The sequence below is a fragment of the Triticum urartu genome, chromosome 7, assembly GCF_003073215.2.
Source record: "Triticum urartu cultivar G1812 chromosome 7, Tu2.1, whole genome shotgun sequence".
NCBI lineage: Eukaryota > Viridiplantae > Streptophyta > Magnoliopsida > Poales > Poaceae > Triticum > Triticum urartu.
In genome coordinates this window covers 135,125,291-135,197,379 of record NC_053028.1, presented here as the reverse complement: position 1 = coordinate 135,197,379, position 72,089 = coordinate 135,125,291, and the positions used below count along the sequence as shown (strand labels likewise).

Below are 72,089 nucleotides of genomic sequence, written 5' to 3'. Positions count from 1 at the left end.
ATCTGGGTATTTGATCTGAGTCTGGCCATTTGGTCTATACGCACTAACCATCTACGTGGGAGTAGTTATGGGTATCCCGGCGTCGTGGTATCAGCCGAAGCCTTCTTGACGTCAGCGACAGAGCGGCGCGCGCCGGATTGGACTGGAACGCCACTAGGCTAGGTCTGCTTCCGGCCGTCCACGCAACGTGCATGTGTGCTAAGGGCGATGGGCCCAGACCCCTGGGCGCTTAGGTTTAGACCGGCGTGCTGACCTCTCTGTTGGTCTAGGTGGGGCTGCGACGTGTTGATCTTCCGAGGCCGGGCATGACCCAGGAAAGTGTGTCCGGCCAAATGGGATCGAGCGTGTTGGGGAATGTGGTGCACCCCTGCAGGGAAGTTAATCTATTCGAATAGCCGTGATCTTCGGTAACAGGACGACTTGGAGTTGTACCGTGACCTTATGACAACTAGAACCGGATACTTAATAAAACATCCCCTTCCAAGTGCCAGATACAACCGGTGGTCGCTCTCTCACAGGGCGACGAGGGGAGGATCATCGGTTAGGATTATGCTATGCGATGCTACTTGAAGGACTTCAGTCTACTCTCTTCTACATGCTGCAAGACGGAGGCTGCCAGAAGCGTAGTCTTCGACAGGACTAGCTATCCCCCTCTTATTCCGGCATTCTGCAGTTCAGTCCACATATGATACCCTTATTCCATTTGATACCCATGCATATGTAGTGGAGCTCCTTGCTTGCGAGTACTTTGGATGAGTACTCACGGTTGCTTTCTCCCTCTTTTCCCCCTATCCCTTCTACCTGGTTGTCGCAACCAGATGTTGGAGCCCAGGAGCCAGCCGCCACCTTCGACGACGACTCCTACTACACCGGAGGTGCCTACTACTACGTGATGCCCGCTGACGACGACCAGGAGTAGTTTAGGAGGATCCCAGGCAGGAGGCCTGCGCCTCTTTCGATCAGTATCCCAGTTTGTGCTAGCCTTCTTAAGGCAAACTTGTTTAACTTATGTCTGTACTCAGATATTGTTGCTTCCGCTGACCCGTCTATGATCGAGCTCTTGTATTCGAGCCCTCGAGGCCCCTGGCTTGTAATATGATGCTTGTATGACTTATTATATTTGTAGAGTTGTGTTGTGATATCTTCCCGTGAGTCCCTGATCTTGATCGTACACGTTTGCGTGTATGATTAGTGTACGATTAAATCGGGGGCGTCACAAGTTGGTATCAGAGCCGACTGCCTGTAGGAACCCCCCTTCCACACTCCTTGGCCGAAGTCGAGTCTAGACATTGCAAAAACTTTTACTAACTTGGCTGTGTGCCTTACGGGCCCACGTTGCCATCGGGTGGTGCTAGGATCTTTTACTCCTCGATCCTTACTCTGGGACTCTGAACTCTCTTCTACTCGGGTTAAACGAATTTACTAACTCTGACACTAGGATCCCGTTACGACATTCACCCCAAAGTTGGATAAGCCCTAGTTGTTCTTTAGAGTAGTAATTGAACATTATCCACATTGTCATTTGACTCCTGTGAAAACATCTTTGTTTTCAGATGGAACCCACGAGGCAGGTCGTGCGCCACACGACGGCCATTGGTGCCTCAGGATCACCTGCTGTGTTGGTTGAGATGATGACCTATCTGGGTTATCGCTGGCACCCTGAGTACACCGTCTATGAGGAGTATCAGGACTTCAACCAGGAGCAGTACCGTGCCATCGTCCACCTCTACTCTCGGGAGTATGACTCCACTACCGTGCTGCACACTGCTCATGGTGTTGGAGTGACTATCGATATGGCGGTCCACGATGCTGCTTATGCTGCTCTGACACGTCTTCGTGGAGAGTATCAGGAGTTGGACACCTCCCCCTTCAGGCACATTGCTATCGCATCCGATGTTGGTGCGGAGGGTTACTACACTGCTGCCTACTCCACTATCACCCGAGAGCCCTTCTACCATCAGAACCTGGTTCTGCATGCTGATGGGCTGGATCGAGCTAACCGAGCTCTTCGCCACGAGTTGTACACCACTCGTCAGCACCTCTACCGTGCTCTGACGATGTTGCACCCCTTCGTCGGATCTGGGGAGCTGTCGCGTTCTGCTATCTACCCAGCCAGGACCGTGATGCCCCAGGGCGTCGGCTGGCCAGATGTGGGAGGCTACTCTCCTGCATTGGGCCCTCTCCTGCCACCTGCGCGTCGGGTTCCGCACCAGAGTATCCGCGGACCCCAGGCTACTCGCGTGGAGGTCTTCCCTTCGCGTCACTACCAGCTGTCGGGCTACACCTACCTCCGCAGTACCGCATGGGACTGACGTAGACTTGCTTATTAGTGTTAGATGCATTCGCCGCGAGCCTGCGTGCCGCCTATGATGTCTTAGTCTATGTACCAGAAACTCTGTGTAACGAACTCCATGCATGATCTCTTTTGTAAGATATGCCGACTACTATGTAGTATCTATCGTGCTGCTTTCGTTGTGCATGTTTCATCATGAATGACTCTTGTTATTTTTGCAAATTTCTCAATGCTGAACTACCCCTGTTAAATATTAGCAGGATGGTTAGACCAGGTGGTCGTGGTCGTGGTGGCAACGCCCCACCACCGCCTGAGTACATGGCTGGTATGATCCAACAGCTTGAGATGAATCGCCAGTTCATGGAGAATATGATGGCTCAGTTTCCTCGCCCAAATATGAACCAGCAGCCAACCCCAGTGACTCTGCAGGATTTCATGCGCCTGAACCCAACTGTGTACCACAGCTCAACTCAGCCTCTGGATGCTGATGACTGGCTCCGTGACATCACCTATGAGATGGAGTCTGCTGATGTAGCCCCTGCCAGCTATGTCACCTTTGCTTCCTTCTTCCTGAAAGGACCCGCGGCTCAATGGTGGGACAGCCACAGGCGTACTCTGCCAGCTGGAACAATCATCACCTGGCCAGACTTCCAAGCTGCCTTCCGTGCTCGCTTCATTCCTCAGGGAGTTATGGACCGGAAGAAGCGTGAGTTCCGCAACCTCACCCAAGGCAACAAAACTGTGGAAGCTTATCAGCGGGAGTTTCTGGACTTGTCCCGCTATGCTGAAGAGGACATTGCAACCGATGCACGCAGACAGGAGAAGTTCCGGGATGGCCTTCAAGCTGACATCAAACTCGCACTTTTAGTGCATGAATTTGCTGATTTCGCCACTCTGGTGAACAAAGCCATCAATGTCGAAACTGGTCTGCAGGAATACCAGAGCTCTCACAAGCGCAGCCGTGACACGGGCTCATCTTCGGGCCCGTCCTCGCAGAAGCGCAAGATATGGATTCCCAATAGCATGTACCAGCCAAGTGCACCTGCCCCAAGGCAGTCCTATGCTGCACCTCGTCTGCCTACGGCTCCAACTAGGCAGTCAAGGCTTCCAGCTCCACCACCCCAAGCTCCTGTTCCTACTCCCGAGAATGGTTTGTGCTTCAGGTGTGGACAACCAGGGCACCGTGCTAGGGAATGCAACCAGAAACAGAATCAACTGGCCCTTCCAGCAACTGGCCGTGGAAGCAACCAGCCTCGCAACAACAGTGCCAAGTCTTATGGTCGTGTTCATGCCAACCATGTTGATCTCAATGAAGTTCTAGACCAGCCTGCTACCGTGATGGGTACACTCCTCGTAAATTCAATACCAGCATCTGTTTTATTTGATACAGGAGCATCACATTCTTTTATATCAGCTGAGTTTGCATTCATGCATGGCATCAAATACGAAGAGATGAACACTGCGATTGTGGTACACACCCCTGCGGGCCAGTGTCAAACCTCTATGGTTAGTCACAACGTTCCCGTTGAAATTGAAGGACTGGAGTTCCTTGCCTCCCCCATCGTACTAAAGACCTGTAGCATCGACCTCATTCTGGGAATGGATTGGTTGAAAGCGCATACTGCTTCTATAGTTTGCGCCACTAAGGTCGTCCATCTGCTACACCCTTCTGACGAAATAATAGCTTACCAAGCTCATCTAGTTCAGAACGCCGAGGCACGACTTTATGCCTTGAACGCGTTGAACGCTGCACCACTCGAGGGCATTGAAAACATTCCCGTCGTTCGTGAATTCCAAGACGTCTTCCCAGAAGAACTTCCAGGGATTCCCCCTGCTAGAGCTGTCGAATTCATCATCGACTTGAAACCCGGCACTACCCCTATAGCTAAACGACCCTACAAGATGCCGCCGCATGAACTCATTGAGCTTAAGGAGGAAATCGACAAATCTCTTGTCAAAGGTTTCATTCGCCCAAGTTGCTCTCCTTGGGGAGCACCTTCTCTCTTTGTTAAGAAGAAGGATGGGACAAACCGATTAGTCCAAGACTACCGTCCTATAAACCAAGCTACCATTCAGAATAAATACCCTCTTCCTCGGATCAATGATCTTTATGATCAACTGGCTGGCTCATCAGTGTTCTCCAAACTCGACTTGAGGTTGGGTTATCACCAGATCCGTGTTCGTGAGGAGGACATCCCAAAAACCGCCTTCGTGACTCGGTATGGATCATACGAGTACACCGTCATGTCATTCGGCTTAACGAATGCTCCCGCCACCTTCTCTCGTCTGATGAATTATATATTCATGGATTACCTCGACAAGTTCGTCGTGGTTTATCTGGACGATATCCTTGTATTTTCCAAGAACGAGGAAGAACATGCTGGACATCTGCGTCTTGTGCTAGAGAAGCTTCGAGAACATCAACTATATGCTAAGTATTCCAAGTGTGAATTCTGGCTCCCCGAAGTAACCTATCTTGGGCATGTCATCTCCAAGGATGGTATTGCCGTCAACCCTGAACGAGTTCAGGCTATACTCGATTGGACTCCTCCGAAGAATGTGAAGCAAGTCCGAAGTTTTCTCGGTCTCGCCAGCTATTGCCGTCGATTCGTCGAGAACTTCTCCAAGATTGCCAGGCCTCTGACTAATTTGTTGCATAAGGGTGTCAAGTTCGACTGGACAGACAAGTGTCAGGAAAGTTTCCAGGCGCTCAAAGACAAGTTGACTTCTGCCCCCGTGCTTGCACCACCTGATACTAAGAAGGACTTCGTCATTTACTGCGACGCTTCCCGCCAAGGATTAGGCTGTGTCCTAATGCAGGAGCGCAGAGTGATTGCTTATGCCTCTCGTCAACTGCGCCCTCATGAAGAAAACTACCCGGTTCATGACCTCGAGCTTGCTGCTGTCATTCATGCACTGAAGCAGTGGCGACATTACCTTCTCGGTAATCGTTGCGAGATCTTCACCGACCATCAAAGTCTGAAGTATCTGTTTACTCAGCCAGATTTGAACCTACGCCAGCAAAGATGGATGGAGACTGTTGCAGACTTTGACGTGGGTATATCCTATACCCCCGGCAAGGCTAATGTAATGGCTGATGCCTTGAGCCGCAAGTCTTACTGCAACCACCTCCAGGTCCACAAAGTTCAGCCTCGCTTGCCGAAGAATTTAGGAGGCTGAACCTCCATATTGTTCCTCCGGGATCACTCACTCCCCCTCCCGAAGATTTCCCCAAACGGAACCTCCATGTTGTTTCCAAGGGTTCTCTCAATACCCTGGTTGCGAAACCAGATCTTGTGGACACCATCAAATGGATACAGAAATGTGACGATGAAGTCCTCAAGATTAAGCGCGACCTCAAAAAGGGAAAGCCCTCATTCTTCACGATCGCCGACGATGGCGCCTTGTATTTCAAAGGCCGCTTAGTGGTACCATGTTCGAAGAAAAACCTGGATAAGACTAAAAGGGTTATGCAAGAAGCTCATGATACGCCTCTGTCCATCCATCCTGGTAGTACAAAGATGTATCAGGATATTCGTCAAAGATTCTGGTGGTCTAATATGAAGCAGGACATTGCTCGTTATGTTGCTGAGTGTGACATTTGTCGCCGAATCAAAGCAGAGCATCAAAGGCCTGCTGGAACTCTGCAACCTATCTCTATTCCTGAATGGAAATGGGACCATGTTGAGATGGACTTCGTCACTGGTTTTCCCAAATCGCAGAAAGGTAATGATGCTATTCTTGTCGTCATTGACCGGCTTTCCAAAGTTGCCCATTTTCTGGCGGTCAAAGAGACAATCACGGCTAGTCAGCTTGCTACTCTCTACATGGCCAGAATTGTTTCACTTCACGGTATCCCACTGGTTATCAGTTCAGACCGTGGCAGCTTATTCACTTCAAGGTTTTGGGCGAGTTTCCAAGAAGCTATGGGGACTCACCTGTCGTTCAGTACTGCGTTCCATCCTCAGTCGCAAGGGCAAGTTGAACGTGTCAACCAAGTGCTCGAAGACATGCTTCGAGCTTGTGTAATCTCATTCGGCAAGAAATGGGAGGAATCTCTTCCATATGCCGAGTTCTCTTATAATAATAGCTATCAAGCTAGTCTGAAGATGTCTCCCTTCGAAGTGCTATATGGACGAAAGTGTCCAACCCCTCTGAACTGGTCAGAAACTGGGGAACGTCCACTCTTCGGTCCGGATATTATCCAACAGGCCGAAGAACAAGTTCGCGTTATTCGCGAGAATCTCAAGACTGCTCAGTCACGTCAGAAAAGTCAGTATGACCGTCATCACCAAGACATGGTCTATCAACCTGGCGAAAAGGCTTATCTTCGAGTTACACCAATGAAGGGTGCACACCGCTTCGGGATCAAAGGAAAGTTAGCTCCCCGCTATATTGGTCCCTTCACTATTCTCGAAAGGCGTGGAAAGGTGGCATATCAACTGGAGCTTCCGCCGAACCTTTCTCAGGTTCACGATGTGTTCCATGTGTCACAACTCCGCCGTTGCTTCAAGGATCCAATCCGAGCGGTGGATCATGAAGTGCTCGAATTGCAACAGGACCTCTCTTATAAAGAGCATCCGGTCCGCATTCTTGACCAAGCTGAACGCCGCACACGTCAGAAGGCGATCAAATTCCTCAAAGTCCAGTGGTCGAATCACTCTGAAGACGAAGCCACTTGGGAACGCGAGGGTCGCCTGCGTGATGAATACCCCGCGTTGTTTCCTTCTACCTCCTAAATCTCGGGACGAGATTTCTTGTAGTGGAGGAGAATTGTGACGTCCGGATAATTAAGCTACAGTGATTCCCCGCTAATGATGCCACATCACCACGGTTACTGTGATAAACCCTCGATAGTTCAGAACCGAAACAAATTCAAAATTTAAATAAAAGAAAACAATAAAAGTTTTCAAAAACTAAAACAAAAATGTTCGGTGGTTGCCAAATATTACAAAGATAATTATGGTGTAAGGTTCACAATTTTATAAAATGCCTAAGTGTTTATAAATAAATAAAAACAGAAAAGAAAATAAATAAAAAGAAAACAGAAAACAATACAAAAAAAAGGAAGAGAAACCCCCCCTGGACCCTGGCCCAACTGGGCCGACCCCAGGCCCAGTCGGCCACCCCCATAACCCCCACGCCCCGAAACCCTAACCCCCAGATCCCCCACTACCCACTCCCTCGATTCCCCACATTCTCCCTCGTCTCTCTCTCTCGCCCGATCCAATCGGGATCGAGCGCCCATCGCCGCCGCCTGGAGCACCCCGCCCCCCTGACGACGCCCGCCGCCGCCGGACCTCCACCCCGTCGGACGCCGCCCCCTGCCTCCTCCCAGGCGCCCCCACTCGACTGGATCGGGGAGGTCCCGCGCCGCCCCGACGCGCCTCGACTGCGGCGCCCATCCCCTGCGCCTTCGCCCGTTGTCGCCGGCCCGCTTCCTCTCCGCGCTCGTCCCCGTCGCCCCCCTCGACCACCGCTGCCCCGTGCCCTACGCTCCCTCGGTGAGGACCCCGGTCCTCCTTCTCCCCGTCCCCTCTCGCCGGCGCTCGCCTCGCCCGTGCTGCGTTCGGCCGGCGAGCCCCGCGCCGACCAAGCCCTGCTTTGCCCTTCACCGCACGCGTTGGCTGCGTCCCGCGCGACGCGCGCGCTCGCGTTGGCCGCTCCCCTGCTCCCCGCGTCACGAGCTCCCGCCCCTGCCCTTGCTGTCCGCCACCGCCGACGCTGGCCCCCCTGGCCTCGCCTCCGGTCGCCCCCGCGCTCTCCTGGCCTCGCCCGTGCCTCGCCGCGCGAGCACGCGCTTGGCCGCCCGCGACCCCCCCTGGTGTTGCGTCCCCGCCCGGTGCCGCGCCGGATCTGGCCGCCCCTGGGTGTGCGCCCGTTCGGGCTGGCGCCAGCGCCCGCACGCCCGCGCGCCCGTTATGCCCCCTGGGTCACTGACCGGGTGGCCCCACGGCCCAAAACGTTTTATTAAAAAAAAGGAATTAGGAATTAAAAAAAATAGATAAATAATAAAAATAATTAAATAAATAATAATAATTAAATTAATTAATTAATTAAGGAATTAATTAAGTTAATTAATCGTAATTAGATTAACCTAATTAACTAATTAGTTTAATTAAATAGTAGTTAGATTAGTTAAACAGTGATTAGCCTAAACAGTCTATGACCAGTGGGTCCCACACGTCAGATTGACCAGTCAACACCCCTGTTGACTGCTGACGCCATGCTGACGTCATGCTGACGTCAGCAAACACTATTCTGGATAATGTTAATTTAAATAATTAATTAAAATCAGAAAATGATTTAAATCTTTAGAAAATCATATCTTTTAATCCGTAACTCGGATGAAAATACTTTCTACATGAAAGTTGCTCAGAAAGACGAGACGAATCCGGATACGCAAACCGTTCGTCCGCCACACACCCCTAACATATCAAACTCGCAAGTTTCCCCCTCCGGCTCCTCTGCCCGAAATCGCGAAACACCGGGAATACTTTCCCGGATGTTTCCCCCCTTAACCGGTACCACCTCATACCACGTTAGGGCACGCATAGCATCGTTACTTGTCATGTCATGCTTCACTATGCATATGCTTGCATTATATTTATTGTTTCTTCCCCCTCTTCTCTCTCTAGACACCAAGACCAACGCCGCTGCTACCCCGTACGACTACGGAGTTGACGATCCCTCTCTCTTGCCAGAGCAACCAGGCAAGCCCCCCCCTTTTGATCACCAGATATCGCCTACTCTTATCTATATTGCTTGCATTAGAGTAGCGTAGCATGTTACTGCTTCCCGTTAATCCTATACTGATGCATAGCCTGTCCTTGCTACTATTGTTGTTACCTTTACCTGTAATCCTAATGCTTAGTATAGGATGCTAGTTTATCATCAGTGGCCCTACATCCTTGTCCGTCTGCCATGCTATACTATCGGGCCGTGATCACTCGGGAGGTGATCACGGGTATATACTATATACTTTATACATGATACATGTGGTGACCAAAGACGGGTCGGCTTGAGGAGCACCCGCGAGTGGAGTTTTGGGGCGGAGCGGCAGGGCAGGTTCCGACCACCTAGGAGAGAGGTGGGCCTGGCCCTGGTCGGCGTTCGCGGATACTTAACACGCTTAACGAGATCTGGGTATTTGATCTGAGTCTGGCCATTTGGTCTATACGCACTAACCATCTACGCGGGAGTAGTTATGGGTATCCCGGCGTCGTGGTATCAGCCGAAGCCTTCGTGACGTCAGCGACTGAGTGGCGCGCGCCGGATTGGACTGGAAGGCCACTAGGCTAGGTCTGCTTTCGGCCGCGTTCGCAACGTGCAGGTGTGCTAAGGGCGATGGGCCCAGACCCCTGGGCGCTTAGGTTTAGACCGGCGTGCTGACCTCTCTGTTGGTCTAGGTGGGGCTGCGACGTGTTGATCTTCCGAGGCCGGGCATGACCCAGGAAAGTGTGTCCGGCCAAATGGGATCGAGCGTGTTGGGGTATGTGGTGCACCCCTGCAGGGAAGTTAATCTATTCGAATAGCCGTCATCTTCGGTAACATGACGATTTGGAGTTGTACCTTGACCTTATGACAACTAGAACCGGATACTTAATAAAACACACCCTTCCAAGTGCCAGATACAACCGGTGGTCGCTCTCTCACAGGGCGACGAGGGGAGGATCATCGGTTAGGATTATGCTATACGATGCTACTTGGAGGTCTTCAGTCTACTCTCTTCTGCATGCTGCAAGATGGAGGTGGCCAGAAGCGTAGTCTTCGATAGGACTAGCTATCCCCCTCTTATTCCGGCATTCTGCAGTTCAGTCCACATATGATACCCTTACTCCATTTGATACCCATGCATATGTAGTGTAGCTCCTTGCTTGCGAGTACTTTGGATGAGTACTCACGGTTGCTTTCTCCCCCTTTTCCCCCTTTCCTTTCATTCTGGTTGTCGCAACCAGATGTTGGAGCCCAGGAGCCAGACGCCACCGTCGACGACGACCCCTACTACACCGGAGGTGCCTACTACTACGTGATGCCTGCTGACGACGACCAGGAGTAGTTTAGGAGGATCCCAGGCAGGAGGCCTGCGCCTCTTTCGATCAGTATCCCAGTTTGTGCTAGCCTTCTTAAGGCAAACTTGTTTAACTTATGTCTGTACTCAGATATTGTTGCTTCCGCTGACCCGTCTATGATCGAGCTCTTGTATTCGAGCCCTCGAGGCCCCTGGCTTGTAATATGATGCTTGTATGACTTATTATATTTGTAGAGTTGTGTTGTGATATCTTCCCGTGAGTCCCTGATCTTGATCGTACACGTTTGCGTGTATGATTAGTGTACGATTAAATCGGGCACGGCGGGGCTAGCGGGCGAGTCGGCGGCAGGAAGGCGGCGGCAAGCAGCGGCGGATGGCGAGCAGCACGGGCGAGGCGACGACGCCGGCGGGCGAAAGGCATGGCGCGTGCGCGAGCGCGTCGGAGGCGCAGGCAGGGGGCAGCGGCGATAGTTGGGCGCGGGGGTGGGGGAGAGCAAGCGGGCGGCGTGCGCGTGCCAGGGAGGGAGCGGTCGCCACGGGCGCTGGGCGCGAGCGAGGCGCCGGTGCGGGCGGCAGAACACGGCGACGAGCGTGCGGCGCGTCGCGCGCAAGGCGAGGCCACGCGCGGCGGTCAGGGGTTGGGCGAGAGCGCACGGGGCGTAGGCTCCGGCCAGTGAGCGGGAGGGCGCTGGCGCGGGGCGCGCGCGTGCTGCGAAGCGGGACGAGCGTGGCGAAGGGCAGCGCGGTGAGTCAGAGAGGAGGGAGTGGAGGCCGCGGACTCACCGGGGACGTAGGGTCAGGGCAGCGGGGCTCGGGGTGGTCGACGGTGATGACCGGGCGACGAGGAGGCAGGCCGTTGGGGAGGGGCTCCGGTGAGGCGGCGGGGTCTCCTGGCGGCGACGGGCGACGGCGTCGGTGGCCTCCTCCTCTCGATCCCGATCCAATCGGGAGAGAGGGGGGAGGAGATATTTTACGGGGGGGAGTGGGGGTGTCGGTGGAGGGGGGGTGGGGTGACGAGTGGATAAGGGGTGAGGGTGGGGGCCGGCTGGGCCAGTGGCCAGCTGGGCCGAAGCCCATGGGGGTTTCTCTTCTTTTCCTTTTTTTGGTCTTTTGTTTTTCTGTTTTATTCCTTTTCTTTTATTCATTTTTCCTTTTCTGCTTTAATTCAATTTAAAATATTTATGCATTTTCTAAACATGTGTTTTCTTCAACATAATTAACTATGTAATATTATGCACAAACCGGACATTTTTGTTTTAACGTTTGTAAACTTTTATCGTTTGACTTAATTTCAAATTTGAGTTTGAATCGGTTTTAAATCATCGCGAGGTTAACAATAGTATCCGTGGTGACGTGGCATCATTAGCGCGGGATTACTGTAGCATGATTATTCGGGCGTTACACGGCCTCTCTAGGCGCACCAAAGGGGGAGGAATCCACCTCCTAGTAGGAGTAGGATTCCTGCTTTCCTAGTCCTACTAGGAGGGGAAGGAAGGAGAAGGGGAGAAGAAGGAAAGAGGGGGCGCAGCCCCTCCCCTAGTCCAATTTGTACTAGGCCCATGGGGGACGCGCGGCTAGACCTCGTGGCTTCTCCTCTTTTTTCCTTAAAGCCCACTAAGGCCCATATGTACTCCCGTATTCCCGTAACTCCTCTGGTACTCCGAAAAATACCTGAATCACTCGGAACCTTTCCGATGTCCGAATATAGTCATCCAATATATCGATCTTTATGTCTCGACCATTTCGAGACTCCTCATCATGTCCCCGATATCATCCGGGACTCCGAACTACCTTCGGTACATCAAATCACATAAACTCATAATACCAATCGTCACTGAACGTTAAGCGTGCGGACCCTACGGGTTTGAGAACTATGTAGACATGACTGAGACACGTCTCCGGTCAATAACCAATAGCGGAACCTGGATGCTCATATTGGCTCCTACATATTCTACGAAGATCTTTATCGGTCAAACCGCATAACAACATACATTGTTCCCTTTGTCATCGGTATGTTACTTGCCCGAGATTCGATCGTCGGTATCTCAATACCTAGTTCAATCTCGTTACCGGCAAGTCTCTTTACTCGTTCCATAATGCATCATCCCGCAACTAACTCATTAGTTACAATGCTTGCAAGGCTTATAGTGATGTGCATTACCGAGTGGGCCCAGAGATACCTCTCCGACAATCGGAGTGACAAATCCTAATCTTGATCTATGCCAACTCAACAAGTACCATCGGAGACACCTGTAGAGCACCTTTATAATCACCCAGTTACGTTGTGACGTTTGGTAGCACACAAAGTGTTCCTCCGGTACTCGGGAGTTGCATAATCTCATAGTCATAGGAACATGTATAAGTCATGAAGAAAGCAATAGCAACAAACTAAACGATCATCGTGCTAAGCTAACGGATGGGTCAAGTCAATCACATCATTCTCTAATGATGTGATCCTGTTAATCAAATGCCAACTCATGTCTATGGTTAGGAAACATAACCATCATTGATTCAATGAGCTAGTCAAGTAGAGGCATACTAGTGACACTTTGTTTTGTCTATGTATTCACACATCTACTAAGTTTTCGGTTAATACAATTCTAGCATGAATAATAAAAATTTATCATGATATAAGGAAATATAAATAACAACTTTATTATTGCCTCTAAGGCATATTTCCTTCAGTCTCCCACTTGCACTAGAGTCAATAATCTAGTTCACATCGTCATGTGATTTAACATCAATAGTTCACATCTTTATGTGATTAGTTCACATTTCCATGTGACTAACACCCAAAGGGTTTACTAGAGTCAATAATCTAGTTCACATCGCTATGTGATTAACACCCAAAGAGTGATCATGTTTTGCTTGTGAGAAATTTAGTCAACGGGTCTACCACATTCAGAGCCGTATGTATTTTGCAAATTTTCTATGTCTACAATGCTTTGCACAGAGCTACTCTAGCTAATTGCTCCCACTTTCAATATGTATCTAGATCGAGACTTAGAGTCAGCTAGATCGGTGTCAAAAGTTTGTATCGATGTAACTCTTTACGCCGAACTCTTTTATCACCTCCATAACCGAGAAATATTTCCTTAGTCCTCTAAGGATAATTTTGACCGCTGTCCAGTGATCTACTCTAGATCACTATTTTACTCCCTTGCAAAAATCATGTTAAGGTATACAGTAGTTCTGGTACATAGCATAGCACACTTTATAGAACCTATGACTGAGGCATAGGGAATGACTTTTCATTCTCTTTCTATTTTCTGCCATGGTCAGGTTTTGAGTCTTTACTCAACTTTACACCTTGCAACACAGGCAAGAACTACTTCTTTGACTGTTCCATTTTGAACTACATCAAAATCTTGTCAAGGTATGTACTTATTGAAAAAACTTATCAAGCGTCTTGATTTATCTCTATAGATCTTGATGCTCAATATGTAAGCTGCTTCATCGAAGTCTTTCTTTGAAAAAACTTTTTCAAACACTCCTTTATGCTTTCCAGAAAATTCTACATTATTTCCGATCAACAATATGTCATTCACATATACTTATCAGAAATGTTGTAGTGCTCCCACTCACTTTCTTGTAAATACAGGCTTCACCGCAAGTCTGTATAAAACCATATGCTTTGATCACTTTATCACAGCATATATTCCAACTCTGAGATGCTTGCACCAGTCCATAGATGGATCGCTGGAGCTTGCTCACTTTGTTAGTATCTTTAGGATTGACAAAACCTTCTAGTTGCATCATATACAACTCTTCTTTAAGAAATCCATTAAGGAATACAATTTTGACATTTATTTGCCAGATTTCATAAAATACGGCAACTGCTAACATGATTCGGACAGACTTTTAAGCATCGATACGAGTGAGAAAATCTCATCGTAGTCAACACCTTGAACTTGTCAAAAACATTCTTGCGACAATTCGAGCTTTGTAGATAGTAACACTACTATCAACGTCCATCTTCCTCTTGAAGATCCATTTATTCTTAATGACTAACCGATCATTGGGCAAGTCAATCAAAGTCCATACTTTGTTCTCATACATGGATGCCATCTCAGATTTCATGGCCTCAAGCCATTTCGCGGAATCTGGGCTCATCATCGCTTCCTCATAGTTCATAGGTTCGTCATGGTCTAGTAACATGACTTCCAGAAAGGATTACCATACCAATCTGGTGCGGCCCATACTCTGGTTGTCCTACGAGGTTCGGTAGTAACTTGATCTGAAGTTCATGATCATCATCATTAGCTTCCTCACAAATTGGTGTAGAGATCACTTGAACTGATTTATGTGATGAACTACTTTCCAATTCGGGAGAAGGTACAATTACCTCATCAAGTTCTACATTCTTCCCACTCACTTCTTTCGAGAGAAACTCATTCTATAGAAAGGATCCACTTTTAGCAACAAAGATCTTGCCTTTGGATCTGTGATAGAAGGTGTACCCAACAGTTTCCTTTGGGTAGTCTATGAAGACACATTTCTCCGATTTGGGTTCGAGCTTATCAGGTTGAAACTTTTTCACATAAGCATTGCAGCCCCAAACTTTAAGAAACGACAGCTTAGGTTTCTAGCCAAACCATAGTTCATATGGTGTCGTCTCAACGGATTTATATGGTTCCCTATTTAACGTGAATGCAGCTGTCTCTAATGCATAACCCCAACATGATAGTGATAAATCGGTAAGAGACATCATAGATCGCACCATATCTAATAAAGTACATTTATGACGTTCGGACACACCATTATGTTGTGGTGTTCCAGGTGGCGTGAGTTGCGAAACTATTCTGCAGTGTTTCAAATGAAGACCAAACTCGTAACTCAAATATTCTCCTCCACGATCAGATCGTAGAAACTTTATTTTCTTGTTACGATGATTTTCCACTTCACTCTGAAATTCTTTGAACTTCTCAAACGTTTCAGACTTATGTTTCATCAAGTAGATATACCCATATCTGCTCAAATCATTTGTGAAGGTCAGAAAATAACGATACTCGCCGCAAGCCTCAACACTCATTAGACCGCATACATCAGTATGTATTATTTCCAACAAGTCTGTTGCTTGCTCCATTGTTCCTGAGAACGGAGTCTTAGTCATCTTGCCCATGAGGCATGGTTCACAAGCATCAACCGATTCATAATCAAGTGATTCCAAAAGCCCATCAGCATGGATTTTCTTCATGCGCTTTACACCAATATGACCTAAACGGCAGTGCCACAAATAAGTTGCACTATCATTATTAACTTTGCATCTTTTGGCTTTAATATTATGAATATGTGTATCACTACGATCGAGATTCAATAAACCATTCACCTTGGGTGTATGACCATTGAAGGTTTTATTCATGCAGACAGAACAACAATTATTCTCTGACTTTAAATGAATAACCGTATTGCAATAAACATGATCAAATCGTATTCATGCTTAACGCAAACACCAAATAACATTTATTTAGGTTCAACACCAATCCTGAAAGTATATGGAGTGTGCGATGATGATCATATCAATCTTGGAACCACTTCCAACACACATCGTCACTTCACCCTTAACTAGTCTCTGTTCATTCTGCAACTCCCGTTTCGAGTTACTAATCTCAGCAACTGAACTAGTATCAAATATTGAGGGGTTGCTATAAACACTAATAAAGTACACATCAATAACATGTATATCAAATATACCTTTGTTCACTTTGCCATCCTTCTTATCCGCCAAATACTTGGGGCAGTTCTGCTTCCAGTGACCAGTCCCTTTGCAGTAGAAGCACTTAGTCTCAGGCTTAGGTCAATACTTGGGCTTCTTCACTTGAGCAGCAACTTGCTTGACATTCTTCTTGAAGTTCCCCTTCTTCCCTTTGCCCTTTTCTTGAAACTAGTGGTCTTGTCAACCATCAACACTTGATGCTTTTCTTGATTTCTACCTTCATCGATTTCTGCATCACGAAGAGCTTGGGAATCGTTTACGTTATCCCTTGCATATTATAGTTCATCACTAAGTTCTAGTAACTTGGTGATAGTGACTAGAGAACTTTGTCAATTACTATCTTATCTGGAAGATTAACTCCCACTTGATTCAAGAAATTGCAGTACCCAGACACTCTGAGCACATGCTCACTGGTTGAGCTATTCTCCTCCATCTTTGTAGGTGATACGTCTCCGTCGTATCTACTTTTCCAAAGACTTTTGCCCTTGTTTTGGACTCTAATTTGCATGATTTGAATGGAACTAACACGGACTGACACTGTTTTCAGCAGAATTGCCATGGTGTTATTTATGTGCAGAAACAAAAGTTCTCAGAATGACCTGAAACTTCACGGAACGTCTTTTTGGAAATAATAAAAAATCCTGGCAAAAGATCAAGACCAGGGGGCCCACACCCTAGCCACGAGGGTGGGGGCGCGCCCCCATACCTCGTGGGCCCCCTGGAGCTCCTCTGACCTCAACTCCAACTCTATATATTTGCTTTCGGGGAGAAAAAATAGAGAAGAAGGATTCATCACGTTTTACGATACGGAGCCGCCACCAAGCCCTAAAACCTCTCGGGAGGGCTGATCTGGAGTCCGTTCGGGGCTCCGGAGAGGGGAATCCATCGCCATCATCATCATCAACCTTCCTCCATAACCAATTTCATGATGCTCACCGCCGTGCGTGAGTAATTCCATCGTAGGCTTGCTGGACGGTGCTGGGTTGGATGAGATTTATCATGTAATCGAGTTAGTTTTGTTAGGGTTTGATCCCTAGTATCCACTATGTTCTGAGATTTATGTTGCTATGACTTTGCTATGCTTAATGCTTGTCACTAGGGCCCGAGTGCCATGATTTCAGATCTGAACCTATTATGTTTTCATCAATATATGAGAGTTCTTGATCCTATCTTGCAAGTCTATAGTCACCTACTATGTCTTATGATCTGGCAACCCCGAAGTGACAATAATCGGGACCACTCCCGGTGATGACCGTAGTTTGAGGAGTTCATGTATTCACTATGTGTTAATGCTTTGGTCCGGTACTCTATTAAAAGGAGGTCTTAATATCCCTTAGTTTCCGCTAGGACCCCGCTGCCACGGGAGGGTAGGACAAAAGATGCCATGCGAGTTCTTTTCCATAAGCACGTATGACTATATTCGGAATACATGCCTACATTACATTGATGAATTGGAGCTAGTTCTGTGTCACCCTAGTTTATGAATGTTACATGATGAACCGCATCCGGCATAATTCTCTATCACCGATCCATTGCCTACGAGCTTTCCATATATTGTTCTTCGCTTATTTACTTTTCCGTTGCTATTGCTATCATCACTACAAAATACCAAAAACACTACTTTTGGTACCATTACCTTTTGCTACCGTTACCACTACTATCATATTACCTTGCTACTAAATACTTTGCTGCAGACATTAAGTTTCCAGGTGTGGTTGAATTGCCAACTCAGCTACTAATACTTGAGAATATTCTTTAGCTCCCCTTGTATCGAATCAATAAATTTGGGTTGAAAACTCTACCCTCGAAAACTGTTGCGATCCCCTATACTTGTGGGTTATTAAGACTATTTTCTGGCGCCGTTGCCGGGGAGCATAGCTCTATTCTTTGAGTCGCTTGGGATTTATATCTTCTTATCATTATGAAGAACTTCAGAGATCCAAAAACCAAGATCTATCCCTCAACTACGAGGGGAGGTAAGGAACTACCATCTAGCTCTACACTTGATTCACCTTCTGTTTTGAGTAAGCTTGCAACACCTAAGCCTGCTTCTGCTATTGATTCTGATATGTCGCATGTTATTGATGATGCCACTTCTGCTATGCATGATACTTATGATGAAACTACTTCTATGCTTGATACTACTATGCCACTTGGTGAATTTCTTGATGAACAACTTGCTAGGGTTAGAGAGAATGAAATTATTGAAACTGATAATATTGATGAAAGTGATGATGAACACTCTCCCCCTAATAAATATGAATTGCATGTTGTTCCTGAGGGTTATGTTATGGATGAAGAAGCTACTAGAGCTATTTTAGCTTGCAATGATAGATATGATCTAAAGAGGTTATTAGCTAAATGGAAGCAGCAGTCCCTTAATGCTAGAATGAAATCTGACCCTGCTTTTGCTACTTCACCTGTCTGTGTTACTGATAAGGATTATGAATTCTATGTTGATCCTCATATAATTACTTTGGTTGAATCTGATCCTTTTTATGGCTATGAATCTGAAACTGTTGTGGCACATCTTACTAAATTAAATGATATAGCCACCCTGTTCACTAATGATGAGAGAACTCGCTACTTTTATATCCTTAAAATATTTCCGTTCTCATTAAAGGGTGATGCTAAGATATGGTTTAATTCACTTAATCCTGGTTGTGTGCGTAGTCCACAGGATATGATTTATTACTTCTCTGCTAAATATTTCCCTGCTCATAAGAAACAAGCTACTTTAAGGGATATATATATAATTTTGTGCAAATTGAAGAAGAGAGTCTCCCACAAGCTTGGGGGAGGCTTCTCCAATTACTTAATGCTTTTCCTGATCATCCTCTTAAGAAAAATGAAATACTTGATATCTTTTATAATGGACTAACCGATGCTTCCAGAGATTACCTGGATAGTTGTGATGGTTCTGTTTTCAGGGAAAGAACGTCGGATGAAGCTGAAATTCTATTAAATAATATGTTGACTAATGAAAATAATTGGACACTTCCTAAGCCTATTCCTAAACCAACTCCGAAGAAGAGAGGTGTTCTATTTCTCAGTCCAGAAGATATGCAAGAGGCAAAGAAATCCATGAAAGAAAAGGGTATTAAAGTTGAAGATGTTAAGAATTTACCTCCTATTGAAGAAATACATGGTCTTAATTTACCGCCTGTTGAAGAAATGCATAATTTTAATCCATCTCCTATTGAAGAAACACATGGTCTTGATAACCCGACACAGGTAGTAAAGGTAAATTCTCTCTATAGATATGATAAAGCTGAAATCCCATTTACTAAGTTTTCTAGCCCATGCTGAGATGAGTTTGATAAGTTTATGGTTAAGCAAGAAGACTTCAATGCTTATTTTGGCAGAGAATTAAAACGCAGTGTTGATATATGCTTGAACACTTGGGTGATTATATGGCTAATGTTAAAGGTGAACTTAAACTTATTAGTAAACACGCTTCTATGGTTACCACTCAAGTAGAACAAGTACTTAAAGCTCAAAATGATTTGCTCAATGAATTGAATAGTAAGAATAATGATTATGCTATTAGAGTGGCTACTAGAAGTGGTAGAATGACTCGGGAACCTTTGTATCCTGAAGGCCATCCTAAGAGAATTGAGCAAGATTCTTAGAGAAATAATATAGATGCACCTAGTCCTTCTAAAAGGAAGAAAAAGAAAAATGATAGGACTTTGCATGCTTCTAGTGAAACTATTACTGAAACACTTGAGAATCCAAATGATATTTCTATTTCTGATGCTGAAACACAATATGGTAATGAACCTAAAACTAGTGATAATGTTAATGATAATGTTCATGTTGATGCTCAACCTAGCCATGATAATGATATAGAAATTGAACCTGATGTTGATCTTGATAACCCACAATCAAAGAATCAACGTTATGATAAGAAAGACTTTGTTGCTAGGAAGCACGGTAAAGAAAGAGAACCATGGGTTCAGAAACCCATGCCTTTTCCTCCCAAACCATCCAAGAAAAAGGATGATGAGGATTTTGAGCGCTTTGCTGAAATGATTAGACCTATCTTTTTGCGTATGCGATTAACTGATATGCTTAAAATGACTCCTTATGCTAAGTACATGAAAGATATTGTTACAAATAAAAGAAAGATACCGGAAGCTAAAATTTCCACCATGCTTGCTAATTATACTTTTAAGGGTGGAATACCAATTACCAAAGAAACTTGGAGATCCAGGAGTACCCACTATACCATGCTCCATTAAAAGAAACTATGTTAAAACTGCTTTATGTGATCTTGGAGCCGGTGTTAGCGTTATGCCTCTCTCTTTATATCGTAGACTTGATTTGAATAAGTTGACACCTACTGAAATATCTTTGCAAATGGCTGATAAATCAACTGCTATACCTGTCGGTATTTGTGAGGATGTGCCTGTTGTGGTTGCAAACGTTACTATTTTAACGGACTTTGTTATTCTTGATATTCCCGAGGACGATAGTATGTCTATTATTCTTGGAAGACCCTTTTTTTAATATTGCAGGGGCTGTTATTGATTGCAACAAAGGCAATGTCACTTTTCATGTTAATGGTAATGAGCATACGGTACACTTTCCGAGGAAACAACCTCAAGTCCACAGTATCAATTCTATTGGAAAAATTCCATCGATTAATTTTGGAGGTTTTGAATTTCCTCTTCCTACTGTCAAGAAGAAATATGATATTCTTATTGTTGGGGATGTGCATATCCCTGTTGAGGTAACCTAGTGTTTTTCGAAAATTCTCCGGTTCCATGTTCTTCGGAATGAGTTTGTTAACAAGACATGATCAACCTTGTTAGTGGATTCCTTTTGATGATCATGAGATGGATGAAGTTAGAAAGCACAACCTTGTGTACCCTCCTTTTACTTTCTGTTATTTATATTAAATAAAGTAAAAATAGTATTTTCTGTCTGTTATCTGAATTATCCGTGCAATATAAAAATACCCCGAAAATAAAAGTTCTCCAAATGCCCTGAAATTTAAATATGATTTTTTTTTCTGGAATATTTGAGAATATTTGGCACTGAGAACACAGCAGGGGGGCATCCACCTGGCCACGAGGGTGGAGGGCGCGCCCTACCCCCTGGGCGTGTCTCCTGCCTCATGGGCCCATGGTGGCCCTCCTCCACTTATTCCTGCACCCACACACTCCTTCCTCCCACAAACACCATTATCTAGTTCAAACCCGAGTCCAAGCTCATTTTGCTACCATTTTCGATCTCCTTTCTCAAAGCACCTCTCACAAAACTGCTTGGGGGGTTGTTCCTTGGTATGTGACTCCTCCATTGGTCCAATTAGTTTTTGTTCTAGTGCTTTATTCATTGCATATTTTTGCTGCTTATGTGACCCTGTTCTTGAGCTTGCATGTCAAATTTATATGGTTCCAAGTAGTTCTAATGCATGATATGGGCTCTAGGCACTTGTAGGAGTAGTTGCTATCAGTTTTGTTGAGTTTGGTTCACTTTTATTTTGATGTTACTAAAAATTTCAGAATTTTTCAGAAAATAATGAAGATATTTTTGAGGGGATCATCGAGCCAAAGCTCAAAGGAAAAGCAAAATGAAGAAGCAAAGAAGCCCAAATATAATCTGCCTCGCACCGCGGAGGTGATACATCTCCAACGTATCTATAATTTTTTATTGCTCCATGCTATATTATCTACTGTTTTGGACATTATTGGGCTTTATTATCCACTTTTATATTATTTTTGGGACTAACCTATTAACTGGAGGCCTAGCCCAGAATTGTTGTTTTTGCCTATTTTAGGGTTTCGAAGAAAAGGAATATCAAACGGAGCCCAAACGGAATGAAACCTTCGGGAACGTGATTTTTGGAATGAACATGATCCAGGAGACTTGGACCCTACGTCAAGAAATAAAGGAGGACGCCACGAGGTAGGGGGCACGCCTACCCCCCCCTAGGCGCGCCCTCCACCCTCGTGGGCCCCCTGTTGCTCCACCGACGTACTCCTTCCTCCTATATATACCTACATACCCCCAAACGATCAAAGATGGAGCCAAAACCCTAATACCACCGCTGTAACTTTCTGTATCCACGAGATCCCATCTTGGGGCCTGTTCCGGAGCTTCGCCGGAGGGGGCATCCATCACGGAGGGCTTCTACATCAACACAATAGCCTCTCCGATGAAGTGTGAGTAGTTTACCTCAGACCTTCGGGTCCATAGTTATTAGCTAGATGGCTTCTTCTCTCTTTTTGGATCTCAATACAATGTTCTCCTACTCTCTTGTGGAGATCTATTCGATGTAATCTTCTTTTTGTGGTGTGTTTGTTGAGACCGATGAATTGTGGGTTTATGATCAAGATTATCTATGAACAATATTTGAATCTTCTCTGAATTCTTTTATGTATGATTGGTTATCTTTGCAAGTCTCTTCGAATTATCAGTTTGGTTTGGCCTACTAGATTGATCTTTCTTGCAATGGGAGAAGTGCTTAGCTTTGGGTTCAATCTTGCGGTGTCCTTTCCCAGTGACAGTAGGGGCAGCAAGGCACGTATTGCATTGTTGCCATCGAGGATAACAAGATGGGGTTTTTATCATATTGCATGAATTTATCCCTCTGCATCATGTCATCTTGCTTAAGGCGTTACTCTATTTTCATGAACTTAATACTCTAGATGCATGCTGGATAGCGGTCGATGAGTGGATAAGAAGATGTCACTATATGAATTTTGCAGGGTTTGCACAATAACTTTCGAGGGTAGCTTAGAGGAACCACATTGTAAAGACGTGGATGGGTTTATTGACACTATCACTGTAGGGGAAACTAGGAAGGTTTCCGATGCAAGAATCACTAGCATACATTTTCCTGTTTTACGCTACTTTGCAATATTTGCTAGTCGTTGCTTAATTGGTCGCGGAAACTGTGGAAACCTTAGTGTTCCTGATATTTTTATTCTATTCCATGGTTTATTCCGTGATGACTCTGTTAGTATGGGCGGTATTATCTATGCTTCACGCCTTGCTGCATATTATAACATACCCATTAGGCACTATGAAAAAGAAGAAAAATTGTTGCCTACTGTTTATTTAGATTATAAGAGTATGGTAGCGCATTATTTTATTATAAAGAATAGGGAAGGGGAGCTTAAATACAAATTGTTCTTTGATAAACATCATCCTAAGACTATCACCTTGCTTGCTCCTTCCTTGTTTGATTTATCTACAGGCCAATACCTCGTCTCGCCGGAGGACATTCATGCTTACCGGAACCCTACATCAGCCATAGAGCCAGAGTCGGAACCACAAGTTGATCCTCCACGACAGTCTAATTACTAGTGGGATCCGGAGATGATTGCCAACCAGTGGCAATCAGAGTCTTCTTCTTCGCAGTACGACCCCAACTATTACTATGGATATCCGCCAAGCCAACCGTGGCCATAGACCAACTTAGGCCAAAAGACTAAGCTTGGGGGAGTACGTATTTCTCACTGACATTACATTCATGTTCACACACTCATTGCTAGATGTCGGTGCTCATACTCTTTCATTGTACTATCCATGCTAGTTTATTTCCTTTTAGCTAGTTTTAATTTCCATGCTTGTAGTAGTAATTAAAAAGAAAACCCAAAAAGATTTCTTGTTCTTCTTTTGCTTGTTGGGAGCTTTCCCGTGTAAATAGTTTTATTTCTTTTCTTTTCTTTGGGGGTCGATAGGAGAAGACCATAATTAAATTGTTGAAGTGGCCCTTATATGCATTATTGTTGATCTGACAAAAGAGCCCATATTGCCTTGTCTTCTCCTGTTTATTGAATGCTTGCAGATTTCAGCTTAGTCCAATGCACGCGCACTATTATTATTACTCACATCGTTCGGTCGTGCAAGTGAAAGGAAATTATGACGATATATGATGGACTGACTGAGATGAGAAAAGCTGGTGTGAACTCGACCTCTCTTGTTTTTGTAAATATGATTAGTTCATCGTTCCTGATTCAGCCTATTATGAATAAACATGTTTGCAATGACAACTAGAGATCATAGTTTCTTGTGCCATGCTTAATTAGCTATGAGCTTTTAATGGTTTACCTTGCATGCCAACATGCTATTAAAATGGTTATGATGTGTTATGATAGGGTGGTACCTCCTCTGAATGATTTAAGTGACTTGACTTGGCACATGTTCACACATGTAGTTGAAACAAAATCAACATAGCCTTCACAATATTTATGTTCATGGTGGATTATATCCTACTCATGCTTGCATTCGGTGTTGATTAATTTTAATGCATGTTCATGACTGTTGTCTCTCTCTAGCTGGTCGCTTCCCAGTCTTTTGCTAGCCTTCACCTGTACTAAGCGGGAATACTTCTTGTGCATCCAATCCCATAAACCCCAAAGTTATGCCATATGAGTTCACCATACCTACCTATATACGGTATCTACCTGCCATTCCAAGTAAATTTGTATGTGCCAAACTCTAAACCTTCAAATAAATATCCTGTTTTGTATGCTCGAATAGCTCATGTATCAACTAGGGTTGTCCGTATCTTCCATGTTAGGCGGGTTATTCTCAAGAGGAGTGGACTCTGCTCCTCACTCACGAGAAAGTGGCTAGTCACCGGGATGCCCAGTCCCATGCTTTATGCAAACTAAATCAAAATAATTGCAAACAAAACTCCCCCTGGGACTCTTGTTAGTTGGAGGCACTCGTTGTTTCGAGCAAGCCATGGATTGATGCTTGTTGGTGGAGGGGAGTATAAACTTTACCATTCTGTTTGGGAACCACCTATAATGTGTGTAGCATGGAAGATATCGCCATCTCTTGGTTGTTATGTTGACAATGAAAGTATACCGCTCAAAATATTATTCATCTCTATTTCATAACCGAGCTCTGGCACCTCCACAAATCCCTGCTTCCCTCTGCGAAGGGCCTATCTATTTACTTTCTTGTTGAGTCATCATCCTCTTATTAAAAAGCACCAGTTGGAGAGCACCGTTGTCATTTGCATTCATTACTGTTAGTTTACATTGAGTATGACTTGACTGGATCTCTTTTACCATGAATTACAATGTCTAGTCAATCCTTGATCTTTAAAGGTGCTCCGCATTTATGTTTTACGGTCTCAGAAAGGGCTAGCGAGATACCATCTTGTTATATCATATTATGATTGTTTTGAGAAAGTGTTGTCATCTGAGATTTATTATTATTGCTCGCTAGTTGATTATGCCATTGATATGAGTAAACATGAGACCTATGCATTATTGTGAATATGGTCAGTCTATAATCTTTGCTGAAAACTTGAATGTTGGCTTTACATATTTACAACAACAAGAGCAAACAGAGTTTGTAAAAGTTTTTCTTTATCACTTTCAGTTTCTCAAGTGAATTGCTTGAGGACAAGCAAAGGTTTAAGCTCGGGGGAGTTGATACGTCTCCATTGTATCTACTTTTCCAAACACTTTTGCCCTTGTTTTGGACTCTAACTTGCATGATTTGAATGGAACTAACCCGGACTAACGCTGTTTTCAGCAGAATTGCCATGGTGTTATTTATGTGCAGAAACAAAGGTTCTCAGAATGACCTGAAACTTCACGGAACGTCTTTTTGGAAATAATAAAAAATCCTGGCAAAAGATCAAGACCAGGGGCCCACACACTAGCGCCTGCCCCCCCTCCCCCGGGGCGCCCCTCCCCCTACCTCGTGGGCCCCCTGGAGCTCCTCCGACCTCAACTCCAACTCTATATATTTGCTTTCGGGGAGAAAAAAATAGAGAAGAAGGATTCATCACGTTTTACGATATGGAGCCGCCGCCAAGCCCTAAAACCTCTTGGGAGGGCTGATCGGGAGTCCGTTCAGGGCTCCGGAGAGGGGAATCCATCGCCATCATCATCATCAACCTTCCTCCATCACCAATTTCATGATGCTCACCGTCGTGTGTGAGTAATTCCATCGTAGGCTTGCTGGACGATGATGGGTTGGATGATATTTATCATGTAATCCAGTTAGTTTTGTTAGGGTTTGATCCCTAGTATCCACTATGTTCTGAGATTGATGTTGCTATGACTTTGCTATGCTTAATGCTTGTCACTAGGGCCCGAGTGCCATGATTTCAGATCTGAACCTATTATGTTTACATGAATATATTTGTGTTCTTGATCCAATATTGCAAGTTATAGTCACCTACTACGTGTTGTTATCCGGCAACCCCGGAGTTCAAGCAAGAAGCTCAAGCTTGTTAACATAGTTCAGGTCATGCTCATCCGCCGGATCCTCCCGTGCCAACAACGGGACTTCAACTTGTGGGAGTTCGACCCGGCCCAGCACCAGACTCTGAGCGAGCTCTTCGACACGACGCACAAGGACGTCTGGAAGGTGCTGTTCAAGGGCGCCGAGGTCCCTCCCTCTCTCACCGAGGACCGTGGGCTAAGCGCGAAGCGCCGAGCGCATTCGGTGAGTTCTATACATCCGGTAGGATATTTATTTCCCCTAGCTTAACCATGTGCGGGGTCTGATCTCCGTGCCTTTGACAGGACTGGGTGGAGACGTCGGGGCAGATTAACTGTCCGGCCCCTCTGCCCGAAGACACTGCGGACGCTCTCCTGACGGAGATGCTGACTCCGGCTCCTTACAAGGTGCCGGAGAAGACCAAGAAGGCCAAGGGAACCCGAAAGAGCTCCCGGTGCCAGGTGTAATCGGACTCATTGTCCGATAACTCCGCAACGCACTCCTCCCCCGAAGACAAGGAGGAAGATGAAGATGTTCCCCCTCCAGTCGGGGGAGACAAGAAATTGAAGGTCGCCCCTACTAGGGGGGCGAAGGGTCCAAGAAGGGAAGGACTCTCCTTCCGGACTACTCCACCACCGCCGCCGAAGGCGAAGACGAGTGGCTGCTCAGGGCCAAGCCCCTGGCGAAGTCGTAAGTATTCGGATACTAGAGTAACTCATAGCATTCCTTTGTCGCACTGCTTCTCCTAACGCCGAATTATAATTGTGCAGACCGCCCCGAACCCGTATCGATGTATCCTCGTCGGACGGCTCCCTGGGCTCGTCGGATATGGATAGCGAACCACTTCAGACCGCCACCTCCCCTTTCCCTACGGACAACACCGAGGTGTTGTCTCAAGAGGCACTGGGTCGAGGGGAGACAGCCCCGGAGGCGCCTCAAAGCGACCTTCCGGACTCCGGGAGCAGGGGGAGCAAAGCCCTCGAGGGCTCCGAGTTCGGCCCTCAGCCGAACACCGCGCCGGAACCTCCAGTGGTTCCGGACTCGGGCAGGCGGCCTCCTTCCAAGAGGGGCAAGACGCATGTGCCTGTGTCCTCTGCCCATCCAGAGGCACCGGATAATCTGATGGGAGCGCTTCGCAGCGCTTCCATTGACGAAGAGCACCGCACTATTATGAGTGCGGTGGTCCAGAAGGTTCAGTCCGCCAAGAGCGGACTGACTGAAGCCTGTGCTAGCCTTCTAACAGGCTTTGAGGTAAGTTTTTGAAATATAGGAGAAATATTACCGCATAGACAGTAGCCCCCGATGCTCTGTTCGGTGTTCACAAAGAAAAGCCGAACAGAGGATCAAACAATATCGCAGGAGTCTAATATAAGTATGTCTATATGTGTATGCAGGCTTCGCTGCTGGCCTCTGCCGCACTGACTGCAGAGGTCGCCGCACTGAAGCAGGACCTCAAAGGGTCCAAGGAAGAGCTCAGCCTTGCCAAGAGGCAGCTCGAGGAGAACAAAGGTAAGTAGTACCTGGTCTATGGATATAAAAATAATGCGATTGCAAAATGACAGGATTATCGTAAATTTGCCAGGGGCCACGACCGAGGTGGCGACCCTGAAGCAAGTGCTATCCGAGGCCGAAAACAAAGCGGTCAAGGAGCGCACCGAGCGGGAAAGGCATGAGGCACGGGTGGGCGAGGTGCAGCAAGAGCTCCACGCTCTCGTGACGAAGCATGATGCGCTGGAGCTTGACTTGAAGACGCGAGAGTCCAATCTTGCCACGGCCCTTGAGAGTGCAAAGAGTGCCAAGGCCGAAGCCCAAAAGGCCCTCCAGGAGATTGATGTGATGAAGAAGATAGCAGCGGGTAAGGCATTCTATATGCAAAGCAAGCATGTGAAAGTAAATGACTTGTTACTTACCCGAATCCAGAACTCTCCAGGAGCATTCGCAGATTTTCCCCGCAGCGTGTCGGATGCCGCGAAATTTTACTAGGCCGAGGAGGGAAGCTCGACAGAGAAGTTGTTCTGGGCCCAGTATACTGGGACCGAACACCCAGTGCCTATGAGCGACCAGCTAAAGCAGCTGGTCGAGCTACACAAGGCGGCCGAACAGGCCATGAAGGGCTTGATAGTCCGGATGTGGCCTGGCGACGCCCTTCTCAACAGCTACTTCGTCCTGGTGAGGCGGCTTGTGGATGCCTGCCCATGGCTGGAAGTTATCAAGTGGTCCGTCTGCATCGAAGGTGCATGCCGGGCTTTCGCCCGTGTGAAGGTGCAATGGGCCAAGCTGGACGCCGTGAAGCTGATCAAGGAAGGGCCGCCGGAGGGCAAGGAACATTGCCACCCCGAGATGTACTATGAGGGTGTCCTGAAGGGTACTTGTCTCGTAGCGGACGAGTGTACGAAATATATAATATTTGAGTAAACTTGCTCGTGTAATCCTGTATTCATGAAAACTTGTTCATATGCGCTATGCAACGCTTGTTAGAATTTAAAATACTACCTTCTGTTCGGCTGTTTATCAAATCTGAGAGATGGATAGTCGTCGGCTTCTGCCCCCATGCCACGAGTGCTGGGGTGTTCGGGATAAACCTGAGCACTCTTGTTCCCATTTTTGGGTCCTTCGAGGGAGGTGCTCAGCACAACGAACAAGGCAATCGGACTATAATGCGTTATCACTCTCACTTGGCCATAGAATTCTATAATTTTAAATTTTGGCGAAGCCCCTAGTGTTCGGAAGGCCGAATTCGGGGCGCGATACACGCCTTAAGCCGGACAGGGCCGGCTCCTCGCTCTAAGCGGCATAAGTCTTTAGGGACTCGAAACCTCTCGAACAGCGACCAGTCTCTCGCCTTATCATGACAGTCAGTTTTAGCTTTCTCTACTGAGGTGCTTAGCCCAGCAGAACCGAGGCACAATCGCAGTAGTTCTCCCAGTGCTACCTTAGCCGATATAGCGGAACGTAAGGTACCAAAACATGGGAGCCGGGCGAACCCAACTATTGACCCAAGACATGATTCGGAGCTGATGCATATAATGCTATAAGTTCGGGGTGCCGCACTGTCGAAAGTGTTTGGACTTTTCACGCCGTATTGTGGGGTATGCTTAAGCCCCTGGCGTATTGGCCGTACCAGAGTGTACGGGTGCTGGATGTCATGAATGAACATATATATAAGAAGAATGCAATAATAGTCTTAATGCTATGCATTGTTTATTCAAAAGGGTGCGTTAAAGCAGAATGATACATGTAGTGCGATAAGCAAAAAGTAGGACTATGTCCCCTCCAAGGGCAAGCTGAGGAATAGTATTAAAGTAAATATGTCACTCGTTATCGTAATCCACCTGGAAATTCCGTGGTGTAACGTAGCTTTCTGCCTCCTTGGTTGCTGCATCATGTGTTCGGCAGTCATTCTGCCAGACAGGGTTTCCAGAGATTAAGGTCCTGAAAGAGAAAAATAACAAAGCAGGAAGCCCCTAGTGCGGTTTAAGCCGCGTCTTGGAGCGTGCCGTAATCATGCCCCCTCCCTACCTGTGCCCATGGTATTTTTAATGCGTAATTATGTATGTGTGGCACGAGTTTCGTCGTTTGGCTTGGGCCGGGGTGGGGGCCGCATTGCTATGCGAGCTCGGAACGTGCCAGGCGGTCCTGTTGCCGATTACTCCGGGCGCGCTTGAAGGTGTTCGGGTCCTTAAACGCCGAACTAGTGGATTGCCTTAAGAGGCTGCTTTGCGCTTCCGCTGTGAGGGTCATAGTGTGCTCCTCCGTTTGGAGAGAGCGCTCTGTGTTTCCATTAACTGTAATGACCCCCTGAGGTCCTGGCATCTTGAGCTTGAGGTATGCATAATGCGGTACCGCATTGAATCTCGCAAATGCGGTTCGCCCGAGCAGTGCATGATAACCACTACGGAACGGGACTATATTGAAGATTCACTCTTCGCTTCGGAAGTTATCCGAGGATCCGAAGACCACTTCCAGTGTGACTGAGCCTGTGCAATGGGCCTGTACACCTGGTATGATGCCTTTAAAGGTTGTTTTTGTGGGTTTGATCCTTGAGGGGTCTATACCCATTTTGCGCACCGTGTCCTGGTAAAGCAGGTTCAGACTGCTGCCGCCATCCATAAGGACTCGAGTGAGGTGAAATCCATCAATAATTGGGTCTAAGACCAGTGCGGCGAATCCGCCATGACGGATACTAGTGGGGTGGTCCCTGTGATCAAAGGTGATCGGATAGGAGGACCATGGGTTGAACTTTGGGGCGACTAGCTCCAACGCATATACGTCCCTGAGCGCACGCTTCCGCTCCCTCTTGGGGATGTGGGTTGCGTATATCATGTTCACCGTCCGCACTTGTGGGGGGAACCTCTTCTGTCCTCCGGTATTCGGCTGCCGGGGCTCCTCCTCGTCATCGCTATGTGGCCCCTTATCTTTGTTTTCGGCAATTAACTTGCCAGCCTGCTTGAACACCCAACAATCCCTATTAGTGTGGTTGGCTGGCTTGTCGGAGGTGCCGTGTATTTGACACGAGCGATCGAGTATACGGTCCAAACTGGACGGGTCCGGAGTGCTTCTTTTGAATGGCTTTTTCCGCTGACCGGGTTTAGAGCCTTTGAATCCGGCATTGACTACCGTATCCTCGGTATTGTCGCTGTTAATGCGGCGCTTATGTTTGTTGCGACGTGACCTGCTACTGCCGTCCTTGGTATCCGAAGTACCATGGTTCTTTGATATGTTGTTACTGCGAGCCAGCCAGCTGTCTTCTCCCGCACAAAAGCGGGTCATGAGTGTCGTGAGGGCTGTCATAGATTTCGGCTTTTCCTGACCAAGGTGCCGGACTAGCCACTCGTCACGGATGTTGTGCTTGAAAGCTGCTAGAGCCTCTGCATCCGGACAGTCGACGATTTGATTTTTCTTTGTTAGGAACCGTGTCCAGAATTGCCTGGCCGATTCCTCTGGCTGCTGAATTATGTGGCTCAAGTCATCGGCATCTTGTGGTCGCACATAAGTGCCCTGAAAGTTGTCGAGGAATGCGGCTTCCAGATCCTCCCAACAGCCAATGGACTCTGCTGGCAAGCTATTGAGCCAATCCCGAGCTGGTCCTTTGAGTTTGAGTGGGAGGTATTTAATGGCGTGTAGATCATCACCGCGTGCCATGTGGATATGCATGAGGAAATCCTCGATCCATACTGCAGGATCTGTTGTGCCATCGTATGATTCTATATTTACGGGTTTGAAACCCTCTGGGATTTCATGATCCATTACTTCGTCTGTGAAGCATAAGGGGTGTGCGGCGCCTCTGTACTGGGCTATATCGCGACGCAGCTCCAATGAGTCTTGCCCGCTATGCTCGGCCCGGCTGGATTTACTTTTGTTGTATCCGGCGTGACGATTATCGTCTCGCGTAGTGGCGCGCCCTCGTGATCCGTAAATCGATCTTGCATGTTTTTCTTTGTCCTCCAATACGTCTCGCAGGTCTGGCGTATTTCCCCATGCCTTTTTATTTGAATGGCGTCGGGGTGCAGGCTGAGCTTTTGGCTGGAATGCCTCTCTGTCGTGGCCACGGGGTGGCCGATCAGCCGCATCATATGCTTCTTCCTCCAGTCGGGGTAGCAACCTGCATTTTGGGTAACTCTTGGAGGGGCGTTCGAGTTTATATTCCTCGGCCGCCAGGACTTCAGTCCATCTATCAGCTAGCAGATCTTGATCAGCTTGAAGCTGCTGCTGCTTTTTCTTAAGGCTATTTGCCGTGGCTACAAGCCGGCGCTTGAAGAGCTCTTGTTCGACGGGATCCTCTGGCACGACGAATTCGTCATCGTCAAGGCTTGCCTCATCTTTGGAGGGAGGCATGTAATTATCATCCTCCTCCTTTTCATCTGCCGCTCTCTCAGGAGGGCTGGCTTCTCCCTCCTCCTGCCCTAAAACGTGATGGGGGGATTGTTGCCATCTTTGGCACTGTCCGGAGTTCTATTATCTCCTGTGCCGGTATCACCACTTTTGCTTTGGCGGGACTTAGAGCGGCGCCACTGACGTCGGTGCTTGGGTTGCTTCTTGGAGGGGCCATCCTCCATTGTCTCGTCGCCATTGCCTTCTTTGGGTGTGTCCACCATGTATATATCGTATGATGAGGTGGCTGTCCCGTGCCCTATGGGCAGTGGCTCCTCTTTGTCTCCCGCATCGTCGTCCATACCGTCGATGTCTTCGGAGTCGAAGTTGAGCATGTCAGTTAAGTCGTCGACAGTGGCTACTAAGTGGGTGGTGGGTGGGCGGCGAATTTCTTCGTCATCCGCATCCCAATCCTGCCGGACATAGTTCGGCCAGGATCCTCCTGACAAGGAGAGAGACCTTAATGAGTTCAGTATGTCGCCAAAGGGCGAGTGCTGAAAAATATCCGCGGAGGTAAACTCCATGATTAGCGCCCCATCGGATTCGACAGGAACGGGCGCAGGCGGTTCGGAGTCCGTGGCCGGAGAAGGATCCGGCAGTTTGACTACATGGCTCTCATGAAGGGTAAGGTCGATACTCGGCTCGGTCGCCGCTGAGGATACGGCCTCTGTGACGGGGTCCATCCACCCGTCCACAGATGGCGTAACTGGCTCCGAATTGAGGCTCGGGGTGGCTGCTGGTGCGATCTCCTGAATACGGTCTGATGGCAGAGCTAAATCGTACTCATCGTGACCGCGCGGCGCACAAGGCAGGGGCTCGAATTCGTCGAAGATCAAGTCTCCGCGGATATCGGCCATGTAGTTTAAGCTTCCAAACCTGACCTGGTGGCCAGGGGCATAACTTTCGATCTGCTCCAGATGGCCAAGCGAGTTGGCCCGCAGTGCGAAGCCGCCAAACACAAAGATCTGTCCGGGAAGAAAAGTCTCACCCCAGACCGCATCGCTATCGATGATCGTAGGAGCCATCAAGCCTAACGGCGACGATACAGAGGAACTCTCAATGAAAGCACCAATGTCAGTGTCAAAACCGGCGGATCTCGGATAGGGGGTCCCGAACTGTGCGTCTAAGGCGGATGGTAACAGGAGGCAGGGGACACAATGTTTTACCCAGGTTCGGGCCCTCTTGATGGAGGTAAAACCCTACGTCCTGCTTGATTTATTCTTGATGATATGGGTATTACAAGAGTTGATCTACCACGAGATCAGAGAGGCTAAACCCTAAAAGCTAGCCTATGGTATGATTGTATGTTGTCCTACGGACTAAAACCCTCCGGTTTATATAGACGCCGGAGAGGGTTAGGGTTACACAAGGTCGGTTACAAAGGAGGAGATATCCATATCCGTACTGCCTAGCTTGCGTTCCACGCCAAGTAGAGTCCCATCCGGACACGAGATGAAATCTTCAATCTTGTATCTTCATAGTCCAACAGTCCGGCCAAAGGATATAGTCCGGCTGTCCGGAGACCCCCTAATCCAGGACTCCCTCAGCTCCCCTTGTGTCGAATCAATAAATTTGGGTTGAATACTCTACCCTCGAAAACTGTTGCGATCCCCTATACTTGTGGGTTATCAGTAGGCAAAGTACTGCCAGAGGTCTCCTACCTCTCGGCACGGGCATGAGTATGAAATACTAATTTCAATACTTGGAACATCTTATATGCTCTGTGGCGTTCAAAACATTTTTGAAGTCTCGGTTCTAAGCCGTAAAGCATGGTGCACTAAACTATCAAGTAGTCATCATACCGAGCTTTACCAAACGTTCATAACGTCTGCATATGCTCCTGCAATAGGTCTGTCACCTAGCGGTGCATCAAGGACATAATTCTTCTGTGCAGCAATGAGGATAATCCTCAGATCACGGATCCAATCCGCATCATTGCTACTAACATCTTTCAATTTATCTTTCTCAAGGAACGCATTAAAATTCAACGGAACAACAGCACGGGCCATCTATCTACAACAACATAGACATGCAAAATACTATCAGGTACTAAGTTCATGATAAATTAAGGTCTAGTTAATCAAATTATTAAAGAACTCCCACTTAGATAGACATTCCTCTAATCATCTAAGTGATCACGTGATCCATATCAACTAAACCATGTCCGATCATCACGTGAGATGGAGTAGTTTTCAATGGTGAACATCAATATGTTGATCATATCTTCTATATGATTCACTCTCGACCTTTCGGTCTCGGGTGTTCTGAGGCCATATCTGCATATGCTAGGCTCGTCAAGTTTAACCCGAGTATTCTGCATGTGCAAAACTGGCTCGCACCCGTTGTATGTGAACATAGAGCTTATCACACCCGATCATCACGTGGTGTCTCAGCATGACGAACTTTCGTAATGGTGCATACTCAGGGAGAACACTTGTACCTTGAAATTTAGTGAGAGGTCGTCTTATAATGCTACCGTCGATCTAAGCAAAATAAGATGTATAAAAGATAAACATCACATGCAATCAACATAAGTGATATGATATGGCCATCATCATCTTGTGCTTGTGATCTCCATCTCCGAAGCACCGTCATGATCAACATTGTCACTGGCGCGACACCTTGATTTCCATCGTAGCATCATTGTCGTCTCGCCAACTATTGCTTATACAACTATCGCTACCGCTTAGTGATAAAGTAAAGCAATTACATGGCGATTGCATTGCATACAATAAAGCGACAACCATATGACTCCTGCCAGTTGCCGATAAATCGGTTACAAAACATGATCATCTCATGCAACAAAATATAGCATCATGCCTTGACCATATCACATCACAACATGCCCTGCAAAAACAAGTTAAACGTCCTCTACTTTGTTGTTGCAAGTTTTACGTGGCTATTATGGGCTGAGCAAGAACTGTTCTTACCTACACATCAAAACTACAACGATAGTTTGTCAAGTTAGTGTTGTTTTATCCTTCTCAAGGACTGGGCGTAGCCACACTCGGTTCAACTAAAGTTGGAGAAACTGACACCCGCCAGCCACCTGTGTGCAAAGCACGTCGGTAGAACCAGTCTCGCATAAGCGTACGCGTAATGTCGGTCCGGACCGCTTCATCCAACAATACCGCCGAACCAAAGTATGACATGTTGGTAAGCAGTATGACTTGTATCGCCCACAACTCACTTGTGTTCTACTCGTGCATATAACATCTACACATAAACCAGGCTCGGATGCCACTGTTGGGGAACGTAGTAATTTCAAAATTTTCCTACGCACAGGCAAGATCATGGTGATGCATAGCAACGAGAGGGAAGAGTATCGTCCACGTACCCTTGTAGAACATAAGCGGAAGCGTTATGAGAACGCGGTTGATGTAGTCGAACGTCTTCACGATCCGACCGATCCAAGTACCGAACGAACGGCACCTCCGAGTTCAGCACACGTTCAACTCGATGACGTCCCGCGAGCTCCGATCTAGCAAAGCTTCACAGGAGAGTTTCGTCAGCATGACGGCGTGGTGATGATGATGATGATGCTACCAATGCAGGGCTTCGCCTAAGCACCGCTATGATATGATCGAGGTGGGTTATGGTGGAGGGGGGCACCGCACACGGCTAAGAGATCAATGATCAACTTGTGTGTCTAGAGGTGCCCCCCTGCCCCCGCATATAAAGGAGCAAGGGGAGGTCGGCCGGCCTCTCTAGGCGCGCCAAAGGGGGGAGGAATCCTCCTCCTAGTAGGAGTAGGATTCCTCCTTTCCTAGTCCTACTAGGAGGGGAAGGAAGGAGAAGGGGAGGAGAAGGAAAGAGGGGGCGCAGCCCCTCCCCTAGTCCAATTCGTACTAGGCCCATGGGGGGCGTGGCTAGCCCTCGTGGCTTCTCCTCTTTTTCCCTTAAAGCCCACTAAGGCCCATATGTACTCCCGTATTCCCGTAACTCCTCTGGTACTCCAAAAATACCTGAATCACTCGGAACCTTTCCGATGTCCAAATATAGTCGTCCAATATATCGATCTTTACGTCTCGACCATTTCGAGACTCCTCGTCATGTCCCCGATCTTATCCGGGACTCCGAACTACCTTCGGTACATCAAATCACATAAACTCGTAATACCAATCATCACCGAACGTTAAGCATGCGGACCCTATGGGTTCGAGAACTATGTAGACATGACTGAGACACGTGTCCGGTCAATAACCAATAGCGGAACCCGGATGCTCATATTGGCTCCTACATATTCTACGAAGATCTTTATCGGTCAAACCGCATAACAACATACGTTGTTCCCTTTGTCATCGGTATGTTACTTGCCCGAGATTCGATCGTCGATATCTCAATACCTAGTTCAATCTCATTACCAGCAAGTCTCTTTACTCGTTCCATAATGCATCATTCCGCAACTAACTCATTAGTTACAATGCTTGCAAGGCTTATAGTGATGTGCATTACCGAGTGGGCCCAGAGATACCTCTCCAACAATCAGAGTGACAAATCCTAATCTTGATCTATGCCAACTCAACAAGTACCATCGGAGACACCTGTAGAGCACCTTTATAATCACCCAGTTACGTTGTGACGTTTGGTAGCACACAAAGTGTTCCTCCAGTACTCGGGAGTTGCATAATCTCCTAGTCATAGGAACATGTATAAGTCATGAAGAAAGCAATAGCAACAAACTAAACGATCATCGTGCTAAGCTAACGGATGGGTCAAGTCAATCACATCATTCTCTAATGATGTGATCCCGTTAATCAAATGACAACTCATGTCTATGGTTAGGAAACATAACCATCATTGATTCAACGAGCTAGTCAAGTAGAGGCATACTAGTGACACTTTGTTTTGTCTATGTATTCACACATGTACTAAGTTTCCGTTTAATACGATTCTAGCATTAATAATAAACATTTATCATGATATAAGGAAATATAAATAACAACTTTATTATTACCTCTAGGGCATATGTCCTTCAAATACTTAGTATTAGCTTCTCCAACTTTAATTTGTCTGATAGTTGCTCTTTGCTTCCAATACAGCCTTTGGTGCTTCAACAACTTCTCCAAGTGCAATTTGAGGATCTCTCTGCTATTGTTTTCTACCAAAGTTAGGTATGTCACATCTTCAAAGGTATCATAGCAGAGAATTAAAAAGTTGGTGTCTTCAATGATCTTTTTGAGATTGGAGATGTTTCTGGCCCAAGTCTTTAATCCTTTCCTGGACCTCTTAAATTTTGTGGCAATAGTTCTGGCACTATCCATGTGCCCCACATCCTGGTTCCAAATGGTCTGCACTACATCCTGAAAATCTGGGTGTTCCAGCCAGTAGTTTTCAAATCTGAAGATGTTAGGTTTGGGTATAGATGTACCAATCTTAATCATAATAGGAACATGGTCTGAAGTTGTTTTTGCCAGAGGATGAGCAAAAGTAGCTAGGAAGTTCAAAGTCCAAGTCTCAGAGTTGAAACACCAGTCCAATTTTTCCAAAAGTGGAGCATCCTGCATGTTACTCTAGGTAAAGTTCCTACCTTTCACAGGGATTTCAATAAGTGCTTGATTGCTAATGGCTTCACTGAAAGCAAACATGTCTGAGATACTGCCTCCCTCTCTGCTTCTGTTGTGTGGATATCTGATGTAATTAAACTCCCCAAGCACCATCCAATTAACATCATCATGTATTTGAAAATTCTTAAACCAGTCAATGAAATTGCTCCTATCTGGTTGCTGACATGGACCATAAATATTGGATAGGATCTAGGAATCTCCATTATGATTAGAGGTGAAATTGATTGAGAGGGAGTATTCATTGGAATGGAAAATTTGTCCATGAAAAACATGTTAATTCTAGGCTACCAAGAGGCCTGCAGATGCACCAATAGAAGGGAGAAAAGCAAATTTATTTATTCTATTGGGACAGAAATTTTTAATATAAGAATTGCCAAATTGTTCTCTCTTAGTTTCATGAAGACAGACAATTGTACATTGAGATTCTTCAATTTTGTTTCTGATTGTAGTCCATTTATCCGGATCATTGATGCCTCTGACATTCCAGTTCAAAATAGTCCAATCTCTAGCCATATAACATATATAGAGCAGGAAAACATGTACTGCGAAAATACTTATGCCAGAGAATAAAGCAGGAGAATCTTAGAGATCATAATGTAGCAGTGGACAAAGATTAATAACCCAAGGCGCTACTGTAACAATAATAACTGAGTCTGACACATTGAAGCATAGCAATCTCAGAGCACCTCTATTACACTGATCATGACACCAAAAGAACCACAGTGCCCACCAAACAAATTCATACATTACAAACTAACAAGTTCTTAAACAGTGAGAGCTGGATGAGTCTGATCCTCAAGACAAAATGCAACTTCAGAGGCCATATTACTACTAGCTAAGAAGCAACTACTGGAGATTTATTGACTCAGCTACTGGGAGCCTTTGCTGAGTCCTTGCCAGCCTTGGGGCCCACTTTGGATGTAGTAGTGCTCTTGATCTTCTTGTGCTTCTTAGAGAGAAGTTCCTCAGAAGTATCACTTGCAGGCACATTGCAAAAAAGCAATGTTAAGATTCTTAGCTACTTTTGTTGGGATTGGTGGAGGTAAAGCATGATAGGCCATACAATTCCAATCTATGCAGATGTTCTTTTTATATCCATTTGCTAATTTTTGCAATCTGCAACTTCTCCTTACCTCAGTTTCTACCAAGGGCACTTTATCCTTCCTCTTCTTGTTATTGTGCAGAGCTGATGAGGAAGATGTTGCGGCTGACACTTTTGAAGATGAGATTAAAGGAGAGGTTACTTCCTGCTCTTCTCCCCTCCCCCCCTGTTCAGACACAGTGGCAGTGGAAACAAATGATTCAGCAATTGGGCAGATCTTAGGGATAGCAAATGGTAGAGTACTGAGACCACTAGACCCTTGTGTGATTATCTCCTAGACATTAGAATTCACAAACTTCTTGGCCCAATAAAATTTATCAGGTGTGAGGAAAGTAACTGACAAGAAATTGACCCGATCAACATGTACCTAGGTGATATCCTTGTCATGCTTTGAAGGAGCAAAGTGCTTTTTCCAGGTCTAAGATCCCTCCTGACCTAGGAGCTCTGCCAGCTGAGCATGATCAGTTTCCATAGTTGCAAGCACTGGATCAACATCTAGCAAATTCAGTTGCACAAGACCTGTAGTGATAATATTGTGTTGATTGAGGAAAGCAGGTACAGGGAAATCAGGGGGAGCAGACAAATCAGAACAATTACCATTGGAGGAGGTATCAACCATACCATTAGGATCTGTGGGGATGTCATTCAAAGGTTGATCCAGTGGCACTGGTTCCATCTGCAGTTGTTCTGGTTCTGTCCTCTTTTCTTCAATTGCAGATGCCAGCAACTTTAAAGGAGCGGCACTAGAAGTAGAGGGCAGGTGAGCCAGCAACTCCATCTGCATGGGGTCCTCCTGTCTATCAACCACATTGTTGCTTGGCTGCCACAGAATCATATTCAAACTCATATCAATAATAGGCTGCCTTGGGAGCTGGGGGCCCATAACTGCCTCCACATGGAGAGGGTGGGCAGGCTCAAGTGCAGGAATAGGCCAATCTGCCAAATTCAAATCTGGTAGGAGAGGAGCCAAGGGCCCATTAGCTGAAGCACCAGAATTGGCACTGTGGTCAGATTGTCCCATGGATAGAGTGAGGCTGGTATGATCAATGTTCTCATTAACTGGCTGAACATCTTCTTCCATGGGCCCCATAAGATCATTGAGCTCAAGGAATTCTCCAGGGTTGTTCTCCAGGTCAATCATAGGATCTGGCATTGCCTGGTGGCTCCATCCAGGTAACTCTTGTTCTTGCTCTGCATCTTCATCTGCATCCATATCCTCTGCAGTATTCAGTGCCAGATTCAGGTTCAGATTTGGTTCTTGCTGCTCTTGTTGCTGAAGGGGTCCAAGAAAGTGGTTGTGCTGGTTAGGGTGAAAGTTCTCCTGCAATGGCATTGGGTGTGGGTTGCCATTGGGTTGAATAGGGTCCTCATCATGTGGTTCTACACCTAGCACCTGCTGCTGAAGGATGACCACAGGGCACGAGAGAGAATATTCCTTATCCCCATCTCCTAAGACAATACTAGCAGGAATATCTCTTAATTCCTCCACCTTTACTTTGACTATTTGATTTGCTCTAGTACTTCTGACTTTGTCCCAGCTAACAAACTTTCCAAACTTGCTAACTGCATCATTAATCTCCTGAATGTTCCTCCTATCAAGTGGAAAACCACACAACAGAATCCAAACTTCTCTGTTTAAAACCAACTTTCTCCAGTTTAACCCTCTATCATGTCTTTCAAAGATGACATGAACATCAGTGAACAAGTGTGGGCTATTGGAAACTAGATCATCCCGATCGAAAATGCTATTCATCTTAACATAAGACTGACCGAATGGGCAAGGGACGATCTCTGAAAACCCCAATCTCCTGTCGGTGAAGAAGTCAGAAAGTACCTCGCGCACGGTGTTGAACTGCACTGGAAGGTTGGGCATCGGCACAATCGACACAATCACCCAGTCTTCATGCAAGGGTGGAGGCGAAGCTGACATTACCTGCACCCTGGCCGAATGGCCAGCTATCTCGTTGCTATGGTGATTTGGGGGAAGGAAGGGGTGGGATCAAAAGGGAAGGTGGCCATGGTAGAGGAGATGATGGACTGCGAGGTGCGTGCGGGGATGGCCGGCGGCGTGCGATGATTTGTGTCAGAGTTGAGAAAGACAGCAGCTTGGAGAAGCTGAGAGGCGAAATATGGAGAGGTGGAGTAAATTACGCTGCCAACTCGGGAAGGTGTAGTGGGGGATTAACAGGATTGCCTTGACCAGTCAGCTGATTTACTACCCTTGCCATCCCATCCGCAGGAACAGTGGCGGCTTGCCTTGGAATGTGAAACGATTGTGGTGGGCGGCTGAATTGGGCACTGAGCGGGGTGGGTTCAGTCGATCGAGTGGGTTGGGCCTTGGAGAAGCAATCTTTGGTGATATGGCCCTCTTTCTTGCAAGCATGGCATTTGATTCTGTTTTTACAAGTGGGCCGAGAGTGACCAGACTCGAGACAGTGAACACAAAAGGCCACTTTATTGATTTGAATAGGCGATGTTCCCGCTCCGTTGTGTGCCCCATTGAGCGACCATTATGACCATTGCTGTCGGAATTAGGGCCTTGATTACCCGATGATGGTGCCCCATTTGAATTTGGATGATGAACAACATCTGATCTAGGAATAGGTGAGATCTGTGGGGCGTAGTTGGCAGGAGATCTAAGAGCTTGCATGTAAGATTCCCTTGGGTGTCTACTGAAAACATGAGTCCATTCATCCTCTTTATCTTGAAGATATTGATCAAGCTCCCAACAAGAGTTTGGTCCCCCATTCCCCCAAAGAAGGAAATTCACATTGAGCAGAGGCAGATTGATGTTACCTCCCTTGATGATGGAGAAACCCACTTCTTTGGACAAAACCGAGAATTTGAAAGACCAATTATGTAGCAGCTTGACTTTGAATACAGAGGCTCTTCCTCCAAAACATGCTAGGAGAATAGTACTTATTGATTCCTCAGTGAGTCTAATGTGCGAGCGAGTGAATTTGGCGACCAGAAGGAATTCCTCTTGATCCGATCCTTCTTCATAGTTGATAGGAACTCCCCACTTTCTCCATACTTCCGAGGCAAAATCTTGGCCTCGGTCAAAGTTGAGATCTGCGAGTGACATGATCTTGGTTGGTGGTAGGAGTTGGATGGTAGGGCTGATGGGAGGGTGTGCGCCAGGGCCGGAGCGGCCACCGACAATGGCCGGGAGGGAGGGGGCTAGGAGGAAGGTGTTGGGGTTGAGTGGGCTAGCTGCAGTGCGACCTGGTAGCCGTCTCAACATGACCCCTTGTAAAGATATCAATCAAAAGCCTTGGTTTTTAGGTGAACTTTCAGGTTGCACATGTATTTCTTTTTAAGAGGAATAGTGGAAGAAAAGCCCACTATAATTTTTAAATTTTATTAATAAAAGCAAAAAAGTATATGTACAAAGGCTTGAGAAAGCCAAAGGCAGAAGAGAAAACAAAAGATAAAGAAACAACGAGGCAAGAAAGAAAACTATTCAGACAGCCTACTCTAGTAAGCCAAGAATTGAAGGCTAGGCATGTGGGGAAGTAAGAATGAAATGGTTCCTAGGTCTGTTGCGATGGCGCGAAAAGGAGGCAACCTCGTTCCCTTAGTCCACTGCCGGCCAGACCAATGGTTCTCTCCCTCTACGTTTGCTGCTCCGGCGACAGGAGAGCGATGGAACCCGGATCTAGGGCCCCATCGTGTAGATAGTAGGGCTAGTGGTCTTGGCAACGCCGTTGAGTTGGGGATGATGGTGTCCATTTGGAATAAGTGTGCCATCACTCGATTCCCTTCCCAGTAAAGCATTGGGTGGAGTTGGCGAGTGGCTGGAGTTGTGTGTTCTCGGATTTGTTGAAGGTGAGTCTTGGTGCTCGGGCCATGCTTAGTGCGACGGAGGCAGCGATCTGCTTGGTGAGTTTTTGTCCCATGTCTTCTTCTTCATCTCAGCGAGGTGGGCTCTGGCTTTGTTGTGGAGGTTCTAGGGGTGGTGCGGCGGTGCTATGGGGGTTGGCGCCGGCTAGTGCGGCTGCGTGTATAGGAGTTTTGGGCGTTCGGATCTAATCGAGGCTTGGCCGGTGACGGCTGGTTCATGGGGTGATACGTCCATTTAGCATCATGCTTTTATATCGATATTTATTGCATTATGGGCTGTTATTACACATTATGTCACAATACTTATGTCTATTCTCTCTTATTTTACAAGGTTTACATAAAGAGGGAGAATGCCGACAGGTGGGATTCTGGGCTGGAAAAGGAGCAAATATTAGAGACCTATTATGCACATCTCCAAAAGTCCTAAAACTTCACGGAAGTCATTTTCAGAATATATAAAAAATACTGAGCGCAAGAAGTTCCGGAGGGGGGCCACACCCTGCCCACGAGGGTGGGGGCGCGCCCTACCCCCCTGGGCACGCCCCCCTGCCTCGTGGCCCCCCTGGTGGCCCTCTGATGCCCATCTTCTGCTATATGGAGTCTTTCGATGAGAAAAAAATCATAAGCCAGCTTTCAGGACGAGACTCCGTCGCCACGAGGCGAAACCTTGGCGGAACCAATCTAGGGCTCTGGCGGAGCTGTTCTGCCGGGGAAACTTCCCTCCGGGAGGGGGAAATCATCGCCATCGTCATCACCAATGATCCTCTCATCGGGAGGGGGTTAATCTCCATCAACATCTTCACCAGCACCATCTCTTCTCAAACCCTAGTTCATCTCTTGTATCCAATTCTTGTCTCTAAGTACGGGATTGGTACCTGTGGGTTGCTAGTAGTGTTAATTACTCCTTGTAGTTGATGCTAGTTGGTTTATTTGGTGGAAGATCATATGTTCAGATCCTATATGCACATTAATACCCCTCTGATTATGAACATGAATATGCTTTGTGAGTAGTTACGTTTGTTCCTGAGGACATGGGAGAAGTCTTGCTATTAGTGGTCATGTGAATTTGGTATTCGTTCGATATTTTGATGAGATGTATGTTGTCTCTCCTCTAGTGGTGTTATGTGAACGTCGACTACATGACACTTCACCATTATTTGGGCCTAGAGGAAGGCATTGGGAAGTAATAAATAGATGATGGGTTGCTAGAGTGACAGAAGCTTAAACCCTAGTTTATGCGTTGCTTCGTAAGGGGCTGATTTGGATCCATATGTTTCATGCTATGGTTAGGTTTACCTTAATACTTTTGTTGTAGTTGCGGATGCTTACAATAGAGGTTAGTCATAAGTGGTATGCTTGTCCAAGTAAGGACAGCACCCAAGCACCGGTCCACCCACATATCAGATTATCAAAGTACCGAAAGCGAATCATATGATCGTGATGAAACCTAACTTGACGATAATTACCATATGTCCTCGGGAGCGCTTTTCTCTATATAAGAATTTGTCCAGGCTTGTCCTTTTCTACAAAAAGGATTGGGCCACCTTTCTGCACTTTATTTACTTTTGTTACTTTTTGCTCGTTACAAATTATCTTATCACAAAACTATCTGTTACTTATAATTTCAGTGCTTGCAGAGAATACCTTGCTGAAAACCGCTTATCATTTCCTTCTGCTCCTCGTTGGGTTCGACATTCTTACTTATCGAAAGGACTACGATAGATCCCCTATACTTGTGGGTCATCAAGACTCTTTTCTGGCATCGTTGCCGGGGAGTAAAGCGCCTTTGGTAGGTGGAATTTGGTAAGGAAAAATTTATATAGTGTGCTGAAATTTACTGTCACTTGTTACTATGGAACATAATCCTTTGAGGGGCTTGTTCAGGGTATCTTCACCCCGACCAGAAGAGCAAAGAGTTGCTCCTCAACCTATTGAACCTACTGAAAATGAAAATGTCTACTTTGATATTCCTTCGTGTATGATAGAAAAACTGCTAGCTAATCCTTTTGCAGGAGACGGAACAATGCATCCTGATGAGCACCTAATACATGTGGATGAAGTTTGTGGATTATTTAAGCTTGCAGGTGTGCCTGATGATGTTATTAAGAAGAAGGTCTTCCCTTTATCTTTGAAGGGAGATGCATTGACATGGTATAGGCTATGTGATGATATGGGATCATGGAACTACAAATGATTGAAATTGGAATTTCATCAGAAGTTTTATCCTATGCATCTTGTTCATCATGATCGCAATTATATATATAATTTTTGGCCTCGCGGAGGAGAAAGCATCGCTCAAGCTTGGGGGAGGCTTAAATCAATGTTATATTCATGCCCCAATCATGAGCTTCCAAGAGAAATATTATTCAAAATTTATATGCTCGGCTTTCTGATAACAATCGCACCATGCTCGATACTTCTTGTGCTGGCTCTTTTATGATGAAGACTATTGAATTCAAATGGGATTTATTGGAAAGAATTAAATGCAACTCTGAAGATTGGGACCTCGACGAAGGTAAGGAGTTAGGTATGACACCTAAGTTTGATTGTGTTAAATCTTTTATGGATACCGATTTTTTCCGTAAATTTAGCACTAAATATGGACTTGACTCTGAGATAGTAGCTTCTTTCTGTGAATCTTTTGCTACTCATGTTGATCTCCCTAGGGAGAAGTGGTTTAAATATCATCCTCCCATAGAAGTAAAAGTAGTTGCACCTATTAAAGTTGAAGAAAAGACTGTCACTTATAATGATCCTATTGTTCCTACTGCTTATGTTGAGAAACCACCTTTTCCTGTTAGGATAAAAGATCATGCTAAAGCTTCAACTATGGTTCGTAAAAGCAATATTAGAACTTATACATCTCCTGAGCAAGTTAAAGTTGAACCTAATATTGCTATTGTTAAAGATCTCTTGGTTGGTAATATTGATGGGCATGTTATTTATTTCTGTGATGAAACTGCTAGAATTGCTAAACCTTATGCTAAAGATAAACATAGACCTGTGGTAGGCATGCCCGTTATTTCTGTTAAAATAGGAGATCATTGTTATCATGGCTTGTGTGATATGGGTGCTAGTGCTAGTGCAATACCTATTGACCTATACAGAGAAATTATGCATGATATTGCACCTGTCGAGTTAGAAGATATTGATGTCACCATTAAACTAGCTAATAGAGATACTATTTCACCAATGGGAATTGTTAGAGATGTTAAAGTCTTGTGTGGGAAAACTAAATATCCTGCTGATTTTCTTGTTCTTGGTTCCCCACAAGATAGCTTTTGTCCCATTATATTTGGTAGACCCTTCTTAAACACTGTTAATGCTAGGGTAGACTGCAACAAGGATGTTATTACTATTGGTTTAGGTGATATGTCTCACGAGTTCAACTTTTCCAAATTTTGTAGACAACACCGTGAAGAGGAATTGCTTAGTAAAGATAAAATTATTGGTCTTGCTTCTATTGCCGTACCTCCTAGTGATCCTTTAGAACAATATTTGCTAGACCATGAAAATGATATGTTTATGAATGAAAGAAGGGAAATAGATGAAGTATTCTTTAAACAAGAACCCATCCTGAAACACAATTTGCCTGTTGAAATCCTAGGGGATCCTCCTCCACCCAAGGGTGATCTCGTGTTTGATCTCAAACCGTTACCTGATACTCTTAAATATGCCTAACTTGATGAGAAAAAGATATATCCTGTTATTATTAGTGCTAACCTTTCAGAGCATGAAGAAGAGAGATTATTGAAAACTCTGAAGAAGCACCGTGCTGCTATTGGATATACTCTCGATGATCTTAAGGGCATTAGTCCCACACTATGTCAACACAAAATAAATTTGGAGAAAGACGCCAAACTAGTTCGTGATCACCAACGACTGAATCCTAAGATGAAAGAAGTGGTAAGAAAGGAAATACTAAAGCTCCTTGAGGCACGTACAATTTATCCCATTGCTGATAGTCAGTGGGTAAGTCCTGTCCATTGTGTCCCTAAAAAGGGAGGTATTACTGTCGTTCCTAATGATAAAGATGAATTGATTCAACAAAGACTTATTACAGGTTATAGGATGGTAATTGATTTCCGCAAATTAAATAAGGCTACTAAAAAAGATCATTAGCCCTTACCTTTTATTGATCAAATTCTAGAAAGATTATCCAAACATACACATTTTGCTTTCTAGATGGTTTTTCTGGTTTCTCTCAAATATATGTGTCAGCTGATGATCAATCTAATACCACTTTTACTTGCCCGTTCGGTACTTTTCCTTATAGACGTATGCCTTTTGGTTTATGTAATGCACCTGCTACCTTTCAAAGATGCATGATGGCTATATTCTCTGACTTTTGTGAAAAGATTTGTGAGGTTTTCATGGATGATTTCTTCGTCTATGGATCCTCTTTTGATGATTGCTTAAGCAACCTTGATCGAGTTTTGCAGAGATGTGAAGAAACTAACCTTGTCTTGAATTGGGAGAAGTGCCACTTTATGGTTAATGAAGGTATTGTCTTGGGGCATAAAGTTTTTGAAAGAGGTATTGAAGTTGATAAAGCTAAGGTTGATGCTATTGAAAAGATGCCATGTCCCAAGGACATCAAAGGTATAAGAAGTTTCCTTGGTCACGCCGGTTTTTATAGGAGGTTCATTAAGGACTTCTCAAAAAAATTGTCGACCTCTGACTAATTTATTACAAAAAGATATACCATTTGTTTTTTATGATGATTGCGTAGAAGCATTTGAAATACTTAAGAGAGCATTGATCTCTATACCTATTGTTCAGCCACCTGATTGGAATTTACCCTTTGAAATTATGTGTGACGCTAGTGATTATGCTATAGGTGCTGTTCTAGGGCAAAGAGTTGATAAGAAATTAAATGTTATTCAATATGCTAGTAAAACTCTAGACAATGCTCAGAGAAATTATGCTACTACTGAAAAAGAATTCTTAGCAGTTGTATTTGCTTGTGATAAGTTCAGACCTTATATTGTTGATTCTAAAGTAACTATTCACACGGATCATGCTGCTATTAAATATCTTATGGAAAAGAAAGATGCTAAACCTAGACTCATTAGATGGGTTCTCTTGCTACAAGAATTTGATTTGCATATTATTGATAGAAAGGGAGCTGAGAACCCCGTTGCAGACAACTTGTCTAGGCTAGAGAATGTTCTTGATGACGCACTGCCTATTGATGATAGCTTTCCTGATGAACAATTAAATGTCATAAATGCTTCTCGTACTGCTCCATGGTATGCTGATTATATTGTTGCTAAATTTATACCACCTAGTTTCACATACCAGCAAAAGAAAAAGTTTTTCTATGATTTGATACATTACTTTTGGGATGACCCACATCTTTATAAAGAAGGAGTAGATGGTGTTATTAGACGTTGTGTACCTGAGCATGAACAGGAACAGATCCTACGGAAGTGTCACTCCAAAGCTTATGGAGGACACCATGCTGGAGATAGAACTGCACATAAGGTATTGCAATCCGGTTTTTATTGGCCTACTCTCTTCAAGGATGCCCGTAAGTTTGTTGTATCTTGTGATGAATGTCAAAGAATTGGTAATATTAGTAGACGTCAAGAAATGCCTATGGATTATTCACTTGTTATTGAACCATTTGATGTTTGGGGCTTTGATTATATGGGACCTTTTCCTGCCTCCAATGGATACACACATATTTTAGTTGCTTTTGATTACGTTACTAAGTGGGTAGAAGCTATTCCAACTAGTAGTGCTGATCATAACACCTCTATTAAGATGCTTAAAGAAGTTATTTTTCCAAGGTTTGGAGTCCCTAGATATTTAATGACTAATGGTGGTTCACATTTTATTCATGGTGCTTTCCGTAAAATGCTTGCTAAATATGATGTTAATCATAGAATTGCATCTCCTTATCACCCACAATCTAGTGGTCAAGTAGAATTGAGTAATAGAGAACTCAAATTAATTTTGCAAAAGACTATTAATAGATCTAGAAAGAATTGGTCTAAGAAACTTGATGATGCATTATGGGCCTATAGAACTGCGTATAAAAATCCTATGGGTATGTCTCCGTATAAAATGGTTTATGGAAAAGCATGTCACTTACCTCTCGAACTAGAACATAAGGCATAATGGACTATTAAAGAGCTCAATTATGATTTCAAACTTGCCGGTGAGAAGAGGTTATTTGACATTAGCTCACTTGATGAATGGAGAACCCAAGCCTATGAGAATGCCAAATTGTTTAAAGAAAAAGTTAAAAGATGGCATGACAAAAGGATACAAAAGCGTGAGTTTAATGTAGGTGACTATGTATTGCTATACAACTCTCGTTTAAGATTTTTGCAGGAAAACTTCTCTCTAAACGGAAAGGTCCTTATGTTATCGAGGAGGTCTATCATTCCGGTGCCATAAAAATCAACAACTTCAAAGGCACAAATCCGAAGGTGGTGAACGGTCAAAGAATTAAACATTATATCTCAGGTAATCCTATAAATGTTGAAACCAATGTTATTGAAACCGTAACCCCGAAGGAATACATAAGGGACACTTTCCGAAACGTTTCAGACTCCGAAAAGGAATAGGTATGTGGTACGGTAAGTAAACCAACTCCAAAACAGTTCTAATGGCAATTTTCTTCCATTTTGGAATATTTAGAAAAAAGAAAAATAAGAAGCAGTCCGGGAAGGACACGAGGGCTCCACGAGGGTGGAGGGCGCGCCCTACCCCCTGGGTGCGCCCCATGCCTCGTGGGCACCTCGTGCGCTCTCCGGACTCCGTTTTCTTACACGTTACGTATTTTTGTCAGTAAAAATTCATTATATAATCTCCTAGAGGTTTTGACTCATGTATCATGCAAATATCTCCTGTCTTTGTTTTGAGCTGTCCTGCTGCAGATTAGAACAACATGTCGTCCCAGGAGTCGGAAGGAGAAAGCTATGTGGCTGACTACCTCGCAGATCCTAAGGTCTATGGGGATGTGGAGCATTATGGTTGGACTACGGAAGAAGAAGAGGACTATGAACCCAAGGGAAGGGAGGAGACGAGCTCAGAAGAAGATGAAGTCCCATTACCTCAACCTGGGGACATGCATGTGGAGTTCAAAAAGTCAAGCCTCCCGGATAGAGTAAAGAAACCTAAGATCGAGTTTATCCCTTTTCGCCTCTTGCGGGAAAACAAGCAAGAACTATGCAAAAAGATACTAAGCCTGGAGCAGGAGATTGAGGACCTAAGGGACCAAAATTCTGTCCTCAAGCACAAATTAAGGAAGAAGCCTACGCCATCAACAAAACTATCACCTTCTTCACCAACAAAGAAGAACTGAGTATCTAGTATGGACACTCCCCTTGGCAACTGCCAAGCTTGGGAGAGTGCCCCGGTATCGTATCACCATCACTTTTATCTTTACCGTTTTCTTAGTTCAATCATTTTGATAATATCTTGATCTAGTAGAATAAAGTTTTAGTATGATCTAGTTGTGAGTTTTGCTTTATGATCCTTCTATGTAATCGAGTCCGTGAGCTATATAATAAAGATTAGTGTTGAGTCAAGGGCTTGAGTCAAGGGCTTGATTATTTTGCCATGATCTTGAGGGAATAAAATAAAAGAGAAAGAAATAAAAAGAAACAAAGAGATCATATAGATCTTATGGAGAGTAATGAGCTCACAAATAAAAAGTATGATGAATAAAAGTTGTTGAGAGTTGACAAACATAGTTTTGGTCATAGTTGCAATTAGGAAGTAATAAAGAAAGAGAGGTCTTCACATACAAATATACTATCTCAGACATCTTTTATGATTGTGAGCACTCATTAAAATATGACATGCTAAAGAGTTGACGTTGGACAAGGAAGACAACGTAATGGGTTATGTTTTCTTACATCTGAGATAAATTATATTGTCATGGATCATCCAACATGATTGAGCTTGTCTTTCCCTCATGCTAGCCAAATTCTTTGCACCAAGTAGAGATACTACTTGTGCTTCCAAACACCCTTAAACCAGTTTTGCCATGAGAGTCCACCATATCTACCTATGGATTGAGTAAGATCCTCCAAGTAAGTTGTCATCGATGCAAGCAATAAAAATTGCTCTCTAAATATGTATGACTTATTAGTGTGGGAGAAAATAAGCTTTATACGATCGTGTGATATGGAAGAAATAAAAGCGACAGACTGCATAATAAAGGTCCATATCACAAGTGGCAATATAAAGTGATGTTCTTTTGCATTAAGATTTTGTGCATCCAACCATAAAAGCGCATGACAACCTCTGCTTCCCTCTGCGAAGGGCCTATCTTTTAATTTTATCTCCTACCTTGCATAAGAGTCATGGTGATCTTCACCTTTCCTTTTTTACATTTTATCTTTTGGCAAGCACAACATGTTGAAAAGATCCTGGTATATATGGCTAACTGGATGTGAGTTTTCATGAACTATTATTGTTGACATTACCCTTGAGGTAAAACGTTGGGAGGCAAAACTATAAGCCCCTATCTTTCTCTGTGTCCGATTAAAACTCCATACCCATAAGTATTGCGCGAGTGTTAGCAATTGTGAAAGACTATATGATAGTTGAGTATGTGGACTTGCTGAAAAGCTCTTATATTGACTCTTTCTTATGTTATGATAAATTGCAATTGCTCCAATGACTGAGATTATAGTTTGTTAGTTTTTAATGAAGTTTATGATTCATACTTGAAATTGTGATTAAATTATTACTCTAGCATAAGAGATCATATGACAAGAATTATATAAGTTGTTGTTCTAAGAATGATCATGATGCCCTCATGTCCGTATTTTATTTTTATCGACACCTCTATCTCTAAACATGTGCACATATCTTTCGATTTCGGCTTTCGCTTGAGGACAAGCGAGGTCTAAGCTTGGGGGAGTTGATACGTCCATTTTGCATCATGCTTTTATATCGATATTTATTGCATTATGGGCTGTTATTACACATTATGTCACAATACTCATGCCTATTCTCTCTTATTTTACAAGGTTTACATAAAGAGGGAGAATGCCGGCAGCTGGGATTCTGGGATGGAAAAGGAGCAAATATTAGAGACCTATTCTGCACAGCTCCAAAAGTCCTGAAACTTCACGGAAGTCATTTTCAGAATATATAAAAAATACCGAGCGCAAGAAGTTCCGGAGGGGGGCCACACCCTGCCCACGAGGGTGGGGGCGCGCCCCCCTGCCTCGTGGCCCCCCTGGTGGCCCTCCGATGCCCATCTTCTGCTATATGGAGTCTTTTGGTGAGAAAAAAATCATAAGCCAGCTTTCGGGACAAGACTCCGCCGCCACGAGGCGGAACCAATCTAGGGCTCCGGCGGAGCTGTTCTGCCGGGGAAACTTCCCTCCGGGAGGTGGAAATCATCGCCATCGTCATCACCAACGATCCTCTTATCGGGATGGGGTCAATCTCCATCAACATCTTCACCAGCACCATCTCTTCTCAAACCCTAGTTCATCTCTTGTATCCAATTCTTGTCTCTAAGTCTGAGATTGGTACCTGTGGGTTGCTAGTAGTGTTAATTACTCCTTGTAGTTGATGCTAGTTGGTTTATTTGGTGGAAGATCATATGTTCAGATCCTATATGCACATTAATACCCCTCTGATTATGAACAGGAATATGCTTTGTGAGTAGTTATGTTTGTTCCTGAGGACATGGGAGAAGTCTTGCTATTAGTGGTCATGTGAATTTGGTATTCGTTCGATATTTTGATGAGATGTATGTTGTCTCTCCTCTAGTGGTGTTATGTGAATGTCGACTACATGACACGTCACCATTATTTGGGCCTAGAGGAAGGCATTGGGAAGTAATAAGTAGATGATGGGTTGCTAGAGTGACAGAAACTTAAACCCTAGTTTATGCGTTGCTTCATAAGGGGCTGATTTGGATCCATATGTTTCATGCTATGGTTAGGTTTACCTTAATACTTTTGTTGTAGTTGCGGATGCTTGCAATAGAGGTTAATCATAAGTGGGATGCTTGTCCAAGTAAGGACAACACCCAAGCACCGGTCCACCCACATATCAGATTATCAAAGTACCGAACGCGAATCATATGATCGTGATGAAACCTAGCTTGACGATAATTCCCATATGTCCTCGGGAGCGCTTTTCTCTATATAAGAATTTGTCCAGGCTTGTCCTTTGCTACAAAAAGGACTGGGCCACCTTGCTGCACTTTCTTTACTTTTGTTACTTGTTGCTCGTTACAAATTATCTTATCACAAAACTATCTGTTACCTATATTTTCAGTGCTTGCGGAGAATACCTTGCTAAAAACCGCTTATCATTTCCTTCTGCTCCTCGTTGGGTTCGACACTCTTACTTATCGAAAGGACTATGATAGATCCCCTATACTTGTGGGTCATCATGGGGTGTTGGTCCTTGGGGCCTAAGATTGTTGACTTCCCTTCTACCATGGAGGATCGCCGGCGAATATGCGGAGCCGCGACGCCGCGGCGTGCAGCGACTCATTTCAGTGAGATAGCCTGTGTGGCTCCCTGGGGTCTTCATTGTAATTTTCTTCTTTGTGGGGTGCTAATTGTAATTGGTTGGGCTTCTTAATAGATTTGAGGGCTTGTTCGCAAAAAAAATAAAGAATTGAAGGCTAGACCATATTTCTTCTTAATTCTTAACCTCCGCAGGAAAGCTATGACTGATCATTTAGATAACCCATAATGCAATGGTGATAATCTCCATCAAAAAAGGTACATTGAACTTGCTTCTAAGATGAGCAAAAGCCTTAAAGGTTGATAGGTTTTGTCTTCTACTAGGGCTGACAAAATTCCAACACATTTGAGCAAATATACAATCCCAAAACATATGAGGAGGGTTTCCTCTTGTGGGCATTGTAGAGTGGCACAGTTGTAACTCGGAAGCACAAATTGGTTCCTCCTCAGCAAACTTATGTTAAGTCTGTCATGCAGAATCAACCAAAAGAATAGTTCAAGTTTAGATTGACAAGAACTCTTCCAAATTCAGTTAAAATGAGGGGGCAGGGTTGAGAATCAATCAATACTTTGTAGGCCCTATGGAAAGAAAATTATCAATAACCCAAATGTAACTCCAGGTATCAGTCAAGTGCATGTGTTCTTCTGTTAAAACCTTTGCACAAAGGTGCTCCATTTGAATAAATTCCTAATGAGCACGTCTATACAGAGGCAAATGGAAAAGGTCCTTGTGAAATTAATCTTCATTAATAAAATCTACACTCAGGTTAAATCCTTAGCAAATGTGACAAGAAGAGGTGGAAAAGGAGGAGGAGGACGGGTGACGGATTGGACAGTTTTGCCAGTGAGGAGATCTGGCTCGATCCATATTACGTCTTCGACCGTTATTTCCGTGATGAAGATGACAAGGGCAAGGGATCCGTCGGGAACTTTCTCGATAGCCATATAATTCATAGCTAGTAGAACATGCCGATTTTTGATAGTCTGATGTCATATATGAACTCCCCTATGCTATGTGTGTTGATCTAGATGAACTATGTGTGTTATTTTAACATTGCATAACACTGTATGGATTTGAAGATTTGCTAAGTGAGGGAGACAATTGTGCACACGGACATTTGAAAGGTGACCTGTCATTGTCCGCGAACGCACTTAAAAGCGTATGCGGATATTTTGGGGCTCACTTTTGCCTGCTCCGGTTGTAGATGCCCTAACTCCCTACATAACTTATGTTGGGTTGGTTCATATCTTTTGTATATAGATATTTCCTTCTGTGCTTTTTTTCTTTTTCAAGCTAGCTTTGAATGAATCTTTATCTACATCTATATCTATATTTGTACATATATCAATATAATCTATATCTATATTTATCCCTACCAATATAAAATGTCTGAAAGGGGTAGATCCAATTATTATCGGCCATCAAATCATGAATCCAACGACCTAGATTACTTCAATGGTGAGCACTCAGCATGTTTAGCATGCAATTAATATCTTGCCAAATATCAAAGTCTATGATAATCATGTAATTAACACGTAAATAATATCCTACCTAATATAAATATGCAATTAATTTCCTCTCTAATACGTATTACAACGTGGATTCGGCGTACACATTTACTGGTTAATACGAAAAGACCCAAAAGGACGGATCCAGTTAACCTCAGCCATAAAATCATTACAATCCAACAATCTAGATTGCTCGAATGGTGAGTATTCAACATATTTAGCATGAAAGTAATATCATCCTAAATATCAACCTCTATGCTAATCACAAAATTAGTGCATAATTTTTTTTTGTGAGTAAATTAACGCATAATTGGTATCCTACCTAATATGAACGTGCAATTAACCTTCTTCCAAATATTAACGTGCATTACACGTAGTGTTCAAAGAAAGAAAAAAAACGTGCATTGCATGTACTAGTAACAACAAAGCCACTTCTGCACCGATGGTAGTAGTATATCTCAATCCACCTTCGAAAGCTCGTAAATCAGCAAAGAAAATTGTTGCGGACACGTTGGTACCCAAGTGGCACAGACATTCCCCGAACAACGAACTCAAACCCAGAACCGCGGAACCGGACGAATGCACGCGCCTGCCATGGGTTTCTTCAACTCCTTTGACGCGCCAAAGCCCCCCACACACACCGTCACGTATTCACGTCGTCGTCTTTACGCCCCATACGCTCCGGGCTGCTATTTAAGCCCCCCGGCAGACCCTGATAGATCGACAACCTCATCAAGCGCACACAAGTCAGCAAGCAGCCAAGCACACCACGAGTCACAGCCAGTCAGCCACAGCCAGAACCAGCTCGATCGTTGATCCTGCACGCCATGGGCGACCGCAAGACGGCGTCGTTGCTGCCACTGCTCTGCCTCTTCTCCCTCCTCGTCGCCGCCGCGGCGCCGCGGTGCGCGGCGTACAGCCCGCGGACGCTGTTCCTGGTGAAGCCCGACCCGATCGTGCTCCGGGACCACGGCGGCGCGCTGCTCACGGGGAACCTCACGGTCAAGGTCAACGTCCTCTACTACGGCCGCTTCGCACCGGCGCAGCGCGCCGTCGTCGCCGACTTCGTGCGGTCGGTCTCGGCGCCGGCCCCGCGCGGCGCCGCCGAGCCGTCCGTGGCGTCCTGGTGGCGCACCGTCTCGCTGTACCGCGGCGGTGGCGCGCGGCTGAGGCTCGGCCGGGAGCTCCTCGACGAGCGCATGTCGCTGGGCCGGTCCCTCTCGCTGGAGAACGTCACGGCGCTGGCGAGGGGCGCGGGGCACCACCGCGGCGCCATCACCGCCGTGCTCACGGCGCCCGACGTCCTCGTGGCGCCCTTCTGCATGTCCCGGTGCGGCGCCCACGACCACGCCACCGCCGGCGCGCACGGCAGGGCGAGGTACGCGTACCTGTGGGTGGGCAACCCGGCCCAGCAGTGCCCCGGCCAGTGCGCGTGGCCGTTCCACCGGCCGTCGTACGGGCCCCAGGCCCCGCCGCTCGTGCCGCCCAGCGGCGACGTGGGAACGGACGGCATGGTGATCAGCCTCGCCGCGCTCCTCGCCGGCACGGTGACCAACCCCTACGGCGACGGGTACTACCAGGGCAATGATGCAGACGGCGCCGGGCCGGAGGCCGCCACGGCGTGCGCCGGCATCTTCGGGAGCGGCGCCTACCCCGGCTACACGGGGAGGCTGCTCGTGGACCGGGCCACCGGCGCGAGCTACAACGCCGTCGGGCTGAGCGGGAGGAAGTACCTGCTGCCGGCGCTGTGGGACCCGACCACGTCGCAGTGCAGGACGCTGGTGTAGACGCCGTGGGAGCAGGCAAACTGGATGGTCTCGCACTCTCGCTGCATGAGATCCGGAGGAGAAATAAATGCCCTCCTCCATTTATTTTTCAGTCCATTGTAGTAGTGTAGTTCACTTTGTTGCATTTACTTGTTTGATCCGTACCCGTTGCAATGTGTTTTCCGAAGCAGCAGAGGTTGTATTGTACTCCGTGTGAGTTGTCATGCATCGCAGTATGCGAGTATCAATGACTTTCCATGCATGTTTATTTTCGGGGGAGCTTCTGGACACACTGGATGTTGCTGCTGGTGCTATTGTCTTTGATAGAGAGGCGATTAAAAATCCAAACTTCACAAGTTCATGCCCGAGTGGACGGCGAACTATCGAAGGAAGAAGACGATCGATATGATTTCCAATGTAACTTTTTACATATCGTTTTGTACTCCCTTCGTCTAAAATTACTTGTCCAAAAAATAGATACAAATGGATGTATCTAGAACTAAAATACGTCTAGATACATTCATTCCTGCGATAAATAATTTGAAACGAAGGGAGTATCGAAGTCCTCCTTCCTCTGTGTTGTCTATGATTTTCCTTCGTAATATCAGATATATAAGATAGAAAAGCATTGGATTCAGCTGACTGATCCTTAGTTAATCGCACGATCTTTTGTCATGTAATTATGAACATTTTTAAAACAAGGATAACTTTTGAAATTATGAATATTTTCTGAAAATGCAATCATTTTTTGAATTTTTCAACATAATTTTGAACACGGGACCGTTTTAAAATTCAGAACGATGTTTAAAGTTCCCAAACATTTTTTAAAACAAGTATAGTTATTGAATTTTTGAGCAAAATTTTAAAACAAAAATAATTTTTAAGTTCTTTTTTCAAATGTGAACGTTTTTTAAACATCTTTTCAAATTTTTGAGTTTTTTAAAATAAAAAATAGAAAAAGGAAAAAAAGTAAAGAAAATCACATAAAGAGAAAAACCGGGTTAGGAAACTTCTAGAGGGTTCCCAAATTTGGTCAGGAACCCTCTAGTTACTCTATATTTTATGTAACCCCAGTTGTATCCGTGAGGACTCTCTTGTAATTATCCTTGATGAATAAAGCACGACATTCTCTCTAAAAAATAGGTATTGTAGTCACCTGTCCTAACTACAAATGGACCGGCTCGTTTACTTTGTTTCGGAGACCTCCTATACGGTGCCTTTGCGCACTGGCGCTGACTTGCAAGATTAGCTGGGCACCAAATAGGGTTGTGTTTCGCCCAGAATTTCTAAAAATAAATCATTGATACAAAAAATATTCATACATTTCAAAAAAAGTTCGTCAAAAGTAAAAAAATAACGTCCGAGAATTTCAAAATGTGTTCCCAAAATACTCATCGATTCAAAAGATGATCAGCCGTTTTAGCAAATGTTTGCGAATTTGAAAAATGTTTAGGAATAAGAAAAATGTTCACACATGTCAAGATGTTCATGACTTCGAAAAATGTTCCCATATTAGAAAAATGTTCATGATTTTAAAAAGTGGTCAATAATTTGAAAGATGTATGCAAAATGAAAAAAGGAAAAGAAAAAGTAAATTGTTCATTATTTCAAAAAAAACCATGATTTCTAAAATTGTTTATGAATTTAAAAGATGTTCATAAAATAACAAAAGGAAAAAAGAAAGAAAAATAAAATAAAAAGTACATAAAAAATGAAAAGAATGGGCCAAAAATAAAAGAAAGAAAAAACCAGAAGGAAAAACAAAGAAAAAGAAAAATTCTAGGTAAGTTAAGATTCTAGAACTTTCTAAAAACCGGTGGGAGAAAATCCACCAAGGGTCGAACCATACTGAGGACATGTGCACGAGAGGGGTACACTTAGGCCTACACGCCAAAGTGTACTGGCTGGAGCACGTATCCAAGGTTACCCGCAAGGGTCACTTTCTTCGAATGCGAGTGCGCCCAGCCGCCGCCAGGTGTTGCATTAGGGCGGCCCCTTTAGATTTTGTTCTTTTTATTTCTCTATATGCATTTTCAAGTTTTAGATGAGTATTTTTATCCTTTTTTGGCCTTTGTCATTTTTCCTATGTTTTTGAGTAAATATTCTTTTATGAAAAGAAAAAAACTTGTGCTTCCACGAGAAGCACATATTTGTTTCTTGATGGAAGCACTCGTTGAAGCACAAATTCACTTCCGCGAGAAGCATAGTTGTTCTTCTTGAAAGGGAACAATAATGTTTTCATGAGAAGTATAGATTTACTTCCGCGCGTGCTTGTCAAAAAAAGGTTGTGCTTGCTTCTCGTGAAAGCACACATTTTCTTCTGTGAGTTGTGCTTCTCGGAAAACGAAAAAATATGTGTTTCCACAAAAAGCATATTTTTGTTACTCACAGATGTATTTCTTGGGGAAAAAATGTGTGCTTCTAAAACTGAAAAAGGTGAAAAACCCGCAATCGTGCTTCGGGCTCCCATTTTTTTCTCTGTTTTATTTCTTTGGTTAAGGATTTTTTTCATTTTTATCAGACTTTTTTTATTCTAGGTTTTTTGGTTTTTGTTTTTCTTGTTTTTTACTAAAAGAAAGTTTGTAGGAAGTTATTACCATTCGATCTAGTTTCGAAGATCTCGACGCAAGAAATCCAACGGTTAAAATGATTCGGCATTTACGCATGGTTGAAGAAATATAATATTTGATTAAATGAAGCTAGAAATAAAACACCCAGGTTGCGACAAGTGACGTACAGTGTGCCATTTGTCAGCACATGAGCTACCTCTTAACTAGTGCTTTCGCCAGAGCACTCTTATCTTTTTTTTAAGCAGTGGGAGCACTCTATCAAAGAGCCGAAAGGAGGACATCCCATCCTTCCAGTCTGGCCCAAATGCTCTTACACGGCCCAAGGGAAGCAGCCATTCCCTTTCCGCGTGTCACGACTCTTCTCCTCCGGCGTCAGTGCCTGCCTCCCCCAAGTATCCCCTCCTCACCGACCCAGAGCAGAGCTCCCCGCCCGCGATCCCCCGCCACCGGCAGCCATGTCCAACCCCGAATCGACCCCCCAAGCCGCCGCGTCGTCCACCTCGCCTCCCTCCCACGCCGGCCACATCCACACCCCGCTCTGCCGCTCCTGCGGCGCGCCCGCCGCGGCGCCCGCCCCCGCCCCCTGGACCGGGGACTCCCCGCCGCCCGCCTACCGCCCCATCCGCATGCCGGCCATCAACGCGCCCACCAACACCGCCGCCATCGTCCTCTCCCCGGTCCCGCAGCCCCTGCCGGTGCCGCCCGCCTCGCCGCCCTTCGCCTTCCAGGCCCCTGCCAAGCGCATCGCGTCCCCCGACGACATCGCCCGCTTCAAGGACTCCACCCACGGCCGCCACTTCCTCGGCTTCGTCGCCTCGCTCTCCGCCTCCGTGCACGGCCGCAAGCTCTCCGACCCGCTCCCCTCCCCTCCCTCCCCCGCCGTCTCCGCCCTCCTCGACCTCATCTCCGCGCTCTCCGCCTTCGTCGCCTCCACCCCGCCGTTCCCGCACAGCTCCCGCTACGGGAACCCCGCCTTCCGCCTCTGGCACGAGAAGCTCGGCGACTCCGTCAACGAGCTGATCGCCCCCATCACAGCCACCGCCGCGTCCCCCTCGGACCTGGCCGGCGCCGAGGTCGAGCTCGCGCCGTACCTCCTCGACTCCTTCGGCAACGGCACCCGCATCGACTACGGCACGGGGCACGAGACCAACTTCGCCGCCTTCCTCTACTGCCTGGCCCGGCTCGGGCTCATCACCGAGCCCGATTACCCCGCCGTCGTGCTACGGGTGTTTGCTTCCTACCTCGACCTCATGCGCACGCTGCAGGACACGTACCTGCTGGAGCCTGCGGGCTCGCACGGCGTCTGGGGGCTAGATGATTACCATTTCCTGCCCTTTGTGTTTGGGGCTGCACAACTGATTGATCACAAGTACATGAAACCCAAGTCGATCCACAACCCGGATATCTTGGAGAACTTCTCGAAGGAGTACATGTACCTGGCGTGCGTCATGTATGTGAAAAAAGTGAAGAAGGGGCCCTTTGCGGAGCATTCACCGATGTTGGATGATATCAGCGCGGTGCCGAACTGGAAGAAGGTGAACAGTGGGCTGCTCAAGATGTACAAGGCTGAAGTGCTTGAGAAGGTGCCCATCATGCAGCATTTCCTCTTTGGCTCACTTATCAAATGGTATGGATCCTGAACACTCTTTAATCATGGTGTAATTTTATCTGATGCAAACTATTTGATCCTGTTAGTTGATATGTGAATCACCTATCTAGGAAATAGATGAGGGAATAGTTAGTGCTTCAGTTTCTCTCCCAAGTAAGCTTCAAAGTAGCACAATGATTTTCAGAGCCAAGCTAGTTCTAGTAAGGGACTCCATTCCATAGCCGTAAAACGTAGAATGGTAGAAGGAAGACATTTACAGGCTGATGTACAACATGGGATTACGTGACAACTATTTGCCCCCCTACTGAATATCAGCCATATTGGGAACTCTTAACAGATTGGATCCTTATGCAGATTTGAGTGCTATAATATTAGTAAGAGCAAAGTGCTACAGAAAGTTTTAAGACCTGCAAGAACAACTTGCCTGAAATTGTTTCTGTACGTGTTAGGTTGGAATACAAATTGTTGTGCGCACGTGCTGTAATATTACGCTATTTCCACATTGAAACCATCTTATTAAAGTGGATAAACCTCAGTTGATCCAATGCTGATTTGACTTTTAATCTATGTTAGGGCGTATTTGACAAATTAGTTCCAAGTCATTGGTCATGCAAACCTATGGATATGATTGTCAGACTACAGCAAGAATGAAAATGTGTCAACATGTTTTTATTCGTTAAAACCTAAAACATGTCTGGAAAAGTGATTCTGTTAGTCCAGCAGACTTCGTGATTCTTTGGATGGATTGCACTCTTGGAAGTAGAGAAAATTCCCTTGGAGCCCTGTAAGTAGGGATGACCGGAGCCAAAACTTTCCGGATTTTTGACGGAAATATGGAAATGGAGAGGAAATGCAGAAGCGGGAACAGAAATGGAAACGGAATGGCGTTTTCCGGCTGAACAGCCTTGGAAACGGAAATTCCGTTTCCGTAAATACAGAACTTTCCCTTTTTCCATGGCTACGTCACTCAGTTCAGCACTCAATAAAACCCATATTAGTACCTAACTTAATCCCCTTCTACATTTCACTATCCCCAGCAAGCCAGCCCACACGCCTCCTACCCATCTTCGCTGCAGTGTATAGGTGCTTCCATGGTTTTTTTTAGACAAACAGGGCAGCCCAAGAACCCCCTGGTTCCATTGATAGCAACGAAACCAGAAAGTAGCAGGTTGAAGGCCAGACCTTATTAGATTGAAGGTTCCAGCAAAAAAGAAGAAAACAATACAAAACAGCCACTAGATTGAGCATAACAGACTCAATGGGGTGTGGCTGGTTTAGGAGATCTTTGTTTGTAGTAGTCATATAAATTGAAATAGTTCGCCAGTTTGCTTGTGTTTTTTCTCAATTGTTCAAGGGTCTTTTAGTTCCGGCGAACATCTGGTTTTGTATCCACGTCCGCACCGTGTTTCCTTTGTATTCATTTTTGGTAGTATCTGTTTCCGTATACATTCCCGGGATTTTTGTATTCATTTCCACTTCTAGAAAAAATATGAAAACAAATGTGGCAGCACTCAGGTCCTACCGTTCTCTTCCCTACCTGTAAGCTGATGCAACCTTTGTTTCAGTAGCTAACTCTGTCACCATGCTAAAATTTCTGCTCTTTTTCAGGCTACATTTATTACTTTTATGATACAAAAAAGTTGACCGGAAAAGTTCTGTTCTCCCCCAGTCTTTTGAAAACTCTCATCTACTCCCTCCGTCCCATAATGTAAGACGTTTTTCAACACTAATGGAACTTTGGATACATTGATGTAGACTATTTCTGTCGAGAGAGCAGTATAATTTCGCTGTTGTGGTTAGAAAAAAGTCCATTTTACTACCCTGAACAAAGTTGGTGGTTCACATTATCCCCCGATCTATTTTTCTGCTCGTTTCACCCCCTAGACAAACCCATACCGGACAAAAGACCCCCTGGCTGGTTTACCTGCTGGTCAAAGGTTGTATTTGACTAGTGGGCTCGTGGTGGTGCGCCGGGGCGGCAGAGGGCGCGGTGGGCCGAGCGGCTGGTGCCGCGGCGCGGCAGCTCAAGCACGGCCGCATGCACGCGCAGACTCCATGCGGAAGGAATCTGTGCAGGAAGCCCCAGACGCGACGCACGCGTCCTGTTCTTCCTCGGCTCGAGGTGGTGCGCCGGGGCGGTGGAGGGCGCGGCAGGCCGAGCGGGTGGTGGCCCGGCGCCGCGGCTCGAGCACGGCCGCATGCACGCCCAGAATCCCCGTGGGAGGAATTGGCACCGGATGCCCCAGATGCGATGCACATGTACTGTTCTTCCTCGGCTTCGACCGACGTCCTCGTCGTCGATGCGCTCCACTCTGGCTAGCCCAGCGGCTCTTCTTCCACCATAAGCTCTGCCTTGACCTCGCGCAGCTTCCAGACAAGTACCCGTCAACCCATTCGGCCTCGAGCCACCTTGCCCCGATGCCACGCTACGGCCGCCGCCTCCGGCGACCATCCCGTCGTCCCCGTACATCCCCTGCACCCATCTCTCCGCCTTGCATCTCCTGCGGGATCTTCCCGTCCTCCTCGACCTCCCATCATTCCCCGCTCACCTCTCCAGTGCCGCCCAAGGCCGGCATCGCCGTGCCGACGCTGGTAGCCAATGCGGATTTGAAAGAAAAAAAGCGTTGGGGCGAGCAGCAGTGCAGCAGGTGACAGCGGCTTGAGACACAGCGCTGCATCAAACTCCGCTGCCTTGTCCAGAGCGCATCGCCGATGTGCAGCTGTACCGCCGGGGTCACGTCGGCCTCGCGCCTCGGCCCCTCGAAGATACAGGAGTTCTACGCATCAGCGTTCTGCATCGACCCCTCGTCCTGCTTCCTCGCACGCAGGTCTCCTGAACCGGCCTCCCCCGCAGGCCGCCTTCCTGATCTTGACGCCGCCAACAACGAGCTCTCCGGTGAGCTCACGAAGTGCTCGGCGGAATGCCAGAGAACGGGATAAAAGAGAGATGGTAGGATGACAAGTGGGCCTATGTCAAATTACACACGCTAATTTCCTGTTTCAGATGACAAGTGGGCCCCACCCGCAGGTCAAAACCACCATTGACCAGTGCCACGTCAGCTGCAAGTTGACACAAACCACCCAGGGGGGGGGGGTCTTTTGTCCGGTATGGGTTTGTCTAGGGGGTGAAACGAGCAGAAAAATAAATCGGGGGGTAATGTGAACCACCAACTTTGTTCAGGGTAGTAAAATGGACTTTTTTCTTGTGGTTATAAAGAAAATGCTATGACCGTGGATTATAAGCCACGGCAAATACCAAACTAAGCCTTAATGTAAATATCTCTCCTAGCATGAGGAAAGAAGATATCAGCTAGCTATCAATGTCCAGATGCTCTTTTAGCACGTGCTGAACTGAAGTTGATGATATGAGTCAGTACAACAAACAAAGAAAATAATTGAATAATCTTAGCATTGCCCTCCGTCTTGGAACTCCACGCTGATATCCTCGATTGCATTCACATTCTTCTCATGACATCAAGATCAATCATTTCATGGTATGATTTTGCATTTTGTGCATTCTGAACACCAATTTCCTGTACGGGTTGGTTTTTGTTTTAGTCTGTTTTCTCAAAAGGGCTATTTCTGAGTTCTGACAGTCAGTATATCAGTTGATGCAAGAGTTGATCTTTGTCAGTGAATTTGTCTATATACATCCATTTTGATGCTGTAGGTGAATGTGATACATTGTTCTCTGATTGTGTTGTTGCATTACCACACACACACTTGTGCACACACACGCCCTGGTTTTCTGCAGATTTTGCATTCTTCAGTACTGGTATGCATCCTTTTAACTGGGATGCATATATTGCACATTGGTACGCTTAGGGTCTGCTTCAGTAGACAGATGACAAAAGCAGACCACTAAGATTGTGTATCACATTCTCTGATGTGGTCAATGACTCAGTGTAACATAGGTTGTGTGAAAATATTAATACGCAACACCGGTGAAAATTACTTAGCTTCACAATCACAACAACAAAATGCCACTCTCAATCCTCACGACTCACAGTACCCTTTATTATACTGGAGCAACGGAAGGTAGACTTTTCGTGATATGTAATAGAGAGAAACATTCAGTATAATGTGGGAACCTTTTTTTGTGCCAATTAACTGACGTTAAAAATAATAATCAACCGACCAGTAATTGCAGTTCCACTTGAGATGGATTTCCGTTGCTTGGGTTTATGAGAGAGCACATTTTAGCTCTTTTCGTAATCATAGAAATCTTTCAGATGTCGAAAGTACAAAAATACTGTTGGTACGTCTTGGTAAGGACCACCCGTGTACCTTTACAAAACTACTGTTGGTACATCTTGGTAAGGGCCACCCGTGTACGTTCACAACTCTACTGTTGGGGCTACCCTTGTACGTTTACAGTATGTCTCTACTTGATCACCGCAGTTGTACATGTACGGACGTACTGTTGTCACTGCATCGTAAATTAATGCTGTCCTCAACATTTTGGGCCGTGTGATGTGATGTAACAATAGGTCTTTTGCGTTTTCCATTTTCTTCAGGGAGGATTGAGCTTGATGATCTCCCCGCGGTGGAGGCCGATCTCCAGGACAGACACCACACCACACCATGCTCTGCGAGTAACGAAGTACCCCTCCTCTGCGACGCAACAAAGACTGATGCACAGCGATGCTGCTGGCTCCATGTCAGTACAAGACGGACCCTAGGGATGTTCACTTTCCATCTAGGGCAATGGGCTTGTGGCTAGGAGATGTATGCTTTCTGCATGCTAGTGCAGTGTAGTGTAGTGTGTAGTGCGTCGGTTCATCGCACCGCTGCTGTGTTGCTCGAACTCTGGGACCTGTCCCTATTCACCTCTGCATTTCACGAGGACAAGCTAGTTGTACCACCTTTGATGAATAATAACGCCCTGTGTCGAGGCTTTCGATGTAGATTACTGGAGGGGAACAGTTTGTTGTTGTCGCTGCTGTTGTGTTTCCCTGTGACTGAGTATGATTATGCCGAATGTGACCAAAGCTGCCTGCCTGTAAAGCTATGCTCACCTAATACGTGTGGCCCGTGTGAACTAGCGGCAAGCGCACCGGTGAAAATCTGAATGTCTAACCACCACCAGCTCGCACCTGTTTGTCTCGTCTGGAGCCTGATGGGGTTGATTCCTTTTGCATGTGATCCTCCTGCAAGCGGCATCGAGTGACTTGCTCGAGTAGATAATTGCATGCGTGTGTCCTACAATCCAACTGCTAACTTGATGGTTATATTATTACCGTCTGTGAGATGCCATGGCGATAGGAAGAACTTTTTCTTGTGCTCTGTGTTTCTTCACCCACGCTGCAATGCAATGCAGCCAGGCCATGGCTTTGTTTGGTGGAGATTTATCCAATCCAGAAGCCGTGGAGTGCCAAGGGACGAAATTCTTGCATGGTTTACGATATGCTGCTGCTTGGTTGGCTGGCGATTCAATGCACATTGATGCTCTTTACCCTCGCAGCGTCTTTCTTTTATGATCTCGCAGAGCATTCAGCGCTGTGCTGCTCATCCTGGTTTTTAGAGCTGGAGTGAGGCCAGGGGGGCCCTGCGCTACACAGAGCACTGATTGGAGAAGCAAACACATAAATGAGAAACAGAGATATGTACGCAGTACAAAGACATATTTCTCTCTTTGCTCGTGTTTCACGTACCCATCAGCAGTGCAGTGCAGTATTGCCCTCAAATGCTGTTGCCTGGAAGAGTTTTCCTTGTTGCGTGGAAGAGTTGGCGAGAGCATTTACTACGAAACGCAGTTTTTTTTTAGATGGACGCAGCAATTTGGTTCCCGAGCGTGAACAATAAAATCGAAAGAAATAACAAAAAAACCTAAATAATTCTAACTTTTGATGTCCGTACTAAATTTGGCGATGTTTAGACATCTGAGTAGCACTCAACAAAGAAAAATCGAGCTTGTAAGAAAGTTTTGAAAACCCACTGTTCGGTTCTGATTTTATCCTTTTTTGCCACGATCTCCTCATATGTCCGAACACCACAAAAATTGGAACAGACATCACACATTTGAGTATCTTGGTTGACAAAAAATCAGACTTTTCTGAATTTGTATATTTTTAATGAAATTATTGTTCACCAAGATCAGATGAGCCTAGGCTCGCAATTGAATATTCGCACTCTCGTACCCTTTCTTTTTCTATAGAAAACACTGCATAAAGGTAAAAAAAAACATTGTATATACTCATGTTAAGAAAAACATACAAGACCTCATAGATATGCAGAAAAATACTGGAGTACACAGAAGGGGTATGTATCCTAGACAACAGAAAGGATTGTAGCAAAGAGAAAATTATAACTTCGCCGCTCAAGACGATAGAGAGGAAGAAGGCAAACCCCCAACTGATCTGGACTGCAAAGCGCCTTGACGCACCTTGCACACTTTGTTGACCGATGGAGTGGCCACAACCAAACGTCGAAGCTTTTTCTATTGTGGCACATCGGAGGGACAATGTCTATTAGAGGAGGGTGAGGGTTTGAACGATCAAGGATGTTTGCTAGAGGGGGGTGGAAGGCCATGAATAGGTGACTAACAAATGATTCCAACCCCATTGAATGAATAATCTGTAGCAATGAGGGTTCGATCCTGGTTAGCTTGGAATACCATCACCCACCTAACAAAGACAAAACATTGGTTGCTTCTCATCAGATTGATGGTTTTAGTGAAAATATGATATAAAGGTTATAAAATATAATAGTAGATCTTAATGTGATTTCTGGATTCACAATCTCCTAAGGAAAATCCTCAACTTGAATGTGTGCGGTGCACTCCAACTGCCTAGGTGTCATCCCACATCAAGATAAATAAGCGCGGCGAATGCTAGGAGGACTTGATGCTCTTGCTTAGAAGGGAATAACTCAAACCTCACATGAATCACACCTCCCTCTTGTATTCCCCTACTCTCCAACTTATGGTTAGCTCCAATGGAGGTATGGAGAAGAAGGTGAATAACACTTGGATCTCATATCTTGAATTTTATGAAGAGTATCCTGAACCAGCGCGTGGCGGGGTGGGAGGGGGTGTGAGGAGATATTTGTAGATTTAGGAAAAAAATTCTTCCATTACAAGAAAATATGTTGGAAACTCCGGGAACCAAGTTTCAGCGGCTAGTCAGAAGGTTCTTCTTAGGAAATTTACAACATTCAGATACTTTATTTTTTTTCTCTAAGACTCCAACCCCAAGACATTTCGAAGAGGAAATCGAGTAGGTCCAGAGTTGACCCCAGACACTAGTCCAAACACTTAAAGCCCCATGAACCGAGAGTTACCTAGATACTCTGGCCTCGTAATCGTGCAACCTCGAACAAAGGTCCATAGTAAACCTTGGATAATATAGCCTCGTTTTGATCCGAAGATTCTGTGCTCCCTTGATCTTGCATAACTTCTACTAGGTTGAGTCTTTGGCTCTGACTATTGTTATTGTGCCAACAAAGGATAAGATAGAGCAAATTGGGCATTTTTCTTTCGCCTTTGACATCCCTCTCAGGAGTGTGCCTTCCCTATGACTCAAAGTGATTTCGAAACAAAACATAGAGAAATTAAAATAAACATCCAGAAGGCGACCATCTTTATCATTTATTATTTATCCATGCATGTCATAATTTTCACTTATGAAACCAAGATATGTTTATATGCTTAACGGATATATTAGTCTCTTAGTTTCTCATCATTAAATACCAACATCCACTTAGGTGCCTAGATGTCCTTTCAATCCCATTCACCACCTATCGTCGATAGGTTGGGGTTGCCATGCCAAATCTACTAACTTGGAATCTTCAACTATGTGCTGACTCGAGCCTATTGCAAAAGTCGTCACGACAACATCACCATATATACCTGAATGAGGAGGCAACTCCACCCTTCTCTAGTATGAGATCTCCCCTTCTTTCCACTAACGCATTGAGGGTGGAGACGAGAGAAAATATTCCATGTTGTTGGCGGCTCCCGTCAACACCCTACTCCCTAGGCTAGCCTTCTCATTCGTACGACATGAAACTACGACCCATAGTTTCCTGGAGTTGCCACAAAAAATACCTCCATGGAAAAGTGAGTTGGGGCACCAGATCGATGCGGTGCCACCACCACCAGAGCGACACCTGGTGAACTACAAACCCTAACCCTATGTACACGCCTTGTGCAGGAGATTAGGGTACCGTCATCTCTACCCCCCCCCCCCCCCCCACCCCCCCCCCCCCCCCCCCCCCCCCCCCCCCCCCAGTCATCTCCTCCCCCCCCCCCCCCCCCACACCATCAGAGCAGCGGGCGGAGGGGGGATGTGGTCACCTCACGAAATACCATAGAACTCAAACACACACACACACACATGAAAAAACTAATATCCAATACCTAGTTCCCGCGACTATACCACCACATATGTTTGCTGGATTATTACCATCTTGTATCGTTCCACTGGTACACACTAGTTATGTAGAAATTCATTGTGTGTTAGTCCTTCAATTGAATGGTTGTAACTATACAAACTAAAGTATATAGTATATACTCTCTCAGCAGGGTCGCATAATATTTGCCCCATCCATGAATTAAGAAGTTAGAGTAGTTTTACAAGACTCCCAAGACTGCAATAAGGCATTACTCTCCCGACATGATTCCGCTCAAATATGTTCCACCCACAATGGGCCAAAGTTTATCGTCCTTTTTTATCATGTCAAAGATGACGATGGATGGAGTGAACTTGTTGCGCAAGACCCTATCATTTCTTCAAAGTGTCCAACTAATGAGCATGGTAAGAGAGGTCATGACCCTAAGGTGCAGTACATGTGTGCCTGACATGTTAAGCCTCCACTCTCTAGAAGATCTCTCGGCTAACCACGAGGAAGTGTTGGTATCTTGAGGTTGAAGCCAATATTTGACCATACCCCATAGCCTCAAAGTGAAGTGACACTTGTAGAAGTGGTGTACGACAGACTCATTTTCTCTTTTGCATCAGGGGAGCAAGACATGGTTCATCCATTCCTACTTAGCCAACTTATCCACGGTTCAAATCCTATCTTGGATTTCCAACCAAGCAAAAAACGTAACCTTTGATGCAAGGCTTGTTTCTTGGGAGGGCAAAAACATCACCACCATAGTTGTGGTGTACTAGTCAAGTCGGCGCTCATCTTGTAAGCTGTGTATCATATTAGGGCATCTCCAAGGCGGACCCTCAAACCGCCCGCAACCGTCCTGACCGCGAGGCTTGGACGCCGTTTGCCATCCAACTCGGGCCTGTATCGGTCCGCCGAGCTGTCGGGGCGTACTTTTTTCAGCAAACCTGAGACAAATGTGTGTGTGTGTTGGGGGGCTTTGTGGGAGTCCGGACAGCAGACACGCAGGACTCCAACACCCCCTGCCCACCCAAAACTCCCTCTCGGACCCGCACCTCCATCCTTCCCATTTTCTCTCCTTCCTTCTTTCTCTCTTGCCTTTGCCGCTGCTCCACCATCCCGACCGCCATGCCACACCCCTGCCGGAACTCCATGCCTCCGTCACCTCCAATGTTCCGGCCGGGCTCCACCCCGCTTCTCCTCCGTCGCCATTCAACACCTCTCCTCCGACCGTCCCACCAAGTACATCCGCTACTGCTATACTCACCATGCCCAACAACTGTTCAATGAATTGTCGGAGCTAAAAAAGTTTTCCCTTCTTATTTCTAGAAATGGATTCCGATTTAGAGTTCATATATGAGTACTATGTTGAGTCGTTCGACGAGGAGGACTGCACGGATGAGACGGCGATGATGCAGGTGGTCCTTGAAGATGTGTGGCGTGCGGAGGAGCTAAAGGAAAAATGCCCTAGAGGCAATAATAAAGTTGTTATCTATATTTCCTTATTCATGATAAAGGTTTATTATTCATGCTAGAATTGTATTGATCGGAAACTTAAATACATGTGTGAATACATAAACAAATACTGTGTCCCTAGCGAGCCTCTACTAGACTAGCTCGTTGATCAAAGATGGTTAAGGTTTCCTAACCATAGACATGTGTTGTCATTTGATAACAGGATCACATCATTAGGAGAATGATGTGATGGACAAGACCCATCTGCTAGCTTAGCATATTGATCGTTTAGTTTATTGCTATTGCTTTCTTCATGTCAAATACATATTCCTCCGACTATGAGATTATGCAACTCCCGGATACCGGAGGAATACCTTGTGTGCAGATACCGACGATCAAACGTCACAACATAACTGGGTGATCATAAAGATGCTCTACAGGTATCTCTGAAGGTGTTTGTTGAGTTGGCATAGATCGAGATTAGGATTTGTCACTCCGAGTATCGGAGAGCTATCTCTGGGCCCTCTTGGTAATACACATCATAAGAAGCCTTACAAGCAAAGTGACTAATGAGTTAGTTACAGGGTGATGTATTACGGAACGAGTAAAGAGACTTGCCGGTAACGAGTTTGAACTAGGTATGAAGATACCGACGATCGAATCTCGGGCAAGTAACATACGGATGGACAAAGGGAATTGTGTATGTTGTCATAACAGTTCTACTAATAAATATGGGCATCCAGGTTCTGCTATTGGTTATTGCCCGGAGAGGTGTCTCGGTTATGTCTACATAGTTCTCGAACCCATAGGGTACGCATGCTTAACGTTCGTTGACGATATAGTATTATATGAGTTATATGATTTGATGACCGAATGTTGTTCAGAGTCCCATCCCGGACATGACAAGGAGTCTTGAAATGGTCGAGAGGCAAAGATTGATATATAGGACGATGGTATTCGGACACCAGAAGGGTTTTAGGATGCACCAGGTAGCCATCGGGTCACCGGAAGGGGTTTTGGACACCACCGATAGGTGTTATGGGCTTAATGGGCCAAGGGAGGGACAGACTGAAAGCACAAGTGCTCCTTGGGTGATTTTGGTAATTAATGTCAACATATCTCTTGTTGGACTAATATTTTCATCTAGTATATTTCAGAAAGTTCAGCAAGGCGTGGCATGGACAAGAGGATGTGGAACCCCTTCTAGATGCTAAGGACAGAAGACTGGCAAAAGCTCAAGACTCTTCATTTCTATTTTAGTGATCCAAGATCACATTGAGTCCATAGGAAAGCCAATATTATTAAAAGGGGATGAGGTGTTGCTTAATGGTCTACTTGCTCAAAGTGCTTAGTGATATGCTCCAAAGCCCTGAACCACTTCCTCATACCCAAATATGTCCTAAACCTAATGTCAAACTCGGCCCCACCAATTTGATCCATCTAGTGCCACCGAGTTCACTTGACATAGCCACTTCCAGAAACCCTAATTACTTCGGTCTCACCGAGTTGGGCTTGCAAACTCTCTGTTGCGTGTTGCAATTATTTCGGTCTCACCGAGATATGCAGCCGGTCCCACCGAGTTTGCTTGACCAACTCTCTGTTTGCTTATTACCAAAATCGGTCTTACCGAGTTTGTGTAATCGGCCAGACCGAGTTGAGGTTTTACCCTAACCCTAGCACATCGGTCCCAACGACTTGATCATGTTGGTCCCACCGAAAACTCTAACGTTCACATTTTGAACTGAATCGGTCTCAC

The 72,089-nt window shown here is 45.6% G+C and overlaps 2 protein-coding genes across 2 annotated transcripts; both read left to right on the top strand.

The window, feature by feature from the left end:
- The first annotated feature begins 55,334 nt into the window (after window positions 1–55,334).
- Window positions 55,335–56,634, top strand: LOC125519677 (protein EXORDIUM-like 2). The gene has a single exon (XM_048684407.1). The coding sequence runs from the start codon at window positions 55,424–55,426 to the stop codon at window positions 56,381–56,383; it is 960 nt and encodes a 319-aa protein (XP_048540364.1). The 5' UTR covers window positions 55,335–55,423; the 3' UTR covers window positions 56,384–56,634.
- A 2,652-nt stretch (window positions 56,635–59,286) lies between these two features.
- LOC125519676 (serine/threonine-protein phosphatase 2A activator) lies at window positions 59,287–65,532 on the top strand. The gene is made up of 2 exons (XM_048684405.1): window positions 59,287–60,559; window positions 65,059–65,532. Exons 1-2 carry the CDS (start codon window positions 59,388–59,390, stop codon window positions 65,066–65,068), a joined length of 1,182 nt encoding a protein of 393 aa, XP_048540362.1. The 5' UTR covers window positions 59,287–59,387; the 3' UTR covers window positions 65,069–65,532.
- Window positions 65,533–72,089: the final 6,557 nt, after the last annotated feature.

Excerpts from the sequence above, each read along its gene's own strand:
- LOC125519676 (XM_048684405.1), top strand. The coding sequence starts at position 59,388 with ATGTCCAACCCCGAATCGACCCCCCAAGCCGCCGCGTCGTCCACCTCG.
- LOC125519677 (XM_048684407.1), top strand. The coding sequence starts at position 55,424 with ATGGGCGACCGCAAGACGGCGTCGTTGCTGCCACTGCTCTGCCTCTTC.